We start from the raw sequence: 71,621 nt of genomic DNA, 5'->3' as shown, positions 1-71,621 counted from the left end.
CATACGCCCGTCTGCAGTGACTACTGTGCCAAAAGTTCCTGAATTGAAAAGTAAACATTGCTACGGTAGGAACCTTTACACGGGCACCAGGGTAAAGCAAGTTGCATATAATTGAAATGTCAGTTCTTTGTTGACTGTGAATTTATCCCAAAGTGCTTTGTTAACGAATCACTATTATTTAGGTGTATTAGATATCTTACAGACCTGTATGATGACACGCACAACGGAGCAGGGACTTGTGGGAGGGAGGGGGAGTGTTAAATCTTTTGATCCCAGAGCTAATTCTGCACTTATTTTAACCCTTCCCTATTTTCTATTATTGAATGTAACTTGATTTTTGAAAAATTTAAGCGCTCAACTGTACCTAATAGACCTTCATAAAAACGCAAAGGAAAAAGGTGGGAGGGTGGACAGAAAGATAGGTTGTGGTTGAACACCATGTGTTAAGCAGTAAGCCTTTAATAATTTATACAATTATTGTTTAGCACTTAAGAAAGTACCTCTCTCTCCTTCACACACCCAGGCCACAAGGCAATCTTTCGACTAATGTACATTCCTAATGGCTTACAATCAGATTGCCTATAAAAAGACCAAGCAAACGAACCATTTAAGGGGATAAAGAGTACCTTAGCCTTAGTCAGATCTATAATTAAAAGTGATTTCATAGCTACTTTTAAAGTAAGAATTTTCTTTTAAAAATAATGTAAATGATAGGTCTTTTGTTACTAAAAACTACAATCCTTCTCCTGCAACCCTTACACAAATAGTCCTATTGAAGTCAGTGAGATTATTTACACCAGGGAGGGTTGAAGGATTGTGACCTGCATTTGTAATTACAAATGAATGGCTGCGAAAATGTATATGAGAACCAATGTATTAATAAAGTGCCATTAGCAAAAATGATTATTTTACCTGGCTGCACTTCGGAGCTTGGGATATAGGAGGAAGATGGAACCACGCTGGGTGTTGCAGGCAGATAGCTTGTAGAAGGTAGTGCAGACTCATTGTTCAGAGGGCCAAGTTTCTGTAAAACAGTAAATGGTTTTGCAACCATATACAACATGACTGCATGGAAATTCTGACCTTTTACATATAATGTCAACTTTGTCATTTCTCTGTTTCTCCATTACCGCTTTCTTTTTGGCACTTGCTTAAGAATTTATCTACATGGGAGATTTTTCCAATTATACAAATGATAGTAACTCCTCCAGAATAAGAGTGCCTTATCTTAAATGGCTTCCAACGCAATATCAACTAAACTGGAAAAAGGCACTCTTATTTTGGTATAAAAGAGTGTCCACACAGGGACTTATACTGGTGTAACAAGTGCAGTCTGAATTCACAGCCTACCTTTTACTGGTATAACTTCCCTGTGCAGATAAGTCGTAGAACACCAGAAACTCCCTGAGATGTTGTCAGTCATTCCAAGTCTATACAGACTTAGCAGCTTGCAAGGATAACCTTTTGGCTTCCACAAACACCTCGCATCCCCTTCTAACCCTCAGAAGAGAAGATCGACCCTAAAAGCTCTCAGTAGTTTTCCCAGAACACATTTAAGTGTTCATTCTGCATTGTATATTGTTAGCAAAATACATCAAGAATAGAACAATATTTTGTGCAATCATTACAAAATTATTATTCTCTTAGAGGTAAGCTTTAAAGGTGATACAGAACTACCCTTTTGAATAAAATATCCCAGCATTATGTAGCACAATTTCACTGCAATTTAAAGTCTTACCTGGGTAGACACAAGGCCAGCAGCATAATCTGGAGTTGCATTTTCCACTACTGTTTCCTCTTTGGCTTGTTTTTCCACCACTTCTGTATCTATTGGATAAAAAAGATGGAGTTAGTTTAAGTTAACTTTCCTAATTCCTGAACTAGATTTTTTTTAAAAAGAGTGATCCACGTAAAAGATTAAAAGAAAATTGATAAAAATTACTTTAAAAAAAACCAAAACAAAAAACACGTGTTACAATGCTGGTTTAAAAAAAACAAAAACGTTTTTCATATAAAATACCCAAGTGGCTTCATAATCAAGCTGATGCTTAAATTAACCACAATTTATATTTCACCAAGATACTGAATCTGAGCAATCAGACAGAACAGGCCAGCTTCAGAGAAATCAAGCACAGCTATCCATCACAACACTTATTACAATTGTGATTTCATTCATAAAAATGTATTTAACTTGTTTTGTATCTTACAAAAATGAACTGAGATGTGTTTTCATTTAGCAAACTGCAAAATGAAGAAAGTGTTCCAGGAAAACCATGCCACCTAATTTGTTTTCCTGGGTGTGTTTAAGTAGCCCAGTCTTTTCAGTCAGGATTATTAAATAATGCTTAACATGTTTTTTTCATTCTTTTAAGATCTTCAAGATTTATGTTGAATGACCCTTTATACCATTTAGATAATGATTCAAAATTAAACCTTTAAAAATTTCACTTAGTTATGTAATAACTATAGAATACACAAAATATTTCAGAACTTTTTTTTAACTGCAACACAAAAGGAAAAGCTAATGTCACATTCATCTTTGTTGGGATGTTTATGTTCACAAGGGCACAGATAGTTCAACCCTCTCAACATATTTCCAGGACACATGGCATTTTAATTAGTAGAATTCAGAAACAAACATGGCTACCTTTAATTCTTCAAGTGCTTGCCCATGTCCATTCCAAAGTAGGTGTGTGCTCACCCCGAGCACCGCCACTGGAAAGTTTTTCCCTCAGTGGTATCTGTCAGGTCAGCTTTGGTGCCCCTTGGAGTTGTGTGCTCGTAACGCCGCTATAAAGTGTTCTACCGATCCTTCTTACCACCTGTGACAGTTGCTGGAACTTCAGCTCGTTCTTACATTTTCCTACAAGTACCCCTCTCAGTGGGCTTTGTTCTTCCATTGTACATAATTATTTGTAATGGTTAAGTTTCAGTTTAGATTACTGTACCCTGCTTAGCAGGGTTACCCACACCCCTAGCACCGGGGCATGCCTTGGTCTCCAGGGTTTAAGCCTTGTTTAAGCCCATTTGGCCTGTCAGCAGCCCTTTGGGTGTTCACAAAGTGCATGGCAGCCTTCCTGAGGAGACTGGGTTCAGGTCTACCCTTATCTCAACAGCTGGTTGATCAGAGGTCGGAGCAAGGCCCAGATGGAGACATGTATAACACAGCCAACTTTCTAGGACTTAGGTCTGTTAATAAATATACAGAAGTCTATTTTCTCTCCAGTTCAAAAGACAGAATTCATCAGGGCGATTCTCAATTTGGTCCAAGCCAGAGCCTTCCTCCTGGAAACCCGGTTCCAAACAATAGGGGTGCTCATTGAAAGCTTCAGAAACCATCCCATTACCATGGCATGAGACTACTTAAAGCTCCTGGGCCATATGGGAGGGAGGGATAGCTCAGTGGTTTGAGCATTGGCCTGCTAAACCCAGGGTTGTGAGTTCAATCCTTGAGGAGGCCACTTAGGGATCTGGGGCAAAAATTGGTCCTGCTAGTGAAGGCAGGGGGCTGGACTCAATGACCTTTCAAGGTCCCTTCCAGTTCTAGGAGATTGGAATATCTCCAATTATTACCTTTAAAATATGGCATCATGAACCTATGTGGTGAAGCATGCAAGACTACAGTTCAGACCCTTTCAGGCATGGTATACCTGGATATGGTCATCAGTGATCGCCTCCTTTCTTTGGTGGTTAGACCAAATCAAGTCCCATTCTCGAGACCCCAACCATCAATGTCTGTCGTCACAGACATGTCAGCAACGGGCTGGGACCCTCAGGACTCAAGGACTCTGGTCTTTGGAAGAGCTCTTGCTACACATCAACATCAGGAGCTCAGGGCAGTTTGCCTAGCCTGTCAGGCCTTCCAACCCCATCTGAAGGGCAAGTGCATGTTGGGTCTTACAGACAACACGATAGCGATGTTTTATATAAAAGAAGCAGTGTGGAGTGTGCTTCTCTCTTGTGGGAATTCTGCCTAGCTCACTCGATCTACCTCAAAGCCTCCTATCTTCCAGGGCACGGGACGAGCCAGTGGATCACCTCAGCAGATCCTTGTCCAACCACCACAAGTGGTCTCTCTGTCCAGATGTCATGAAAGGCATCTTTCAGAAGTGGGGGACTCTCCAGTTAGATCTGCTCACAACAAAGCATAACAAGAAATGTCTTCAGTTCTGCTCCTTCCTGGGTCACTCAGACACTTTTCTCCTCCCTTGGATGGATCATCACGCATTTCCTCCCATCCCTCTCATTCACAAGGTCTTGCTGAAGGTCAGAAGGGACAAGACGCATCTAATAGCCCTGGCATGGCTATATCAGCACTGGTTCACCACCCTACTACACCTCTTGGTGGAAACGCCAATCTGCCTGCATCCATTTCCGGACCTGATCTTCCAGGACCACAGCCACCAACATCATATGAACATAGAGTCCAGACTGTGAGATGAAGGGAAGTTCTGTGGCTGAACCCCACAGAGCTAGCATGCTCTGAGCTGGTTTGAGGTGCTTTAGAAGAGCAGAAAACTGTCCATTAGAGCCACTTATCTGCCGAAGTGGAAAAGATTCTTGAACTGGTCTATGCAGAAGTGTGTTTCACATGCACAACCACCACCACTTTTCATTTTAGATTACTTACTCCATTTGAAATAACAAGGTCCAACCGTGTCATCTATTAGGGTCCATCTAGCTGCGATCTCGGCTCTTCACCCATGGGTGAATGGTCATTCTGTTTTCTCAAACTCTAATTGTAGTCATTTTCTTAAGGGCCTGGAGAGGTTATAACCCCAGATATGGCAGCCACGCCCTCCCTGGGACCTCAACATGGTGTTAGCAAGGCTAACAGGACCTCCATTTGAACCGCTGGCAATGTGATCTCTGCTCTACCTATCCTGGAAGGTGGCCTTCCTGGTGGCCATTATTTCTGCCAGAAGGTGTTGGAGATCTGAATCTTTACTTTGGAACCACCTTATACAGTCTTCAAGGACATGGTTCAATTGCAGCCACATCCGGCCTTCCTTCTAAAGGTGGTCTCACAATTTCATAGTAACCAGGATATCTTCCTACTGGTCTTCTATCTGAAGCCGCATGCCAACAGGGAGGAATAGGGACTCCACTCGAGACGTCAAAGACGTGCACTTGCCTACACAGAAAGGGTAGCCATTGCAGACAGAACAAAAGGCCTTCTAGTCTTGGCCCAGAGACTTTTATCATCACGTATCCACATATGCTACGACCTGGCAAAAGGTCCCTGCTTCTCCTGCCTTGACGGCGCATTCTACAAGGGCTCAAGCATCTTCAGTGGTGTCTGTAGCTCCAGTTCCTAACCAGGACATCTGTAGAGTGGCAATGTGGTCATCAGTTCACTATTTTGCATCCCATTACGCCATCACCCAACAGGCTAGAGATGATGTAGGTTTCAGCCAAGCGGTATTAACAATCAGCATGCCAATAAACTCCATCCTCCACCTGCGCCATGGCTTGGGAGTCATCTTCTTTGGAATGGACATGAACAACACATCTCAAAGAACAGTTATGGAAGGTTAGTAGCCATTTTTTCCAAAGGGAGGAACCTTCTCTCAAGTTTAAATCCATCTGATTTGATAATTTTAAATTAAAAATTGGATTTAAGAAAATGAAATTGATAGAATATATCTGGATCTTGTTCTCAAGGTAGTTTCAGTTATTAACATTTATACACCTTACAGACATGTTGTACCAACCTAAAGTCTTTCTTCTTCTCTTTGCTTCACGACCAGCACCAACCATATCCAACTCTGAGATATCTAGTAGCTACCCAAAAAAAAAATTAATTATTGAACTGAAATGCCTTACAAAAAGGTATTTCATAGAATATCAGAAATGCAGGGCTAGAAGGGACCTTGAGAGGTCATCAAGTCTAGTCCCTTTTGCCAAGGACCAAGTATACCTAAACCATTTCTAAAAGGGTGTTTGCCTAACCTGTTCTTAAAAACCTTCAATTCCACAGCCTCCTTCTGAAGAGTATTCCAGAGCTAAACTATCCTTACAGTTAGAATGTTCTTCCTAATATCTAATCTAAATCTCTTTTGCTGCAGATTAAGACCATTACTACTTGTCCTACTTTCAGCAGACATGGAGATCAATCAATCACTGTCTTCTTTAAAGCAGCCTTTAACATATTTGAAAACTGATCAGATCCCCTCTCCCTCCTCCTGTCTTTTCTCAAGACTAAACTTGCCCAGTTTTTTAAACCTTTCATCATCAATCGGGCTTTCTAAACCTTTTATCATTTTTGTTGTGAACTCTCTCCAATTTAGCCACATCTCCCCTAAAATGCGCCTCCCCAGAAGTGGACACGATACTGCAGCTGAGATCTCACCAGTGTTGAGCACAGCAAGACAATTACCTCCTATGTCTAGTATATAACATTCCTGTTAATACACCCCAGAATATTAGCCTTTTTTGCAACTGCATCACTTTGTCAGTTTATATTCAATATGCGATCCACTACACCTCTACCCCAATATATTGCTGTCCTCGGGAGCCAAAATATCTCACCGCATTATAGGTGAAACCGCGTTATATCAAACTTGCTTTGATCCGCCAGAGTGCGCAGTTCCGCCCTCCCCGGAGCGCTGCTTTACTACGTTATATCTGAATTTGTGTTTATCAGGTCGCGTTATATCAGGGTAGAGGTGTACAACCACCAGATAGATCCCTTTTTCAGCAGTACTGCAACCTACCCAGTTATTCCATATTTTGTAATTGTGCATTTGGTTTTTCATTTTTAAAAAAGAGTAGTATATGATTTGTAGTATTTGCTGAAATACTTTGGAAACTAACAAAAAAATATTAACTGCTCTATAACCAAAGTCAGCAAACTATCGTTCACTTTTGATTAGAGGTTGGGGACTAACGGGAAAATGCAACAGTATTTTAAAAGGCTACTACCTACCTTCACTCCTCTTTCTTTGCGCAGAGGTGTTCTTGATGGAGGTATAGGGGTTCTGTTTCCAGCAGGGCTAAATACACTAGGTGCTGTGGGACTCCTGAATGGAGCTTGTTTTGGTATTCCTTTGAGCGGGGCTTGGGAGAAAAAAAATCAGCAACGTCAGTTGTAAAGAATGATGAGATCTGGACTCCTAGAGAGACTTCTCATTTCTTGTACTGTAGCTTTAAAAGCTTCTTGGATGGAATGGACTATAGATATACATCAGATGCACCTCAGAGGTTTATTTTAGCCTGCAAAAATGTTAATAAAAGGAGTTCACTGGGTCAGAATTTGTGACCCAAGGATTTAAGGATGAGCCACTATTATTACACAGTTAAGTGCAAACAGATATCTTTTCATGCACAAGAATTTAAATAAAGCAATCTATTAAAAGAGACGTATTGCTACCGAACTACATCAAACTCTGCTTACTGCTAAAGGCTGAATTTAATCAAGGTGAATTATAGGCGCAGCTGGTAGCACCTCCTATAGTTAAGGCTGCCTAACGTTTTCCATGATATGATGAGTTTTCAGTTGCTTATAACTTTACCATACTTTAACCTTTTGAGATGAAATTGACCATGTTATTTGTGCATCTCTGACTGAAATACACTGGAGATTGCAGGAGCCAGAGGATGGAGAGAGTCAGAGGGGTGCAGCAGCTGGTGATGAGGGTGGATAGGAGCAGAGGGTGATGGTGGGATTGCATAAGAGAAGAGGTATGGAGGGAATGTGGAGGATAAAAGAAACATGGAGTGACTACCCATTCCCTGAATGAGACTGAGACCCTGTGGAAAAATAATAGTATGTAATCATGTAATTAAAGTCTAAATCATAATGCAAGGGTTCCAAATGAAGCTTTAACACAAGCAGCTTTAATTTGGACATTTCCTAACTTTTGAGTCCTTGACTTTGCAACCTTAATATGCTTTAAGATGTGTTTTGGATGCATACATAAAGAAAGCAGTAAAGCACTTAACTTCTTAATAGCTTATGAAAATTAACCTAAGCTATGGGAAGGAGCAACATATTGCTTATCAACTTCCCTCAAACAAGCAGTTAGAAGCCACCTTGATGTCTCCAACCTTCCCCTTTCTTAGAAAGAGGACAAAAGTAATTGGTGTTCTACTTGACTTTCCTGCTTTCAATCAGGTTTTTGGCCTGGATTTAACAGAGTGTATCCATTCATTTTGTTGGCTGATTATCTTCTCCTATGGATGGAGGGAACTCAGGTTTCCATGTAGAGATTTTATTTTAATTGTCCAGCGACTTTTGATGCTATTGACCATAAGTTTTTGAGACTCTTCTGCAGATCCTGATGGGGGTAGATAAGATTGCATTTTGATGCTTCTCTTCTTTCCTCTCAGAGATCCAAGCAGGATTCTGAGAAGCTGTTCAGATGTTCTGAAGGTTCTCATGTGTTATGCGGAAATCTGTTCTATCACCTTCCTTTTTCTTGTGAGGGCACTTGGGCAGACAATAACATGTCTCTACATCTCTTTGTCACCATACACTGATAATGCAGCCTCACTGCCTGGTTGAGAAAAGGCAGATAAGAGCACAGATAACTGTAGTTCCAGAAAACATCTACTGTAGGTAGAAGAGGAAATAGAGATAGAAAAACTGCATTGCCTGAAACTGCTTCCGGCTGCATAGATGTTCCTCAAGGTGTGAGAGAGTGCAGTTATTGAAAGTAACTATGTAAAAAACAACCAGCTGTATTAGCAGTGATGATAATCCGTCAGCCAGAGTAACCCTCTGCGAAGGAGTCTACACCATCACTCACTTCCTAAAAAACGCCACAGCCTAACCTGCACTTCTGGAAGTTGCATATAGGCAGGAGTGGCTGCAGGAGCAGGTGCATGTCTGCACTCCAACAGCAGGTCTGGCTACCATGCTCCTACTCTGGATGCATCCTCAATGTGACCCAATGTGAAGCGCACCTCTCTACCTTGGTCCCCTACACATACTGGTAGATTTCACTCGTCTGGTTTTATACAAGGCAGTCCTCTTTTGGGCTAGTTTGTCCCCCATCCAGTACTGGGACAAAACTGGACATGGTTTTGTTTAGTGCTGGATGGGGGATGCCATTTTGAAGAGTGCGCCACTCCATCCCTGCCAGCGTGATCTTGCATGCATTGTGAATGCAGGGTCATACAGGCAGGGGTGGGGTCATGCAGTTCCCAGACGTGCTGGAATGCCCAGTATTCTGGGAATCTGTGGATGGCCACATTAAGTGTGTGACACCAGCACTTAACATGTGACAAATGCCCAAAATGTTTACTAAACTTTCCACCTCAGCAGTTGTGCGGTGTGACCCGGGACACCTTGGTGCCAACTGGCAGAAGGCAAAGGGGCGCATAAGTGATACAGGGATTCACTGGGTCTGATCTCTTCATATTAGTTTGCCAAGGGTGCGAAGTAATCCTAGTGATCATAATCACTGTGAAATGTATACATAGATAATATTCAAGGAGTCGTGTGTGTATATATATATATTGAAAATTATGTTCCTAAGGTCTGTGAATTGGAGCTGGTAACCAGAAGGTGATAGACGTTTCTTTCAGGCAAGAGATGTGTGTCTGTTTGGCTATATGTAAATTGAGTATTGTGTGGTTCACAATAGATACCCATTTACAGTCTGAGCTGAACAGTAATGAAGGGATTGTAAAATCTTTGAGAGGAATTTACAGGAAGAAATAACCCAGCAGAAGGGAATCCAGTTTACAAGTGAAGACAATAGATTTTTGGACTATAACTATAGAAAGAGGAACTCACTCTGCATCCTTCATGTAAAAAGTAAGCTGACAGCTTTCAGAGTAGCAGCCGTGTTAGTCTGTATCCGCAAAAAGAACAGGAGTATTTGTGGCACCTTAAAGACTAACAAATTTATTTTAGCATGAGCTTTCGTGAGCTGCAGCTCACTTCTTTGGATGCATAGAATGGAACACAGACAGGGGATATTTATACATACAGAGAACATGAAAAGGTGGAAGGTCAATTGATTAGGCAGAGTCTAATCAATTGAGATGAGCTATCATCAGCAGGAGGAAAAAAACTATTGAACTATTTTTTCAATTGAATCTATTTCCCTATGTTAAGTTTTCCTCACACCTTCTATGGGCCATCTTAATTATCACTTCAATAGTTTTTTTTCCTCCTGCTACGATAGCTCATCTCAATTGATTAGACTCTGCCTGTTGGTATGCATACTTCCACCTTTTCATGTTCTCTGTATGTATAAATATCCCCTGTCTGTGTGTTCCATTCTATGCATCCGAAGAAGTGAGCTGCAGCTCACGAAAGCTCATGCTAAAATAAATTTGTTAGTTTTTAAGGTGCCACAAATACTCCTTTCTTTAAGCTGACAGAGTGTGCGCTTTATGAAAAAAGGATCACAGCCAGGCTTCATTGAAAAATGCTGGGAAGACTTTGGGGTGAACTAAACTTAGACACTCCTTGGCCAATAAAGTAAGTCTAAGTTCTAGAATGCATATTATGAACTTGGTTATATGTAACCCTTTGCTTCCAATATTTCTACTTGCTATCACTTGGATCTGTTCTCTAACTGCTGGGTGTTAAGCAGAGCTGTGATCTAAGGTATAACTGGTAAGCTGAGATGTACTGTTCTTTTGGGAGCAGAGGCTCTGGGAATTCTGTGAGCATCCGGAGATCAGAGGTTGGGCACTCTAGGGAGACACGTGGTGAACTCGGGGGTTGGACTGTGCCTATTGTTAACCTGTAAAGACAGCAGTGCCTGCGGAGCCTGGAAGTCAGTGATTGTATTTCCAGAGGCTGGTGAAGCTGGGAAGCTGACCCACAGTAAGCACAGATGAGGGCAGGTGGTACAGGTGTGTCTCACCATAGGTACCCTCAAGAAGTGTCATATATGGATTAAATGTAACATGTATCTTTGTGAAAATCTTAAGTGACCTACAACACATTCCTGCTGGCATCCTTTCCCGGGATCACAGGCACATGTGAGCTTACTGAAGCTTTTCAATCTGCCAGAGGAAGCTGGGGGCTGGGTGAAAAAGAGGCCAGAATCAGGAAGTCAGACAGAGGAGGGCACATGCATGGGGGCTCTTGCAGATGAGACTAGCTCCTGCACACAAGGCAAGATCAATAGTAACTGACAGTGATGACATTTGTTATGTATGACCAAAGTATTAAACTGTTTAATACACTGTTTGAAGGCCATGTCTGATGGCACAAGGATTCAGAATACACCAACATCATTTTGTCCTCCACCACTTGTAAGATATAACCTATTTTAAAATGCCCTGAACCACCACCTCTACAAAAAAAAAAAAAAATGTGTAAGCAATGTTAACCCTGACTTTGTTTCCTACAGTGGCTACCCCACATACTAAGCTTTTAGAGTCTGCCTCTGCCCAAATGGCCTAATCCTCTAGCTCAAAACAATAGCTTTAAAATCCAGAGGTCCAGGGCTTATTTTGCATTAGAAAAGCCTGACGAGTGGGATACAAAGAGAAACACTGTAAGCATGGATTACACCCTGGCCAGGGAAGCTTGTCCCAAATTTCTGAGGTTGACAGGAGTTTCAATCCCCACATGTATCCAGGGGATTAAACCTGAGACTTCAGGATCTAAAAGTATGAGCCTCTAGTGCTTGAGCTAAAGAGACAGCTTTATTAGCTCCAAGTCCAGGGTAGACAAACCACTATCTGTAGTCTGTCCTCTAGCGGGGGACAAAGACACACTTCATTAGGGTCGGAACTCCTGTAGTGTGGTAGTAAGCCGTATGTCTGATAAATTAGATCATCCTAAACCCCTTGTCATTGTTCTGACATAACTCCAACACTACCATTATAACTTGTGTCTTCAGCAAATTGTGACCACGTAGCTCCTGTGCTACCAATATACCTTATCTTATACCAGTGTCAACATTGATCAGTACCACTGTATCAATGTCAACATTCAAGCAGTAACATTTTAAAGCTTAAATAGTTATTTATTTTAAAGAAATGCAACTTAACAAATATTATTCTAATCTACTCATAGCAAAGAATCAGACCAATTTTCATACTTCAGATTGCTGTAGGAAGGCCCCGAAGGAAAAGCTTCAGGCACTAACATTGTTTAGTTGCACAGCAGTTTCAAAAGCTGGCCTAAGTGGCCTTAACTTTTTTTCCACTACAAACTGATACAGAAAATTGAAGCAGTTCAGAAATTACAACAAACACTTGGAACTGATTCTCTCAGAGCACTGACATTTTATAAAAAGAACAGCAGTACTTGTGGCACCTTAGAGACTAACACATTTATTTGAGCATAAGCTTTCGTGGGCTACAGCCCACGAATCACCTTAAGTTTAAATAGGGACTGGGAATGGCTGAGCCATTACAAACATTGAATCTATCTCCTCACTATATGTTCCATTCCATGCAGCCGAAGAAGTGGGCTGTAGCCCACGAAAGCTTATGCTCAAATAAATGTGTTAGTCTAAGGTGCCACAAGTACTCCTGTTCTTTTTGCAGATACAGACTAACATGGCTGCTACTCTGAAACCTGACATTTTATAGACTCTTTTCATCCCATTAAAATGGAAATCTTGAGTGCAATTTTAACTGTAGCGGTGCTACTGCTACCCTAAAATATTGAAGGTACTGATGTTGAGTCTGAACTCTTTATGAACTGAAACTTAACTCAGACTACATGTCTCTGTCTGAAACTTTTAATCAAAAGTTTTGACCTGCGAACTACTCATGACCCTTCCCCTCCCAATAAGTAGCCATCTCTCCTTTTGTCTTCTCCAATTTGCATTTTAACCTGTTTTATCCTGTAGAATCTTAATTGATTATGAATGACCATTATGATCTGTTAATCACTTTGTTTACTTCTGTGTATAAACATTGATGCTCACCCCTAATAAACTGGCCACACTTACTCCAAAGCTTGGCTCTTAAGCTAAGGATGGTGTGAGCCCGTTGATCAACGAATTGTTGTCTGGTCTCTGACAGATCTCTGAGCCCTATACCAACTCCGCACTAACTCGGGTGCTGGAGAGGTGAGTAGGACTTGCTTTTTACCTAACAATTTGGGGGCTCGTCCGGGATTCCTTCTGGTGCGGTGCCTCTGTCCAGTGGTCAGACCACTCATATACGAATTGGCAGGCGCCACGGGAGATTTCTCCCAGCCAATTCAATATTGAGGGGTCGTGTACTGGACAGCAGGATAAACGCCAGTTGGAGGGCTCCTGTCAGACACCATGGGTCAAGGGACTAGCGTGCCTCTTGAGAGTCCGCTGGGGATTGTAAATAAGTTATGGAATGAAGGGAAACTCCCAGTACAGACAGGAATGTCTAGGAGGAAGTTGTACACACTGTGTGTAAGGAATTGGACTGGGTATACCGCGGTATTGGCCGACCCGAGGATGAGGTGGCCTTCGTATGGCTCTTTCGAACAGGCTGCCTTAAGAGGAGTAAGGAGCCAGATCGAAAAAGACCATCCGGGACAGTTATGTTACTGGTTTTGTTGGGACACAGCAGCAGAGCTGTGGAAATCTTTAAAGATTATGGCAGTCAGGTATTCTTCCGAGAGTGAACCCCCTCCATGTTATTTCGATGAAGGGTGTAAACCACGGCGTGTTTTAACTCGTCAGTTGGTCCCCACTGCACCTGCCCCTATTCCTCCGCAAGGGGACTCTCTCCAGAGTGCAGAGGGGAATCTGCAGGACTCCAGATTGGAATCTCTGCAGAGGGATAAGGAGGAAATGGAGGGGCACACCTCGGGAGGAGTTTTGCATGGGAGAAAGGGAAAGTAGTAAAAAGAAAGAGAAAAGGAAGAATATAAGTTGATGGCTTTAGCTTTTTGCGGTGGTATTCGAGGCAGAAGCCATGGCCGTGGCAGGGGATTTCAGGGTGCTCGGGGAAGAGGGTCCTGGCAACCCCAGCCACCAGGAAATTGTTTTCAGTGCGGACAACCCGGTCACTTTAAACTTGAATGCCCCTGGGGACGGCCAGAGGGTCCGGTCGCATCCGCAGATACTTACACCAGGGACGAATACACTCCTGCACCACCAGCCCAGCCCGTTCCTCAGGCCTGGATCAACTACGGGCAACAGCAACAGCTGCAGCGAACTCAGCCTTCTCAATGACGGTACCCCGGGGGCGAAGGCAAACAATGTGATGGTCTTATTTCCTTAATGTCTTTAGCCGGCTCTTTCCTCACTTTCTCCCCTCCCAGCAAAGAGCCTCATCTAACCCTTTCAGTCCAGGGACTGCCTGTCTGTTTCCTCATTGATACTGGAGCTACTTTCTCTCTTTTAAATCATGCCCCCTCTCCCTGGCTATCCTCTGAGGTTAAAACTGCAACTGGGGTGGAAGGCAATCCACAGTCTCTGGGACTCACTTTGCCTCTAAATGTTATTTATGCTGATAAATGTTTTTCTCACCGTTTTCTTTTTTCCCCAGCTTGTCCGATCCCTTTGATGGGCCGGGATTTACTCTGTAAGCTTGAGGCTACTTTAACCTGCACTCCTGAAGGGGTAGGACTATTAATGACAGTGTTAGGAGATTCGGCCCCAGCTCAGGGTAATTGGGAAACACCCCCCTCTCTCTCCCCTGACCTCACTGACTTGCCTTCAACCCTCTGGGGAATTTCTGACACTGACGTTGGCCTGCTCCTTTCAGCAGAGCCAGTAAGGATTCAAGTGAAGCCCTCCTTAGCCCCCCCGTCAGTCCCCCAATACCCCCTGTCGCTGGAAGGCCGGGAAGGCATCCGCCCCATTGTCGAGGGATTCATTGCACAAAAGCTAGTCCGCCCTCAGCGCACTCCCTGTAATACCCCTATACTGCCTGTCAAAAAGCCTCCTAAAAAGGACGGAGACCCTATTCGTTGGCGCTTTGTACAGGATCTACGGGTTATTAATCAGTATGTGGTCCCTCTTCATGCAGTAGTTCCTGATCCAGCTACTATCATCAGCCAAATCCCCTGGGATGCTGAGTGGTTCACTGTTATTGACTTAAAATCAGCCTTTTTCAGCATTCCTGTGCACCCAGACTCTCAATATCTCTTTGGTTTCACCTGGGAGGGACAAAGTTATGTCTGGCAACGACTTCCTCAAGGCTACAGAGACAGCCCCACAATTTTCAGCCAATGCCTACGCCACGACTTGGAAGGCTTCACCAGTCCGCAGGGATCCACGTTAGTCCTATACGTAGATGACATCCTACTAGGTAACCGCAAAGAAGCCGCCCTCCGCATCGATGGTAAGGCACTTTTATTATACCTACACACCAGAGGCCACAAGGTAGACCCTAACAAGATTCAGTGGGTCTCACAGAAGGTCCGATATCTGGGCTTCCTGTTAACCCCAGAGGGGAGACAAATGGACCCAGCCCGCATAAAGACTATCCAGAACTGCCCTCTGCCAAACACCAAGAAACAACTTCGAGGTTTCTTAGGATTAATTGGCTTCTGTCGACCTTGGTTGCCGTCCTGCGGGGAGTTGAGCAAACCACTCCACCGACTCACTGCTAACCTTGCTCCTGACCCTTTGCAGTGGTCCCCAGACACGATCCAAGCCTTTCCGTTACTCAAGGACAGTGTGGCCTCCTCCATGTCTCTCCGCCCCCCCCAATTACAGCAAACCCTTTCACCTTTTTGTCCACGAGAAGGGTGGAATTGCTAGTGGCGTCCTTACCCAGCTGAGCGGGCCCCACCATTTCCCGCTTGCTTTTTACTCCCAGCAGATCGACCCTGTCGCTCAGGGAACCCCATCCTGCACCCGGACTCTGGCAGCAGCTGCCCTGCTGATCACAAAGGCAAAGAGCCTGACCCTGGGTCATTTTACCACGGTCTGGACCTCTCATGCCTTGTCAGCCCTTCTGCGTAAGGGCACGACCCAAGTCTTTTCGGCCCATCGTCAGCAGCAGCTAGAGGCCGAACTCCTAGAAGACACTAACCTAATTTTTGAAAGGTGTGGGCCCCTTAATCCAGCTACCTTGCTTCCTGATCTGCCAGTCCTCCAGGATCAGCACGACTGTGTGGAAGTAGTTCATAGCATCTACAGATAAGGAACAACCTGTTTGACGTGCCACTGGACAACCCTGATTGCATCCTCTTCTCGGACGGAAGCTCCTTCTATGTTGATGGCAAGCGTTTCACCGGTTATGCAGTCACCTCTGAATGGGACATTCAAGAGGCCGCCTCACTGCCAGGCAACTGGGGAGCCCAAGCCGCCGAACTCTACGCCCTGGCCCGAGCTTGCCAGTTGGCCGCTGGTAAGACCGTTACCATTTTTACTGATAGCAAGTATGCTTTTGGAGTTGTGCATTGTCACATCCACCTCTGGAAGTTTCGAGGTTTCCAGACAGCTGCCGGTAAACCCATTCAGCACCTCCCCCTCATCCACAAGCTTTTGGATGCCCTCCAAGAACCCTCGGTCCTGGCTGTAGTTCATTGCCGGGCCCATACTAAAGATGATAGCCCCGTCACCCGTGGGAATGCCCTGGCTGACGCCTCCGCCAAGGCGGCTGCCGTCTTACCCTTAGCCATGCCCACGTTGGCTATTGTGACCTCCTCCTTTACTCCACCGCACCCCGTACCGGTACCCGCTGCTGAACTACAGTCGTGGGAGAGCCTCGGAGCCACTCTGGTCAAAGGGACCTGGCTTATGCCGGATGGCCGAGCCTGCCTCCCTCGCTCCACATACCCCGTGGCAGTTCGCTGGCACCATGATAAGGGGGGTCACTACGGCACGCACGCCCTTGTGGATACCATCGCTCGCTTTTGGTATGCTCCAGGCATTCAACCCTACTGCCTGTCAATAGTGAAAGCATGCAGCACATGTCAGCGAAATGGACCTGCTCCGCCTCTTAACAAAATTAAGGGTGGAAGACCGCCACCTGCTGTTCCATTTCAACATCTTCAAATTGACTTTGCAGATATGCCAAAGGCTTTTGGGAAAAAGCACCTCCTTGTTTTGGTTTGCCCTCTGACTTCATGGGTCGAAGCTTTTCCTACTGCTAATTGTACTGCTGCCACAGTGGCGAAGATCCTCCTTAGAGACATTGTACCCCGTTTTGGCATCCCTCTCATACTTGATTCAGATCGCGGACCCCACTTTACTGGTAATGTCCTTGGCCATTTAGAACAAGGACTGGGCATTTCACACTCCTTTCATACACCCTACCACCCCCAGTCTAGCGGGAAAGTTGAGCGTATGAATAGGGAGCTTAAGCTTACATTGGCTAAATACTGTCAGGAAACAGGGTTAAAGTGGCCTCAGGTACTTCCCTTGGTCCTGTTTCACCTTCGCACTCGCCAACCCGTGTATTGGGATTATCCCCCTTTGAACTGCTCTATGGACACCCCCCTTTCAAAGGCGGGGCGCTACCACGTGCTGATGTTTCACTATTGGGAGGGGATCATATGACCGCGTGCCAGTTTCTCTCCCTACAGGCTCGCCTCCGTACCCTTTGGAAAGCCTCACAGTTTTCCCAGACCGTGCCGCTGGAAGAACAGATCCACCCGTTCCAACCAGGGGACTTCATCTGGGCCAAAAAGTTCGTTCGTGGCGACGCCCTCCAGCCGAGGTTTACTGGACCCCACCAGGTTCTTTTAACAACCCAGACTGCAGTGTTCCTGGAAGGACGCAAATCCTGGATCCACCACTCCCACGTCAAGCCAGCCGTAGTGGACCACAGTGACGGACCAGCAGCTCTTGCCACCACTGAGGACACTGCCTCTGACCAGTGGACCAGCTTACCTCTTTCAGACATCAGACTTAAATTGACTCGGAAAAAATGAGAGGACCTTTTATTCTGACAACTTTATGTTTTTTATTATGCCTTTTTAGTTTATTTTCTGCTTAGCATTAAAAGATAATGCTTTTATTAGATATTCCCACGAGGTTAAAACTCGTATTTTAGGAAATAGAAGTAATTGCTGGGTATGTACTCAATTTCCAGTAAATGCAGAACAGGGACTCCCCTTCACACCCATTCCCCTGACCACTGCTAATATGACTTGGATGCCACCGGCTAGAGTAAAAGATCCAGTCCAACACAATCTTACATGGGACAAAACAGGAGTGCCAATTAACAGATATCTCAGGGTAACAAATCAGACAGGATCACTGTGTTTTGTTAAAGAAAAGGGGTCAACTTTTGTGGGAACCAGTAAATGCAACATGTATTTTAATGGCACCGCCTTTAGTAAAAATCTTGGCTTCAAGCCTTGCGCATCCCACTTATCCCATATGTGGATCCCTCACCCCGATCCAACTTTTTCATGGGTGGGCAAGCCTTCAGAGTCAGCTTTTAAGAAGCCCTGCTCAGATCACAAGGGTGTCCAACTAATTGTTAAGGGATATACGATTGCCTTCTACAACTGCTCAAGCAGTACTACACTGCACTTTGAAAACGCCACTACCAAATTGGGCCCAGGCTGAAATTGCCAAGCAGCCCTTGGCTCCTTAAAATGGGGTGTAGCTGTTGGTAAATAGTTATCCCAATAGCTACAAATGGAGGAATGTTGAGTCTGAACTCTTTATGAACTGAAACTTAACTCAGACTACATGTCTCTGTCTGAAACTTTTAATCAAAAGTTTTGACCTGCGAACTACTCATGACCCTTCCCCTCCCAATAAGTAGCCATCTCTCCTTTTGTCTTCTCCAATTTGCATTTTAACCTGTTTTATCCTGTAGAATCTTAATTGATTATGAATGACCATTATGATCTGTTAATCACTTTGTTTACTTCTGTGTATAAACATTGATGCTCACCCCTAATAAACTGGCCACACTTACTCCAAAGCTTGGCTCTTAAGCTAAGGATGGTGTGAGCCCGTTGATCAACGAATTGTTGTCTGGTCTCTGACAGATCTCTGAGCCCTATACCAACTCCGCACTAACTCGGGTGCTGGAGAGGTGAGTAGGACTTGCTTTTTACCTAACACTGACACTTCAAGAAAATGGTACATTTATAGTTATTTACATTTAGAAAACAACTATTCTCAATTCCTACAATATCCTTAGTAAGAGCTAGGCATTCTTTGCATCTCTCCGAGTCAGTGTTTGATAGGCTTTATCTGCATTTTCCCTTCTAATGCGCAGAACTGTTTATGTTCTTGGTAATTATGTTTGACAGTTTTGAACCTTATTTTAAGAATTACAATATACTATTTTTATATATAACCTCATCTATACATGTAAGAAAAAAATTCCAAGCAAGAATTTCAAACTATTTCACCTGGAATAATTACCCCATATTATGCTTATCACATGTTCTCCTTTCCATATGTGAAAGTCAATTTAAGATTACTTCCACTAAAGTGCATCATTATTTTTCTATTTTCATGTTTCCATAGAGCTTCATTTCCCTCCTTTCTGAAATCCAGTTTTTAAAAATATAAGCCTTGCAATTTTATTCTTTGCAAACACTATTTTACCTACATATGAGCTGTATAGACATATAAATTATTCTCTACCAAGCAGTAATATAAAACGAGTCATACTTGTTGTATCTATTTTTTTGACCAGCCCCCTCCCTTTGGCATGGAAAGGCACTCCTGCAGTCTTCTTGAGCTGTTGTGCGGTTTCTGTTGCTATAAAGAGAAATGCTTTAGTTATTTCAAAATTTGTATTTGAAATGAAAACTACTGCACATCCTACCTAAAATTCTTATAGGACCTAATCTAGTACAAGATGGGAAACTGTATCTTTAATTGACACAGGTCATCAATGTTTGACAAATCACATAATGCACTATTTGGAAAAAAAAAAAAAAATTAAAAGGATTGTGTAACAGATAATCTAAGTTACAGAAGTATGCAAAGTAACAAAAATAAACAATCTCCCGTATATACTTGTTCATAAGCTGAATATTTTGGTAAAAATGTGATGCATCAAAGAGCGGGGGTCGGCTTATAAATGGGTCTACACCAAAAGCGGCGGCCAGCACATTCCTCGGCCTGCGCCACTTCCTGCCGCCTCCATTAGCCCAGAGCAGCAAACCGCGGCCAGTGGGAGCTGCGATCAGCCGAACCTGTGGACGCAGCAAGTAAACAAACCGGCCCGGCCCACCAGGGTACTTACCCTGGTGGGCCGCGGGCCAAAGGTTGCCGATCCCTGATCTAATACACTGTTGTTTTGTTTACCTGGAGCATCTGCAGGCATGGAGCCCCTCAGCTCCCTGTGGCCGCAGTTCTCCGTTCCCAGCCAATGGGAGCTGGCGGAGCCGAAACGGCGAACCGTGGCCACAGGGAGCTGAGGGGCTCCATGCCTGCAGACGCTCCAGGTAAACAAAACATCCTAACTGCTAGCGGCTTACCCTGATGGGCTGGGAGCCAAAGTTTTCCAACCCCTGAAATACAGGGTCAGCTTATGAAAGGGTCATACAATTTTTGCTATTTTTACCTATCCATTTTTTGGGGGGAGAGGGGTCAGCTTACAAATGAACGGGCTAGGCTAATGAATGAGTATATACGGTACTTGAGTGGGAAAGTAGAAAGTTAAAAATGTAAAAATTTCATTTAAAATGCTTAGATACTCAAGTTGATATTTTAATTCAATCTAATTGACTAATCAACTCAAAGAAAGGTAAAAGCAAGTTGCTACAACAAAGTGCAGTGTACAGTACAATATTCTAAATTCACTCAGTTAAAGAATGGCTGTGGCTAGACTTCCTGCCTTCTGTTAATGAAAATCCTCTTGGCTTTCACTCACAGTAGGCACAATGAGCAAGGGAAAGCATGCACTGGCTGCCTCTGCGCCCTGTTGCAAAAACATATGACAAAGCTCAGCTAGGTTCCAATTTCATTTTTGTGGTAAGAGCCCCAAGCATCTTAACCAAAGCTCTTCCTGATGAGTCTCTAAAACAGATTACTAAATATAACCATCAAATAATCTAATCTTGCTTGTTTTTTGTTTGTTTTTGGGGGGGGGAAATGTATTTTTTTAGCGCCTTCAAATCTGAACAGCATTTAAGATTATAAAAACAAGACTAGCATATTAATATGGTGACAGCCAGAATGGCTTTGATAGGCTTAGTCCTGATCTTCTGCACATTGTTGTGTATTGTGGAAAACCAGCCAGCGCATATTCTTGTAAGAAGGGAAGATATGATACGTGTTCCTGTACTGAGGAACCAGACTGAATTCTATGCCTTCCTTTTACAATCCTATCTGTAACTGTATCTGATCAACTAGCTAGTTTACTACTTACATTTCTGCAAGAGTTCTGCTCGAAGAGTGGCACTTTTGGGTTTTCTTTTCAGCTGGAAGTGTTTCACTGGGGGAGTAAGTGGCCCAGCTAGTGTTGTCAAGGCATTTTTGTTTAAGTACTGGCATTCCAACGGCAACATAGCTGATGTTTCACATTCACTTACTGTATAAAGAGTTAACATAATGCATGTGGGTAAAAGAACCTCTTGTACAGATAATTACAAGACAACTTTCATATAGCTTGTGCAGGTGATTTTTAACTTCAAAATATTTATTCAGGCACTGAGGGAAGCTTCTATTTTGCTCATAATCAGCCTTCCAGAAACCCACCAACTCTAGCTATGTTATAGCAAGTAACCCTTCACCAAGATTTAACAGGAAATATATTATTTTTAAGACGGCCATGTTAGATTTGTCTAGTTAAGTGTAAAATTATTTTAAAAGTATTGTACATATTTCAGTACTCTGGAAAAAACAGCTGAAGATTAACTCAGAAGCTACATTTAAAAAAAAACAAAAAACAGAAAACACAATCCGGCAGACCACAAAATACCGAGAGGTGAAGATTTCTACAAGCAAATGATCACTCCTATTTTCAAGCACGATGAAGTACTCTTTCCAAGGAGTTTTTCTATTACTTTGCTGTATCCTGGCTCCTACAACCATTCCTGTCCACTCCATTCAGTGGCACTTCCAACTTTTGGGATAGTTCCTGTATTGCACTAACACTGGTACTGCATCACTGGTAGTACTAGCATATACATGGCCCAGGCATTTTAACTGCCTCAGTCTAGTCTACACTAATGCTCTCACTGCTGCCATCAGTAGTGAAGCTACACCAGTGGGACACTTCCTAAGAACTGCTAGTATAGTTGCAGTCCATCTATATAGCACAATAGTTGGCTCCTTGAAGTACAGATGTACACCCTCATCTTTAATGAGGCTCCATACAGGGGTCTGCCCACACAAAGCTCACTGCTTTGGGATCAGGGTCTTAGAGAGAGAGCTTAATATCATGCTATGGTAACTATGAACAAGTGCACAGAGCTTCTCTCCTAATGTGACAGTTTTAAATAACAAATAGACAACAGGAAGTCCCTTGAATATTAGTAAAAAATGCAAGACAGGAATAAAACAATGTTTAATTTATGATCTTTTAAAAGTTTATATAAGTTTAATCCCAGAGTAATATTTATTAAATTATACATCAGGCACTCCTAACCTAGTCCCATTGCCTCACATGGAACAGTTCCTGGGGCAAAGAGCTGCTGGATTCAACCCACATTTATTGCTTCCCATTAGATTCTTAAACACATACAGTATTATCCTGGCCTCTTTGACTTTCACCCATAGTGGTTTGAATGCAAAAGTGTCAAATATGCATTGTAATTTTAGACAAAAAAGATTGCTTACCTTTTTCCCTAAGTTCTCCTAAAATATCTTGAACATTGGGATTCTGTTCTTCAAGATCAAGGTTAAGGGAGCCAGTATCTGGAAAGGATTTTAAAATATCAGCTACCATTAAGACCCAGGGGTCTGAATCCAAGGTAGCGAGCTGGATAATTTCAGTCAGTGCACCTTTCATCTAACAAAAAAGAGAAAAGAAATCAACAAATTGGAAACAATTTTAAGAAGGTTGCTTTGTATTTGGAAATATTTTCAGAAACCAGTACAAACATGCACAATATTTACTTCCTGTGGGGAACCCATACATATTATTATGCTCTAACGCAGCTAAACAAGGCCTTTAAGCCATATGTCCAGGGTCATCTTTTTTGTTACAGAGAGTTATAACACAAAGAAAAGAGGATTTTTAAAAACTTATTTCAGGGGGTTCAACTGGGGAAAAAGGGAAGAAGTCACGAGATTGTAGTGGGGGAAAGTAAGTTTATTTCAGCTACTAATCAAAATATCTATAGTTGGTAGCATAAATTAAATAAATAAATAAAATACAATCTCCTCACTGAAATTACATATTGAAATTTGGTTTTTATCATTATACTTTATTCACAGGTAACTCAGTCCCTGAGAGAGTTGAAAATTCAGATTTAAAAACTTTTTAAAATGTCTTATTTGAATATTAAAAATTGACTTTTTAAAATCTCTCCATTCTTTTGCAGAGCTAAGATGTGGTTTTAGGCAGCACGTGCTTATCAGAGCACAAGAAAAAATTAGAATCAACAAACTATGTGACCACTATTAAGACATATTGGCAATACAGAGCCTTAACACTAAGGATCTGAAGATCAAGTGCAAGGAAACTAAGACTTAATACTGAGATGTGGCCCTTTCCATATCCCATTGTGATCACATATTGCAGTACATATGGCACAATTTACACTGTATTCAGGTATCCAAACACAACAAGACAAGTCAAGGAGAGATCTTCATCCTTAACTCTGTATTTCCTTTCTCTTATTAATTTACAACAGGCCTTTTATTATTTGAACATATTTTGCTTGTTAAAAAAAATGTATTATACCGAAATAGTAGATTAAATTATAACCCAGTTCTCCCTTTTTCCAAGCACCTTTAGACCTCAGAAATAAAGTCAATGGTCCTTTTGATTTTGTTGATTATATAGTGATCCCTCTGCCCCAACACACACACCCTAAATTACAGAAAGCTAATTTACAGTCTCATTTATGCTGTGCACAGAAGTCTCCACAAGTTTCTAATCTCTGCTCCCCCCAAAGCCTCCCTCTCCCAAATCCTCACAAGAAACAGTGCTTAATTTGTAGTGAAAGGTGCCGGGGCTCAAGCAACTAGTTGCTAGGACTCAAGCAATTTTTTTTTTACTTTCATAACTGATGGAGCAAGCCCAGAGATGCCAGGGCTATGAACTGCCAAGCCTACAGGTGCTGGACTCAGCCCTGCTACAAATGAAGCACTGCAAAAAAACCCAGTGTCATCCTAGAACAGAGGGCAAGATGGCCAAATTGGGCTTCAGCCTCCACCAGAAGCTGCTTCCGCTACATTTTTAAAAAGGAATGAAGTAGGGAATGGGATGGAAGAGTATGATACTTCTCAGGACAAAGGGCTGCTTTGACATCTCCAGTCCACAATACAAATTCTAGAACTTGAATAGAGATTTTAAGGGATTGTAGGTGTGAACACAGAACAGTCAATAATGCTTTCAGTAGGTTTGAGTTATATGGTAAGGATGCTAGAACCTGACTCAGGGCTTGGCTACACATACAAATTTGCAGCACTGCAGCAGGGTGTGAAAACACACCCTCTCCAGCGCTGCAAATTGCGGCGCTGCAAAGCGCCAGTGTGGTCAAAGCCCCAGCGCTGGGAGCGCGACTCCCAGCGCTGTCCGTTATTCCCCACAGGGAGGTGGAGTACGGACAGCGCTGGGACAGCTCTCTCCCAGCGCTGGCGCTTTGACTACACTTAGCGCTTTGAAGTGTTAAGTGTAGCCACAGCCTAAGCTGTCTATATTATGATTCCCACCAGTTTTAACACTGGTTCAGCTGATCTGGTGGTAATTTTTTCCATAAGTTTCCTCAGTGTCAAGATCTTTTGTCTCCTCTTCCCACCATTCTGTTAGTGCTTTATCTTCAGGCTGCTTTCTACATATGGCCAAGCACCCTCAATGCCCTCCCCTTTATATATCTCCTCAAACTCCTTTTTTCTCTAGTTTTGCATCAGGAAGACCACCACTGGACTCTCTGATCCCAGATTAAGTTTACAGGTCTGGCAGTTAGAAAAATATGTATTTATTTGCAAACTGAGCATATATGATATGCAAGTCAGAGGCACATAGAATTTCACATGCCATTTTTACAGTTACTTTTCAAAGCAGAACTACATTTCAACATTGTTAATTTCATTATGGACCGAATCTTGAAATCCTTACTTAGGCAAATCTCTCATTGACTCCAACGAGTCTCTTGTTAAGCATAGACTTCAGGATCAGGTCCAACAGAGTTTGTCAGTTGTCGTTATGGGTCTTGCCTGAAACATCAATGCTTAGCAAAAATACTTAAAAAAAAAAAAAGGAGTGAAATTAGTACTTGTGGAAATGAGGCGCTAATTACATTTTGTACAGACAGCCAAAAATATGGCAAGGCTTTAACTTGGACAAACATTGCTATAAAGATTAACATGAAAAAACAAAACTAATTTTCACTAGTAAACAGCCATCAGAATTTCAAATAATCATAGCATTTGGGGATGGGAGAGAAGGGACAAGTTATTGGCAGCAGACAAGAAAACCAGACAAGAGCTCCAGGACTTCATCCAAGTAGTTCCTATTAATTTTCTTTCCATTTCTACCACTAATGCAGTGTGGATTAAATAGAATTATAAAGTGGTTTCACTACTGGCTAAGAAACCTAAACTGTTTTTAAATGGTTCAGTGTCCATTAAGAAGGTGATGTTGAATAGGAGTCCACAAAGGTCTATTATTAATCAGCATTTTCATTAATCTGAAGAATGGAGTGGAGAGTATATTAATATCTGCAGATGATAAAGGTCAAAAGGATAACATATACTCTAGCGGCAAGGGATTAAAATACAATATATAATTAATAAAATGGAAAAATGGCCAAGATCAATATAAAATCAGATTCAATAAACTGTAAGATAGGAAATATGAGTGAGGGCCAGGAAAATGTAAAGGATGACAAATTACGACAGATAGTGATTGTCTTACATGCAGCTCAAAGAACCCCCTACTCCCTTATTCTGGTGCTTTATACTACCACTTCTAGTGTGCGGGAGGCAGCTGGCTTCCCACCCACGAAGGTGGAAGGCAGAGCCTTGACTCCGCACCCTTCAGTGTAGTTATGCTAGTGTGGTTTTTCCTCAGACTTTTGTACTGGTGACCCCTTTCACACACAGCAAGCCTCTGAGTGCGACCCCCCCCCCCCTTATGAATTAAAAACACTTTAGTACATTTAACATCATTATAAATGCTGGAGGCAAAGTGGGGTTTGGGGTGGAGGCTGACAGCTCGTGACTCCCTGAGGGGTCCCGACCCCCAGTTTGAGAACCCCTGTGCTAGTGCATCAGGGAGTGCAAACACGACTCCAGGTTTAGACAATCTCTCTCCCAGGGTACTCCAGGGGCAGCACACCACCACATTGCTCAAACTGCAGGGCTAGATCATAATGACACAACCTAGCCATAAAGGAGTAAATGCAATCCTGGCAGAAAAATGCACATGCCACTATGGGTCACGTTAACAGGAGTATATTATGCAAAATAAATAAGGGTAATTATTCCTCAGAACTCAGAACTGCACTGAGCTTTCGATATCATTTCAAAACTCTGATTAACTGCAAAGGGTTTAGAAGAAAAAGAACAAAAGGTTAGGGAAATGAATCCATTAGGGAATGGTTAGGAGAGCTGCCATGTTCAGTTTAGAGAAAAGCAGTAAGAAGAATGAATTTAACAATTGTCTACAAATACACAGAGATGTTAAGAAGACAGGCACCAGTTATTCTAATTAGTCAGTGAGGACAAACAAGTAGTAATGGGTTTATGGTGTGGTAAGGAAAATGTAGGTTAATTACCTACCCCACAGGAGTGCTGGAAGAATTAATTCATTAATACTTGTAAAACACTTGGAGTTCCTGAATGAAAGGTACCAAGGAAGTTGCAAAATATTAGGAGACCAAAAAAAAAAAAAAAAAAAAAAGAGCAGAACACTTAAGCAATGGATCAAGCTGCCAAGGGAGGTTTGTGAATCAATCACCTTCACTGGATATATTTTTAGATAGACTTGACACTTCCAAGAGAGGTTTAGGGATTAAAAATGGACAAGTGACTATCAAAAATCCTTTTTAAATCAAATAACACCATGTATTCTATTAATCCCAACATTCATTGTAGTCCAGAAGTGGTTTCCAAATTATCCTGTTCCACTGTTAACCAATATACTTCACCCAGTGCTTATTTTAGAAGGATGAAAAATACTGTCTCTTTAAAAAGCCTATATTCAACCTACCATCCACAGAGCACAATATAATTTGATGTTTAAAACCTATACTACACACGATACACCAGTTACACACACTGTACACATCATTCAGAGCCACAAAGCTGATGCAACATTGTTTCTAATCTCGTAATATTTTCAGAAACCACATCAATGCTCTGAGTACTAACACCTGATCAGGGCAGACATGTACATGAGGAATAAAGAAAAACATGCAGTACACTAATGAAGTCCAATCACACTGAATCCAAGTCATTTTCACAGGTAAATTCAACTCATAATACAACCTAATTTAAAAAAAAAATCAGTCTGAATATACATTAAGAATTTTTACTCTTAGATAGCCACAGCTCTCCTGTATTTATTATTATTATTACTAGTAGTTGTTGTTAAGGGATGACACTGTCTCAGTGCTGTACCATATATAAAAATGAATGCTGTTCTGGTGTAAAAGACCAAGAAATTGTAATGTTATATGCTCAATAGCAGCTGTTACTTGTTTTAAAGTAATCCTATAACAAGTGTGATTGTAACACTGTTTGACATGACTTCCTTAGCATCATCATTTAATCTGAGCAAGTTTATTATAAAACAGTGCACTTTTGATGTAACAATTGTTCCTTCTCAATGAGCTCATCACTAAATTCCCTTTGGTTAATAGCTTTGTTCCATTGGGTTATTTTATTAACAATACAAAACTAATGCAAAAAAAGGTTTTGGATCTGACTACAAAATTTTTCATCTTCAGCTGAATTTACCTATATAATGATTTTTTTTGTGTTTATGTTTTAAGGGGGTGAAAATGGAGGAAAAGGTCACTTATCCTAGCAGTTTTAACAGATCACAAGTACACTGCAAAGGGACTAAAAAATTACATTGTGCAAGTCTCTCTCAAGACCAAGCTTGCTCAGTTTACAAGTCAAACAATAATATTCGTAGCTGCTAGCTCCACAAACTCCATCTAGAATCTGAAAAAGCCAGCACTTCTGCTTCTGTCAACAACACCAGTACAAGTTTTTATATTCAGAACTGAGCTGGCCATTTTGACAATACATGAGGTAGAACAGAAACTAGCTCACTCTTCAATAGTTTGAACGAGTCTGCAAGGCTAACAAAAGTCAAAATGAGTGAAGTGACCTGCCAAGCCTAATTAAATTTGGATTAATTTTAAGGAGGTATTTTAATAAAAAGTATCTCAGAAGTATTGTTCTGATGGATGGCTTTGCAGCATTTCAATGGATTATTTTACAGTGTCACTTGAGCTGCAGCTCCATCAGTTTGAGACAAAAACCAGTCAAGTGTTCTCCATGAAGAGCCCAAAACTTTTCAATTCATTCCTCTTGGTCCAAAATACCTCTAATCTGGTAACTTTCAGGGCACACAACAGGTCCCTTTCTTTACCTAAGCTTTCTGCGGCTTTTATGCTAGTTCTGGGTGTAATGAAAGCTAGGGTCTTGATATGGAGGGATCATGTATGACTGATTCTTATTTTCTGGTTTTGGGGAGGCCGCTTTATTTTGTTTGCATTAGTATAATTGAATTTGTAATGTGAGAGACACAGAGCTGGGACAGGCACTTAGCAAGCAGTTACAGTATGTCTCAAAGATACACAGGAAGCAGATATGCTAAGAAGGCGCCCTTTTTAAAGCAGACTGCAGCGACACAGAGTGAATGACTGCACAGAAAAACCTACTAGAGCCACTCTGAGTCACACTACTCTGAAACCAATTGGTTTAAACACTTGATGCTTGTGCATATACCTCTTTTAGGACATTTGGTTGCAACTTCTCCAGGGTGAAGTGTGCACTAATCCATTTTATTTACAATTTCCCCCACACCATGTTTAGAATACTACTATCACACCTCAACAACAAACATATCCTATCTGACAATGGCATCTATAAACATGGGTCTCTTGCAAAGGGCACATCTACTGTGAAAAGGTGAGACTCAAGCTGAACCTGCACACTATCTTCATTGGTGTTGTCAGGAAACAGAACAATGTGGGCCATGAAGTAGAGTGCAAATCCCTCAAGACTCAAGTTGTAGAAATGTATGCTCCAGAATACCCTCCCATTATCAAACTATTCCCTCACAAATCAGCAGATTCCTGACTTCCAACTCAATACCACTTCAAAACAGCCCACTCAGACTGTTAGCATCCTCCTACCTGCAGTTAGCCATGCCAACTCTGATTTCCTAGCCCCTAGACATTTGAGCTTCAACATCCCTCCGCTATCCCCTCTAGAGACCCCTGCTCTTCCCCTTTCCGAGTTTCAGCACTTGCTGCTGTCCTCCCTAGGGTAAGGCTTTTAAGCTATGTTTACACTACAAGTGCTACAGCAGCATAGCTGCAGTGCTGCATTATAGACCAGTGGTGTGCAAACTTGTGGGGGGAGGATGCAGGGAGCAAGAGGTCCTGGGGGAGGGGAAGAAACCGGACCCCACAGGTCCTGCAGGATGCACTGCCATAATAATGGGAACAGGATAAAAATAGAGTGAGTATTGTGGGATAAAAATTGAGTAGGTAATGCAGGTTGGGATGGGAGCAGGATTAAAAAAATTGTCCTCCTGTGCTGCAAACACCACGAATGCTCCAACCAGTAGGCATCACTGCCCAGCCACCCAGCTCTGAAGACAGCCAGCAGTAGTGCAGAAGTAAGGGCAGCAATGCCTGGCCAGCAGTTGCTGCTCTTCACCCGCAGCACAGATGTAAGGGTGGCAATGGGCTGGGGGCAACAAATTCCATGAATGGTAAAGGGGGGTGTGACTGGAAAAGTCTGCACACCACTGTTGTAGATGACGGCAATAGAAGGCATTTTCCATTGCTGTGGTAAATCCACCCCCTTGTGAGGTTTTCAAAAAAGTTCTTCCATCAACCTAGTGGTATCTATAAGGGGCTTAGGTCAGCTTAACTATGCCTCTGAAGGCTATGAATTTTTCACAGCCCTGAACAACCTAAGTTTTAGGTGTAAACCAAGCCTTAGACTCAGCTTCTGTGCAGATGGCTGTTGAGGGAAGAGAGATGAAGGAAATTTGGCACAGCCTATTTCCTATATCAGTGGTTTTCAACCTCCCCTCCCCCCCATTTACGGATTCCTAAAAAATTTCAAATGGAGCAGCAGACCCCTTTGGAAATTTCAGACTGTGCAGACCACAGGTTGAAAACCACTGCCCTACATAGTTTGCTCCTCTGGTCTACTTCCAAGCACAGATGCTGGCCCAGAGACACAATCCCCCAAAAGGAAGCCAATAGCACTAGCAGTTGTACCTGGTGAAAGTCTCACAGTTCATAACTCATCAGCCTAAAGATGAAAAACAACCCCCCCTCACACACACATTTTAGACAAGAGGGCAATGATGGGACTTTTTAAGACTGATTGTATGGCACCCATATGGGTGCCACCCACAAGTAACAGTTATGATTACATTTTACACTTTCCATTAGGAAAGTCTCTGGGCACATCACAGATTGAAACCTCAAAAGTACTGGCTAAACAAATAATGCTAAATGCCTAGGTCTTACATAGCACTTTAATCAAAAGAGGACAGTACCATTTTACAGATGAGCAAACTAAGGCACAGAGGTGGGAAGGGACTTGGCCAAGGTCACCCATCAGGCAGAGGCTCCCAGCGCTCTCCCCACTAAGAGACATAGGGCATGAGGTCTCAATGGGCTGACCACTCAATCCAGAATAGTTATTTCAGTGTAAACTGGGGAGGCTGGTCGGGTTGGGAACTGGGGGAGGGCTTGGCAGCTATACATCCTACAGACCCCCTGGGAGTGGATGTAGGGAGGGGGCAGCTGGGGAATTATGGGTGATGCCTGTGTGGAGTCAGATCAGGTAGGTACTGAGTGTAACACCCCAGGGGGCAGGGGCAGGACGGGGGATGGGGTGCAGTACCCTTAGGCAGGAGAGGGGGTATACCCAGCAGGCTGTTACTGAGTGTAACGCCCAGGGGGGCAGGAGCAAGCGGGGGAGGGGGGAATGTAGTACTGATACCCTTGGGTGGGAGAGGGGGGTATATCCAGCGGGCTGTTACTGAGTATAACGCCCATGGGGGCAGGAGCAGGCGGGGGGGGGGAGGGAATGCAGTACTGATACCCTCGGGCAGGGGAGGGGTATATCCAGCGGGCTGTTACTGAGTAACGCCCCGGGGGGGCAGGGGCAAGGGGGGAGGGGATGCAGTACTGATATCCAGCGGGCTGTTACTGAGTGTAACGCCCCGAGGGGGGAGGGGCGCAGCACTAATACCCCCTCACCGACCCGGGGGTGTGTCCGGCGGGCGGGGGCGAGACTCGGCGCGCGGCTCCTCAGACGCCATTTAACGGGGAGGGGGCGGGAACCACCGCCCTCGCCACACGGGGGCGTTTGCCACCCTCCTCGCCGGGCTCGCCCAGCCTCCGCCTGCCCCGGGCACCTCACCCCCCGCGGCGGGCCAGGAGCCGCGCGGCGGGGCCGGCCCCGACCCGACCCTCCCGGTTCCCGTGCAGCCCCTGCCCCGCTCTCACCTCATCCACCGCCCGGCGGGGCAGGTGCAGCATCCCCAGCAGCAGTTTGAGCTTGACGGCCGAGGAGAGGCTGTGGAAGCAGAGGCGGATGTTGTCGATCACCGAGGCCGTGAGCAGCGAGGCGATGCTCGGCGGCGCCCACAGCTCGTCCGTGGAGCCCAGCTTGTTGTGTAGCCACAGGCCAGTGTCGCTCTCCCGCATCGACGCCATCTTGAGAGCGGGGCGAAAAAAGAGGGGATTCTCAGCGGGCATTTTATGAAGGCACCTAAACGAAGGGAGGGCGAGGACCCCTGTGGGTTTGCCGTTTCGTTCGTAACCCAAAATGGCGGCGCCCTAGTGAAGAACCTCCACCATTGAGAGGGGGGGAAAAGGAATTCCGTAATCTAAAATGGCGGCGCCCTGTTGGAGAGGAAGAGCCAGCAAATCTTCCCTGATGCAAAATGGCGCCTCTTCCGTATTGCAATATGGCGGCCCCCTGCTGGGGGAAGCGTCACCGTCAGACTGGCTTCCCACCCTTCTCCGCGGGCTGGTTGTGGCCTCAATACTCCTTTTCGGTATTAAAGGGCCAAGGGACGGGACTGAAGGTCAAGCGTCTTGAAGAGAGCCTCTGAGCCAGGCCGCTGCCCTGTACCTGTTCCCTCTGCCCTTCTCTCTCCCTTCCCGTATGCACGTCTCCCCCCGCGGCCGGCTCTCGTCTCCCCGCCCCTCCGCTCTCCTCCTTCCTCCCACTTCAGCCCCGCGCCTCGCTGGCCAATACCCGGCACCGCTGTTGCCAGCCAAAGCGTAAGAACTGCGCGCTCGGCCCTGCGCGGACCAGGCTCCACAGCGCCCGGGGTCGTGCTGTGCCCATTGGACGTTACCGACCGTTTCTGGCTCGGTGGCAGCAGCCTGTTGGACGCTAGAGCTGGCAGGAAAAGTTTGAAATGTATATTTAAAAAAAAAAACTCTTCTCCAACCGCTTCCCACCTTATTTTGACCGGTCAGCGCGATACTCTAATCTACACCCTCCACTGTGGTATCTGGGCAACTCACTTCTCCTTTGGTCTCCTGTTTGTTCCCCCTCCTTCCTTCCTTTTAAAACAACAAACCCAACTTGCCACCAAATTGATAGATGATGAAATCAACTTGCAATGCTGTGCTTTGACAGAAGCAAAGTTAACTGCCTTTTTCATCATCTCCCCAAAGATTTTACGATGGAGTGATGGTGACAGGAGGAAGACAGCGTACACACCAAAAGCAGGAGAAATTAGGAAACAGGCCCCTTTCATACAAATACACACATGCTTAACTTCATGTGCCACAAGGGAGTCTCTGCTTTCCACACCTGAGTAATGATAAACACATGCTCAAGTCTCTGCAGGTTCAGGGCCTTATAAATACAGCTTAAAATGCTTATTTTAGTATAGCAATAAACTAAATAAAAATGGGGGAATCTTTCTGGGGATGCATGGAGACAGAATGAATTTGGTGAACCTGCCACTCTTAGGGATTTTTGGAAAACCACGCTCATTACAATTGTGAAATCTCTTTACAGCAAAACAATCTGACTTCTCTGTGAGAGCTGAGCTGATTGGTATGAGGAGCTCTAGGCACAAACTCTTCTGGTATCTACTATTGTGGAATTTACTATTTGTTAATATCTGAAATGCTGTGTCTCAGCATCTAAAATTCTGCACATGCAGTGCTGATTTGTATGTGCTTTGTAAAGTACTTTGGGGCAAAAAGGGGTGATGTGAATGGATTTTATTATAAATCAGCACAAGCGAAAGTCATCCTTTTTTTTTCTTTGTTCTGAAATGAGTGCAAGTAACAGATGTAGCTTGCAAATGCCATAAAAGTGTAGGGAGAAACTGTCCTGTACAATATTTTAATCTGATAGCACAATAAATTATTACTTAAAAAAATATGTCTAAGGGATGCTGCATAGTAAGATTTAACATAACGGCCATTCTGAGTCAGACCACAGGTCCATCTAGATCAGTATCCTTCTTCCGACAGCGGCCAATGCTGGGTGTTTCAGAGGGAATGAACAGAACGGGTAATCGCCAAGTGATCGATCTGTCGCCCATTCCTAGCTTCTGGCAAACAAAGGCTAAGCACACTGTCCCTGTCGATCCTGGCTAATATCCACTGAGAGACCTGTGCTTTTTTGAACGCTGTTATAGTCTTGGCCTTCACAACATCCTGTGGCAAAGAGTTCCACAGGTTGACTGTGCCTTGTGTGAAGAAATATTTCCTTTGGTTTGTTTTAAACCTGCTGCCTATTAATTTCATTTGGTGATCCCTAGCTTTTTGTATTATGAGAAGGAGTAAATAACACCTCCTTATTTACTTTCTCCACACCAGTCATGCTTTTATAGACCTCTATCTATTCATAGACCTCTATCTACCTCTATGATTTTTATAGACCCCCCCCTTAGTTGTCTCTTTTCCAAGCTGAAAAGTCCCAGTATTATTAATCTCTTCTCATATGGAAGCTGTTCCATACCCCTAATCATTTTTGTTGCCCTTTTCTGAACCTCTTCCAGTTCCAATATATCTTTTTTGAGATGGGATGACCATATCTGCATGAAGTATTCAAGATATGGGCATACCATGGATGAATATAGAGGCAATATGATATTTTCTGTTGTCTTGTCTGTCCCTTTCCTAATGATTCCCAACATTGTTAGCTTTTTTTTATTACTGCTGCACACTGAGTGGCTGTTTTCAGAGAACTATCCACAACAACTGCAAAATCTTTCTTGACTGATAACAGCTAATTTATACCCCATCATTTTATATTTATAGTTGGGATTATGTTTTCCAACATGCATGACTTTGTATTTATCAACATTGAATTTCATCTGCCATTTTGTTGCCCAATCATCCAGTTTTGTGAGGTCCCTTTGTACCTCTTCGCAGTCTCCTATGGACTTAACTATCTTGGATAGTTTTGTATCTGCAGATTTTGCCATCTCACAGTTTACCTCTTTTTCCAGACCATTTATGAATATATTGGTCCCAGTACAGACTCCTGGGGGCACCACTATTTACCTCTCTCCATTCTGAAAACTGACCATTTATTCCTACCTTTTGTTTCCTGTCTTTTAACCAATTACTGATCCATGAAGAGCCTTTGGTGAGGGAACTTGTCAAAGACTTTCTGAAAATCTAAGTATATTATATCCACTGGATCCCCCTTGTCCACATGCTTGTTGACCCCCTCAAAGAATTCTAGTAGCTTGATGAGGCATGATTTCCCCCTTTACAAAAACCATGTTGACTCTTCCCCAACAAATCATGTTCATCTATGTGTCTGATCATTCTGTTTTTTGCTATAGTTTCCAAGTTTGCCCAGTATTGAAGTTAGGCTCACCGACCTGTAATTGCTGGGATCGTCTCTGGAGCCTTTTAAAAATATTGATGCCACATTAGCTATCCTCCAGTCATCTGGTACAGAAGCAGATTTAAATGATAGGTTACGTAACTACAGTTAGTAGTTGTGCAATTTCACATTTAAGTCCCTTCAGAACTCTAGGGTGATTGCCATCTGGTCCTGGTGACTTATTACTGTTTAATTTATCAATTTGTTCCAAAACCTCCTCTAATGACATCTCAATCTGGGACAGTTCCTCAGATTTGTCACCTAACAAGAATGTCTCAGGTTCAGGAATCTCCCTCCATGAAGACCAATGCCATGAAGACTGATGCAAAGAATTTATTTAGTTTCTCCACAGTGGCCTTAAAGGGGACACATGCTCCTTTAGCATCTTGATTATCCAGTGGTTCCACTGGTTGTTTAGAAAGGCTTCTTGCTTCTGATATACTTAGGTTTTTTTGCTATTACTTTTTGAGTCTTTGGCTAGCTATTCTTCAAATTCTTTTTCAGCCTTCCTAATTATATTTTGATACTTCACTTGCCAGAGTTTATGCTCAAATTATATTGAGGAAAATAGAAAGAACTTCCAATTTTTAAAGGATGCCTTTTTGCCTATAAGTGTTTCTTTGACTTTGTTTAGCCATGGTGGCACTTTTTTTGTCCTCTTACTACATTTTTTAATTTGGGGTATGCATTTAATTTGAGCCTCTATTATAGTGTCTTTTAAAAAGTTTTCATATAGTTTGCAGAGATTTCACTTTTGGCACTGTTCCTTTTAATTTCTGTTTAACTAACTTCCTCATTTTTGTGTAATTCCCCTTTCTGAAATTAAATGCTATGGGCTGCTGTGGTGTTCCCCCACCACAGGGATGTTACATTTTATTATGTTATGGTCACTATTACCAAGCGGTTCAGCTATATTCACTTCTTGGACCAGATTCTGTGCTCCACTTAGGACTAAATCAAGAATTGCCTTTCCTCTTGAGGGTTCCAGGACTAGCTGCTCCAAGAAGTAGTCATTTAAGGTGTCAAGAAATTTTGTCTCTGCATCCTGTCCTGAGGTGACAAGTACCCACTCAGTATATTTCCAGCTGTGTCAGCATACCTTTGTGATAGATGGTCCCTTACACCAAGAATCACTGCAATTTTCAGAATACTCCTACTCCCAAAGGACCAGTCACTTACCCTAGCTCAATTCCATCTCAGATCTCACAGCAAATAGTTTATTAGGATTGGCTAAAGACAACGCTTGTAGCCAATCCTAATAAACTATATATAGGTTTATTAAATAGGAAAAGGAAATTAGAGAGTTATTTGCGTGTTTAAAGCAGGTAATCTACATGTATGACTTGTCTTCATGGGGGATGGAGGGCAGAACAACAAAGTCTTTCATCCGCTGTAACTTTCCACAATAGTCACATCCTGCCCAACAGGAAAGGTCTGAACACCTTCTGCTGAAGATCAGCACTTCACTGTAGTTAATGTCATTCTCCTGTCTTGTGATTTACACAGTCAGAGAGGCTCACAATACAGGCTCAAATACTACCTTACAATAAGGGATGCAGATGTTATAAATGAGATTAATGCATGTGCAACTAACTAGCAATCAGTAAAGTCCACACACATTCTTATAATGCTAATTCCTATTTTAATACTAACACATAAGTAAGGCTATGATTTAATCTTGGGTATTTTTAGTAAAGGTCATGGACAGGTCATGGGGAAGAAACAAAAAATCACGGCCCGTGATCTGTCCATGGCTTATACCATAAATACCTTGGATTAAATCTTGGGGGAGGGTGTTTGCACTGCCTGAGGGGGAGCCTGTGGCAGGAGCTGCCAGGGAGGGAGCCCCAGGGGGCCTGTGGCTGCTCCAGCCACCACCAGGGGGGCTCTCACGGGCCAGCTGCTGCTCCCACAACCCCTGGGACCACTGCTCAGGCATTCCCCAGGGCCAGCTGCATCGGCTGCTGTTCAGGCGGTCCCCGGGGCTAGCTTCCCAGGGCCTCCAGAGCAGTGGCTGGCCCTGGGGCCAGGTCAGTTCTAGCAGTGGCTGGTGAGACTGGCTGTGGGGCCACCGGAGCGACTGGCCCCAGGGACAGCCGCTTAGGCAGCCCTAGGGACAGCCACACTGGCTGCTGCAGAAATCATGGCGGTCACAGGATGTCACAGTATCTGTGACTTCCACGGCCTCCATGACAAACACAGAGCCCTACACATAAGTAAGCCAGACTGATTCCTGCTATGTATTTGTCAGTGTACCACTGAGACACGGGGACTTTGGCATGAGCTGGCAGCTGGTTTGCCAGCATCAAAGGCACTGTTGGAATCTTTGGATCTGTAACACAGACCTCTGCCACTTGAACTAAGGGCGTAGTAGGTGTCATCATCAGCCCAGAAGGGGATGGATACTTTGCCAGGAGGTTTCACAAATCTTTGCCGGCAGTAGAGGAATGGTGAGTGTCAGGAATCTTGGATCGCATGCCAGACTCTGGAGGGGAGCATGCTGTGAGTACAGTCTTCTTCCCATCCCTTCCAAGCGTGACCCCTTCTGTCCCAACCCCTCTAATCTGTCCTTGTCCCAGTCCAGGTCCCATTCCCCTTACCTAGCCAGTTCCAGTCTCCCTTCAGCCACCCACCGCACCCACATTCCCAGTGGCTCCCAATCCCAATCTCCTTCCCTGGGCTCCTCACCCTATCTCAGTGTCCTCTTCCCCCAGTTTCTTGTCTCAATCTCTTTGTCCAGCCCATTCCAGTCCTTTCCCACACCTTGGCCCCTCTTCAGATCAGTCTCCTCTTCCCAGTTAACACCTTCCCCCCTTTCTCACAGGCTCTCAGTCCCAGTCTCGTTGCCCAGGCAGTCCCAGTTTCCCTCTCCAGTTCCTCGTGAGATCTCATTTTGTCTACTCCACCTACTGGCTCCTAGTCATCCTCCTCCCACCTACCGGCTTTTACTCAAGCACGCACGCGCGCGCGCTCTCGCTCTGTTGCACCCCTTCTGCTCCATCCCCTGAGCAATCTGCTCCTAGACGTCAACATTTCTACAGCTCCTTTGGAGCTCTGCCTGCCTACCCTCTTCCCCCAACAGCCCCAGGAGATCCAATACCTCCTGTCCACTCCAGGGAGGAGCACATCTGGAGCATGTAGCCAGCATGGTCAGCTGGGCAGTTGCACTCAACAATGGAGAGCTGCTATGTGTGCTTGCCAAGCCAGACAATCAGCAAAAGAATTTCAAACATTTGCGGGGCTTTAAAGGGGATGTAGGGACTTCTGGTCTCCATGACACCTGGGCAGTGGAGTTCACAATGGTGACCAGAGTGGTCAGTGTGGGACACTGTGGGACAGCTGCTGGAGGACAGTCAAGGTTGATGTAACTAACATAAGAATGGCCATACTGGGTCAGACCAATGGTCCATCTAGCCCAGAATCCTGTCTTCCGACAGTGGCCAGTGCCAGATGTTTCAGAGGGAATGAACAGAGCAGACAATCATTGAGTGATCCATCCACGGTCATCCACTCCCTGCTTCTGGAAAACTGAAGCGAGGGGCACTCAGAGAATGGGGTGTCTACACTTGCGCTGCATCAACCTAAGTACATCAATCATGGTTCTACGCCACTCATGGAGGTGGTGTTGCTATGTCGGGGTAATGGGGCGCTTGCATTGGTGGGAGACAAATTTAAGTGTAGACAAATGCACAACTAGGTTGACGTAAGATGCCTGGCATCACCCTAACTTTGTAGCATAGACCTGGCCTAAGAAGTGTCGACTGAGCACATGCAAACTATTTTATTTATTTTTTTCCGAATATTTAAAATTTCACCACATTTGGGCAGATTTTCATGGGTTGGCAAAAGGCACATCCTAATTTAAAGGCCAACCCCTCTGCCAAAATTTAAGGCCCTGCTTCAAAGCATGGAGGTGCCAGAGCCTTTCAAAGAAAAGGTCACCAGAATTTAACATGGGCAAAACAACTTATTTTTCTTTAGCCTCAGTTTTGGAAATGGCTGAACTGTTTTGGCTGAAATTATCCAGAAAATTCAGCCAGAGGCTGACATCCTGCATAGAAAATTTCAGCCCTAGCAGTTAAAGTTTGGCAAACAACAGCAACTGAATACATGGTCTTACAATGAAAAGTGTTGGGCAGTCTTAATAATAGGTGGTGCTACTACTAACCCTGCCTATAATCCAGTACCTGCCTATAATCTAAATAGTACTGCTGCTATGTTGCTAAATTGTGCTATGTTTTATCAGTGCCCATGGCTTTTGCTTTACTATTCTTTGCAGTAATAGAAGTACAAAATCACACTGGGGCACATGCAAATTAACACCCTAATTTATGTTGTCCTGCCCTGAACCTGTGGCAGTTTGGGAGTGAGATTCACAAAATGGGGTGGCTATGACTTCTTAAATATCTCACTGAAACACACTGCAACACCTTTTAACACTGGAATGAAATGCCTCAAAACTGCATAACAATGAAATCATAATAAAGGATTCTAACTCAATTATATGTGAAGTGCAGCCATGTGGAGAGGTTGCTGGTAGGGCTAAGATGAAAAGTACTGTAGCATACTTGTTTTTTCACATTAGCCCTACGATTAATCTTCAGTTTTTACTTGCTCCATCTGTGAGTTTGGCCATTTTGGTGTTAAGTGAATACAAGTAGTGAATCATTAAAATGGTTGCTGTCTCATGCCTGCTCCCAGGCTCCCTTTCTTTAAAGTGCCTCTAGCTTTCTTTCCTGCTGCCCTTTCTCTCCCTCCCAAATCTCCATTAATCAACAAGCTCTCTCTCTTCCTTTCTCTGGACCTCCACTCACTTTGTCCCTCGTGTCAGAGGACTCCCCTACACCCTGATCACTCGGTCCCTCCCTCCATGCTGGCTATAGTCACATTCAGTATTTGATGAACACAGTAAGTTATGCCTTTTTCCCCCCTGTTAATGTGTATGAGCTGAAAAACACGTCCCTAGCAAAAATGTAGGGAAAAAAGTTTGAAACCTTGAAAATTATTTGAAGAAATTAATGGAATTTCTCTCCAGTTTGCAAATGTAAGTTGTTTGCTATGTGTTCTGTGTTATGGTGTAAGAAGGTAGGTTTCTATGGAAATGGAAACATGGACACATCAGGGGCTGGACTTTTTAAAGAAGAACTGACCACCAAATATGTACTCAGCATGCTGAGCTCTTCTGAAAATATGGCCCTAAGGCTTGCTGTGGTAAGGATCAAAGAGTTCTTCATTTAAGGGAAAATGTGCCTTGTTTTTAAAAATGTTCCAGGGGAGTCTTCTAATTTCTAAGCTCCCAAAGAGCCAGTCTTTCAAAAGAAGATAGAAAGCCACCTACTGCAACAATCAAAGACCACTGCTGGTGTGGCAGAGCACTGATCAGAGTAGGGCTGTGTTATGACCCACTCGCATGTTTCCTTTGCAGCAGGGCACCTATTGGCAATGCTGCAGGAGCTGTCCTGCATTGTGTGAGGACCATGCTGGGTATGAATGTTGAGGCCTATGTATTATTATTATTGTTGTTGTTGTTACTCAGTCCCCCAGTGTCTTGCATTGCAGATCTGTATCTGATTGTCCTGGATTGTCAGATAAGTTTCAGAGTAGCAGCCGTGTTAGTCTGTATCTGCAAAAAGAACAGAAGTACTTGTGGCACCTTAGAGACTGACAAATTTATTTGAGCATGAGCTTTCGTGGGCCAAACCGGAGAGTCTCTACACAAAAGAATAAATGGACACAAATCTGACATCAGTAATCATAACATTCAAAAACCAGTGGGAGAACACTTCAACCTCTCTAACCACTCAGTGACAGACTTGAAGGTGGCAATTTTACAACAAAAAAAACTTCAAAAACAGACTCCAAAGAGAGACTGCTGAACTTGAATTAATATGCAAATTAGATACAATTAACTTAGGTTTGAACAGAGACTGGTAATGGTTGGGTCATTACACTAATTGAATCTATTTCCCCATGTTAAGTAACCTCACACCTTCTATGGATCATCTCAATTATCACTTCAAAAGTTTTTTTTGATAGCTCATCTCAATTGATTGGCCTCTTACCTTGGTATGGCTACTTCCACCTTTTTCATGTTCTCTGTATGTATAAATATCTTCTTGCTGTATGTTCCAGTCTATGCATCCGATGAAGTGGGCTGTAGCCCACGAAAGCTTATGCTCAGATAAATTTGTTAGTCTCTAAGGTGCCACAAGTACTCTTGTTCTTTTTACTTTCAGATAAGTAATTGCAAAAGCTTTAAGTGTCAGGGCACTAGAAAAATAAAGTTTAATAGTTTTTCAAATAGCTTATAAAGGTGATTTCAAAGTTCTGTTGCTAGTGGCTAGTTTGTACATCTCCTTTCATGATGTTTTTGAAAACAATCTGGTTCACGTTTTTGTATGATGATGAAAGTCATGTCAATTAAATGGTGTAACTGTCTAGCTAAATGGTTCTTTTCTGCATGTGTCCCTCGTCTATATCACAACTAGCAGGCATAGTAGACCACTTTCAAGCATTCTAAAAAAACACCATTCTGACTAAAGTTGCCTCTCACAGGAGGCCTGATAAATGAATCCTAGATTATCCTGTTCCAGGAGATCGTATAGAATTTGGGTTTTTTTTTTCAATTTTTATAATTTAAAATATCTTAATCCATTGTTTATTTTTCCTAGATTTCAGAACATCTGCCACTTGTTACCTTGCTGCTCCAGCAATGCATATGTTTCAGGATCCTGAGATAGATGTTCCATAGACCCAAGGGCTAGGGCAGCATGGATCATAATGTGGTATTCATCCTATAGTAATCCATTTAAACCAAAAACAGTATTAAAGACCCCAACAGTAATCCTTGTGTCTCTATGTAACCTTTACTACAGACATAAATTACGACTAGAGATCAAAGACTACTTGGACAGAACCATGTAGGACAGCCCTGCAGAACCTACCTGCCCCTTGGACCTTCTTAATGGAGATTGAGAGAAACCCAGATTATAATACAGCCCTCCAAGATCTGAACTTCCCCTACAAACCCAATCTAGTAAGTAACACATCCTTTGGCAGGTCTTACTAATTAAGTGTAATGGAGTGTTTTCCACCCCTCTGCTGCTTTCTCGTTGGCCTTCTCCCTTCACCCAAGCAGAATTAACTCCCCCTCCCTTTCTTGTCTGCTTTTAATAATGAAGGCTAAGTCATTTAAGAAGGGAGACTACTAGACCCATCTTGAAACTCTCTGCTATAACATTACAGAAACCTGGTAGGCAAACCTTTGCCTGAGAACAGAGCCAAACACAAAGAGATTATTTGGTGGCAGGAGATGTCACTTTTAACTGTTCCTCAAAGTCAAGCACTAAACTCACTTGTTAAGGTCACCTCTTAGGTCTGCTGTGATACAGCCTGTCACTTCCCCTACCAGGCAAGGCCTTTTGACACTGATAACAAATGGCACTCTGTCTCCATTACTGCTGGTAAATTCCTAACTATGAAGATGGATAGGGCTGGAGTCTCCAGTTAGGGTTCAGACATTGCTTTGAGAACTGGCCCTTTCTCTTAAAATACAGATGATAGAGAAAACAAGGACAAGGGAGCTGCAAGGTATGAAAGCAGCTGTTATTTTAAGGGGGCTTTGTCAACTTGAAATCTAGTCAAATGTTTTGGGTTTGTTTCAGATTATTTTCCATGCCATTGATTCTCTCTACCACTTTTGTGTGGTCCTACAATCACATTTTCCTATTATATTAAATGTTTTTCCTCCCCTGTTGCTGTGAGACAGATTCCCACAAACAGAGAAAAATGATTGACCCTGTTAGGTGGTGGGGTGTGTGTGGAGAACAGTGAAAATGGCTATATGTTCTCTAATCACTTCCAGTTAGGACTAATCTTAAATTCTACTTATGAAGGATCCAATATTTTGCTAGACTACAGAGGGATGCACTTTAGTACATCCCACCTAATATACCATTTCTCATCTCCAGCATTCATAGCCAAGCGTTTCTTGTAAATACTTTCATTTTTCAACACAGATTGAGACAGTGAGGTTGGATTTACTCCAGGGGAAGAGTAATCACCTATAATGTTGTGGTTTCTCAGATGAACTTACAGGATTTAGTATGTAATTATTTATGAATTATTCAGAAATCACTGTTCCCATTTACAAGCTGGGAATATTGTGCTGTTATAAGCAGAATGGAAACTGCTTTGTGCTCACTGACACTTTATCCTGCCCCAAGAGTGTCTGTGCCACAAATGTTATTTCGTTGAACGAGAAAGGGAATCTGTGGGAAAATTAGTACACCTCTACCTCGATATAATGCGACCGAATATAACACAAATTTGGATATAACGCGGTAAAGCAGTGCTCCAGAGGGGCGGGGCTGCGCACTCTGGTGGATCAAAGCAAGTTCAATATAACGCGGTTTCACCTATAACGCAGTAAGATTTTTTGGCTCCCGAGGACAGCGTTCTATCGAGGCAGAGGTGTATGTGATCATGTAAATAAAGACTATTATAATACATGCATGCACAGGGTCCTAAATTATATTGCATAGGCAGTCTTAATTTTGGCATTTCCTATCTTTTGAGTGCTTGACTTGCTCCCTCAATGCTCTTTTAACATGTTTTGGGTTAGGGAGACAAGGTGGGTGAGGTAATGTCTTTCATTGGACCAGCTTCTGTTGGTGAGAGAGACTTGCTTTCAAGCTTACTCAGAGCTCTTCCTCAGGTCACTGTGTAGCTTGAAAGCTTGTCTCTCTCACCAACAGAAGCTGGTCCAATAGAAGATATTACCTCACCCACCTTGTCTCTCTAATATCCTGAGATGAACTTTGCAACAACACTGTGTAAACATGTTTTGTTTGTAATTTCTTAGGTTTATAAAACAGCAAAGTGGAAAAGAAATTCATCATGTGGAAACATAGACATTAACATGGGCCATCAGTAGGGTTGGAATCTTTACCTCCATAGCACAGATCTCTGACATTTCAGCTAACTGATAGCAGGCTGATTGGCCACTAGACAAGGATGAGACACACACTTTGCCAGTGGGTTTCACAGATGTTTGTTATAGCAGAGGGATAGCAAGCTGCAGGTATAGAATTATAGAAATGTAGGACTGGAAGGGACCACAGTAGATCAACTGATCCAGTCCCTTGCACTGAGAGAGGACTAAGTATTATCTGGACGATCCCTGACAGGTGTTTTTCTGACTAGTTCTTAAAAACCTCCAATCACAGAGGTTCCACAATCTCCCTAAGGTAATTTGTTCTAGTGCTTAACTATCCACATAGTCAGTAAGTTTTTCCTTATGTCTAATCTAAATCTCTTGCTGCAATTTAAGCCTATTCCTTCTTGTCCTTTCCACAGTGGCTAAGGAGAACAATTTACCATCCTTCTCTTTATAACAATCTTCTAGGTACTCGAAGACTATCATTATGTATCTCTTTAGTCTTCTCTTCTGCAGACTAAACAAGCCCATTTTTTTCAATCTTTCCTCATAGGTCATATTTTCGAGATCTTTAGTCATTTTGTTGCTCTCCTCTGGACTTTCTCCAGTTTGTCCACATCTTTCCTGAAGTGTTGTGCCCAGAACTGGACACAGTACTCCACCTGAGGCCTCATCAGTGCTGAGTAGTGTGGAAGAATTACTTCTCATGTCTTGTTTCCAACATTCTCACTTATACATTCCAGAATTATGTTTGGCAATTTTTTTGGCAACAGTATTACATTGTTGACTCATATTTAGTTTGTGATCCACTGTAACTATATAGTGGACCTTGGGTTCCATTCCAGGTTCTGGAAAGGTGTGTCCTCTAGTGGTCACAGACCCTTCTGCCCCTTTCTCTCTCCCCCCAAAAGTCTGACCCCTTTCCCCCTGTCTCAGACCTCTCTCTCTTCCCCCAACTCCCAATCCTAGCCTGGACCCTGGGCTTCTTGTCCCAATCTACCCCATCATATGGTTCTTTTCCCTTCTCGATTAATTAGATTCATTTCTCCTCTTTGTTCCCTGGGTACTAAAAGAGAGACAGTCTCCCAGCCCTCAGGACCACAGAGGCCTGCCCAAGCTGGAAGAAGCAATTGCAAAGGAAGTCCTTCTCAGCCCCAGTACCCAAGATGGAGTATGCTCAGTTGCTCTGTGGGGATGGTATGTGCAAAGTTCTGTTGGCACATAGAAACTGTGAGGGGATTGAGCAGGTCCAATACAGACCGATTCTTCAGAGAATTTAGCTGCCAACCTTTTAACAAGTCTGGACTGAGAATGTGTGAAACGAGATTTTTTTTCTAAGGCTTATAACTTGGCCAGGGTTTCTCACTGAGACATCCTTGATACAAAGGCCACATTTCAAACCCCTTCTCCAAAGCATGGAGGTGCAAGACCATTTCAACAAAATGGTTGTATGATTTTTTTCTAACGTGGACAAAACAACACATTTTCCCCTAGGTTGGTCCTCAGAAGTACATGGTTTCAGCAAAAACAGTGTAACTAAATTCAGCCTAAGGCAGACAGCTGACATAGAAAATGTCAGCCCAAATGGTTAAAGACTAGCAAAGTTATAAGAGCCTAATAATAGATCTTATGCTGGAAAGTGTACCTGTGCCACCGATAATGAACAATAAAATTGAACCTTGGTAAAATTAATCTTCAAAAATGTATTTCAAATGCTATACAGCATTTGCTGTTTTAAATTAGTTTTTCCAATGGTCCATACAGCTGTGCATATGCATTAGAATTACTGCAAGAAATGAAGGAAGCAGAAAAGGGGAGCAGGGAGAACCAAGTCTCAACTTAAACTCCCCACCCACAAAAGCCAGGAAAAGTAAAGCTGGGTGCACTTTTTCAACCAAAACTTTTTTTAGTGAAAAATGCAGATTTGGGAAACAGAATTTGTATCAATTTCACCAAATAGTTTAAGTAAAAAAATCTTAAAAGAAAAATTAAAAAAAAAATCTAAATGTTTCCACATTTTTGGATCAGGACATTTTGATTTTTCAGTTTGAAATGATTTTGTTTAGAAATTTCCTTTAATTTTATTTAATAATTTACAAAACTCCTCAAAATTAAAATGAACCATTTTGTTTTGGGTTAAACAAAATGTCTTGCTCAACCCAAAACAATTTTTTGATATGCCAAAATTTTTTGGTTTTGGTTCAACCCCAAACTCCTCCCCATCCCTCCTGGCCCGATATTTTCCGAATTCCTAGTGAACCAAAAAATCCATTATTCATCCACCTATACAGCAAAATAAACTGTAGGACTCAGCCTCTTCTGTTGTTTGATGAGACGGTCTAGCTGAAATTTTGGAAAACATTTTGAAGTCTGTGTTTGCTATAAATAGTATTTTAAAAGTTATCACATTCAGTAATTTATTTTTCCAAGCTCTTGTTACAGGAGAACCTATGCCCTTCCATTCTGGCAGTTAGTTATTTTTTGCCCAACATCAGTGCAATACAGGTTTTTTTTTGTTTTTGTTTTTTTAAAGCTACGCATATTTATGTCCTCAGGTCCCTCTCAATACCAAACTTGATGTAGGGATACGTTTTGTAATAAATAGATTGTTAACATACAGGAAAATATTTTTCAAGTATTGTCCAATGACCAAACATCCATGAAGCGTGTGTGATAATTTTGAGTAGAGTGGTTAGAACATGAAGGGATGCTTTCCTCCATCCTGTGAAATTTCAGAATGTTTCACTGTGGCAGCTTTATTTTAATTTCCACTAAAGAAACCTTTCCAGGCAATACCTGGTCCCATAACTGTAACCAAAAGGTGGCAGCATATTGTTTGCTATTCCTTTTCTCTCACTTTATGGAAATACTAGCAATGAGCGACTCAACTTTACTCCATCAATCTGCAGAGATGCCAGGAAGACTGGTATAATCATGCTGAGTAAGGCATGCAGCCAGGTGATGACTAATGTAAATTCAGCTGTTTGTTTAAAAGAAAGGTGGGAATGGAATGCATTCCCATGGAATACAGGCCTGTTATCTCAGTTGGTTCAATGGTTTGCACCTCATTTATTAGGCTTTTGGCACAAGATTGGAAACACCTCTGAAGAAAGGTTACATTTTAGCTCACTGTTAGTCTGCTGAGGTAGCTTCAGGAAGAACAAGTCCTTTACTGCTTGTTAATTAATCTAGGCATCGTAAACAGACTATGAAAAGCCTCAGGTGTGTTATTGATCTGTGAGACTTGTGCCAAATTTTGTCCCGAGTGCCCATCTTGGATAACTGGACTGGGTGCTGGTGACCTCCCCAGGACCAGGTCAGGGAGGAGGAGTCCTTCACACAGAAGTATACAAGAATGAAATGGTATGAATATACCAGTCAAGGTTTTGCTGAATGACTGCATCTGTTTAAAGGCTTCCTATGCTCCTGAAAGATATGCAGATGTCCAGTTCCCAGCTTCAATGGTAAGGGGCATGTGTGTGTATGTGTTCTGGACATCACTTGCTCTCTGGACTACAGCAATGCAATGAATCTGGGCATGAAGCCAGGAGCCCTTAGGAAACTCCAACTAGTACAGAACACTGCAGCATGACTCCTCAGCAACACAGGCCAGTGAGAGCACAGGAGCCTGTCTTCCATGTCCTCTGCTGGCTTCCCACAGACTATCGAGTCCAGTTCCAGGTCTCAGCCTTTGCCTTCAAGGCTCTCAGTGGCCTGGGCCTAGGATATTTAAAATATCACCTAATGTTCTGGGATGAGGACCATTGTTGACAACTCTACTCCCCAGACACAATGGAGCTTTCTACCACGGGGTAAAGCTTGTCTGTGCCAGAGACAGTTTTCTCAGGTGAGGTTCACAGACTGTGGAACAAGGAACCAAGAACCATCATAAACATTACCACTTTCTGTACTAAGTGCCAGGAGCACTCCTTCAACCTGCCTTCTCTAACTTAACCACAGAGCGATGGGTGCATGTGTTTAAAAAAAAAAAATCTCTCAAAATGTTACTGTGACAGTGTACCCAAAAAGGCTTAATGGGGTGGGTGTGCTCATAAATGTATGTATGATATAACTGGAATAGAGTTTTGCTACATATGCTATGTAACATATCTATGTAAAGGTTATGATCTACTGGTTATGTTCATCCTAGTTGTATGCAGGCACCATTTGTGTGTTCAAAGTTGTGAACATTGGCTGTATAATTGCTTGATTTCTAAGTAGCCTTAGTTAGAACGTTTGGTCACTTCTTGGGAAAGGAATGTGCAAATTAGGTGCTCAATCTGGAAGCACTTAACAGACAAAAGAGCTTGGAAGGCTCCAATCCACAAGTCTTCCTGGAGACATACAAGATACCATGTGGAAATTGGCTTCTGCCTGTAAAGACTGAGTCATGCATGGACATGTGACTTACCCAGGTGATTCCAGAACTCCATCTTGGAGCTGGTCTTTGCATAGGAGTGAGGAAGGGGGTCTCCACCCACAAGAGAGTCTATTTAAACCCGTGAGAGACCCCTCCATTTGGTCTTCAGCTGGCTAAAGAAGGAACCTCTCCACCTCCCCAGGATACTTAAAGGAAACTGGAACAAAGGACAGTAACTACAGGGGATGTGAGTGATTGCTGGACCCAGGCTAAAAGGAGATTAGTCTGTAAAAGGGAGCATTCTGGAACTGGTGAGGATCCTATCTGTATTTAGTTTGATTAGACATAGATTTGTGTATTTTATTTTGCTTGGTAACTTACTTTGTTCTGTCTGTTACTACTTGGAACCACTTAGATCCTACTTTCTGTGTTTAATAAAATCACTTTTTACTTATTAACTCAGAGTATGTATTGATACCTGGGGGAGCAAACAATTGTACATATCTCTCTATCAGTGTTATAGGGGGCGAACAATTTATGAGTTTATCCTGCATAAGCTTTATACAGGGTAAAATGGATTTATTTGGGTTTAGACCCCATTGGGAGTTGGGCATCTGGGTGCTAAAGACAAACACACTTCTGTGAGCTGTTTTCAGGTAAACCTGCAGCTTTGGGGCAGGTAATTCAGACTGGGTTTTGTTGAAGTAGACAACAGTGTCTGGCTCAGCAAGACAGTGTTGCCAGCACAGAATGCTCGAGGCAGCAACAGTGGTTCCTTGCCCGGTGTGCTTTGCTTCAATAAACACACCAAGGTGGAGAATGCAGAAAAAGTTTATTTGAGATCTCAAATAGCAGGATGCTCGGAGACAGACACGTCTCAAATCAAGCACACACACATAAGCTGTGTGTCTCTTCTTATACATGATTTCAGCTAGGCATCTCTATTACCCCCCACTATTCTCCTCCCCCTCCTTTACTTCCCTCCTATATAGTAGACACATTGTATAGCTAGCAATTACACTAAACAGGTTAAATCATCCTTGACAGCAAACAATTTATCTTGTTAGTAACTTTTCAAGGCTGTTAGCTTGGTTTACTTTTGAATTTATTACTTTGCCCCCCCTCCTCCTTCTAAGCCAGATACAAATAGGCCCCCTTTTATTATCTCCTGGTGCCAGTGTTGCACTGACAAGGAGCAGTTACACATTCCATTCTTAATTCTGGCTCGCAAGGTCAATCAGAGTCCAACATGGAAACGGTTTGGACAAGCTTAGCATCAACCCTGATTCATTCAGGCCTGGTACAGAAAGGCTTCATTAACACTGTGGTTTTCCACCCTCCTGAGTTACCTAGGGTTATGCCTAATGACACCAACAACAGGGTGCTGAAGTCCTGAGCTGGCAGGGAAAACAGGGATAGAAGTAGACTTGGCACAGGGGAGTTTCTGTGATCCAACCCGTCACAGTTATACTGAACAAATAAATCTTCCCCTGCTTTTTTTGTTCATGCAAATATATGGGGGGAGAAGGCAAGATGAGAATTACTTCATGAAGTGTCTTATTTCTTTAATTGCTGCTGTGACAGGTATGAGTTAATACAATTTTCACTGTGCCAGCATGAGCAGATTTCAAAGCTGCTTGACTGTTGCTTTCTCTGTTTCCCGTCTCTTGCTGAACAGCTGGTCTCTAGAAACAGAGGAAATGTTTCCATTGGGAGATTTCAAAGCCAGCTTGAAAGAAAAGGGACAGAGGGTACATCAATATGTTCTCTTCCCTCACTCTTTCCCTCCCTGCACTATTAAAACACTCCAATTTGGGAATTGTCTTTGTATTACTGGCTAATTTCATGCCTTCATGGACCCAGAGTCATGTGTTCAGCTGAGTCTGTCTTTGACCTTTTAATTAGCTGGCCACTGTGAACAGAAATTCTATTTTCCTTTATCCTTTACTTCAAAAATATCTGCAGCACAAAGTTATGTACAAAACACACAAAACTTACAAGTCTGCATGTGAGAATGAGAATGCCAATGCAGTTTGGGGTAGCATGGGCAGTGTCCCAATACTGCTCCATTACATTTGTTGTGGGGATGAAGGTGCTTTTTGAAGTTGCTGTGCTTGTGTCTGATCTAAATGAAGATGGTTTAATTGGGATCTTAAGGCTGCCTTTTCTTTACTCTGAAGAGTTATTTCTGCTCCCCAGTCCTTTTATACTTTTCTCATTCTCTCCACTGACATGTACAATTTTCTCTCTCTCTTTTTGGGTTGGGAAGGCAGGCCAGAATTAAAACTCCTTCAAGAGTGTCATTCTATTAATAAAACACCCAGAGATGCACCTGTCCATTAAGATAGGGGGTTGGACTAGATGACCTCCTGAGGTCCCTTCCAACCCTGAGATTCTATGATACTGGGTGCTAGTCATTGCTACTCTGGGCCAGATTTAAATCACTAACCTTGAGTTAAAGGGTTTTTCATGTTGTTACCAAGCTTTCGAGCCACCTGGTTCCCTGACTTCACTCTTAGGAAAAAGTGACAATTTAGTATTTCCCTTTTTAAGTTAGAGCTATGTCTACACTATGCACCTTTTAGCGACACAGCTACGCCGCTAAAAGGTGCACAATGTTGTCGCTGTTTGTTAGCAGGAGAGAGCTCTCCTGGGGAGTCCTGCCGACAAAAAACTTCCACCCAACAAGAGTCCTGCCGACAAAGCGCTGTTCACACTGGTGCTTTTTGTTGGCAAAACTTTTGTGTTCGGGGGCGTGTGTTTTTTTCATGCCCCTGAACGACAAAAGTTTTGTCCTTCATGTTCCAGTGTAGACAAAGCCTAAGTTTTTTGAATATTTAGAAAAAGGCAGATAGAAATGTTTTCAAAAGGGCCTAAGTCCCAATTAGTCAGTGAGTGGCTTGCATTGTCTAAGCCACTCTTAAAAACAAACAAAACAATCAGCAACAACCCCAAGCCAAAAATTCCACTGTGCATGTGAAAAAAACATTTATACGCTCAACTCCTTTTTTAAAAGTACTGAAGAGATTTTCTTCAAATGTGGCTTGCACCATAACTACAAAACAATCCAACTTTAAATAAAAAAAGTTTGAGCCAACTGTGAATGATGCAAGGTCAATATCTTTTCCTGGAATAAGTGAGGAATAGTGCATTTGTTTAGTTTTTACACAAACTGAATCAATTCTCTTCAAAGTGTCTCTCCCCCACCCATCCCCGATTCACTTCTGTGATGAGACTAAGTGTGGAAAATTACAGACTCAAATGCATTTGTTTGCAAGAGCCATGAGCAATTGAAGAGGTTAAGTGAGGGGTTATAATGGAAGTTGGAATTCAACTTTAACTGCAGAGTGAGCAGTAGCACATGCTAATTTATCTGTCATGTGCAATGTGTATTTTTCAGATACTGAATGCAGCCGTGGTCTTGTTTGTGTTAAAAAGAGATTTTTCTTATTATTGTTACTTAAAACCCTTTGTTTGCCTGAACCATGTTGTAAAACTGCCATAAATCCATTGGGACTTGTGGTTTTTTTCTTTTTCTATTTTGAATCTTGAAAAATTCTCACTTCAACTTGCACAGTTTAAAAAAAACGGACAATATGAAAACCACATGCCCTAAGTGTGAACACATTTTCCCCTCCATGATTCAGAGCAGTATTGGATTGTACTGTAACTCTTCAAAGGTGGCAGTATTGTGACAGCAAAATTAGCATATCACAAGTGTTCCATTAGCACAGACATGGCAAGAATATGTGCTTTGAAAAATAAGAGCTTTTAACCCCCCCACACAACCTCTTTCCTCTTTACCCTGATGCAATTTCCAAGGTGCAGTCGGAAAGCTAGTTAAAAGAAATCTCCCTTCTGAGATGAGATTGTTCTGTGGGGAGGAAAACCCAGAGATGACTGCACAGAACAGTTGCCTTGGCATTAGAAAAACATCTGAGAAACAGAAAGCTTTGTATTTTTGTCTTCTTTTCTTTGACACAGGGAGTGGCCATTAGGACTACAGCTTTGCACGATCGAGGGGATTTAAGTATGCCCTAAAAATAATAATGAAATGTACTGTGGAATCCCAGCATATGTGTTTGTTGGGAACTCTATTCCAATGCATAGCTTTTCAACTTGCAGGTTGTGAACTGGACTCCGTGTCTATCTGGCCCATATCTAGGGTTCCTAGGCAGTATGGTAATACAAATAAATAGTTATATTAATAATAATAGAGCTGTGTGAGTAACAGATTTTTCACTAGCAATTTCAAAATACTGAAAAAAATTTGTTTGGATCAACATAACATTGACACCTTTCAGAATTTTTAGTGAATCAAAAAGTCAGAGACAAAAAAAGTAGTTTCAGGGTGAACAAAATGTTTTGTTTCAGTGTTGACCATTTTTAAAGGATGTTGGGTGTTTTAAATTAAATTGAAGGAAATTTCCGAACAAAATTGTTTTGAACTGAAAAACTGAAACAGTGTTACCTTTTCTGAAGTGTTTTTGTAACAAAAATAATTTGGCAACGTCAGCACAAATTTGTAAAATATTTCAGTATAACCAAATCTTCATTTTTTTTGCTGAAAAAACTTTCAGGGGAAATTTTTTGACCAGCACTGGTTGTGATCACCTGGCCCATCCTGGATGGGTGTTCCGGGGGTGGAAAAGGCAGGTCTTTAGTATGGAAAAGTTGGAGAAAAATTTTCTCTATGGCACAGGTGCCTTTCTTAAGGCATCCCCAGGATACTCTAAATCTGAAGCAAATAGCAGAGGTGACTTTCATTCTGTTGAGCTTGAAACTGTAGCCACCAGCGCTGAGCTCATGGTGTTGTAATATAACATTACTAAATTTATTTAAAATAAAATAAAAGGCTACAATCCTAATTTGTATAAATGTCTATCTACCTATCTCAGTGTTTGTTTTCACTGCCTCCCATCACTGTCTGAGTGCCTTCCATGTAAAACTGATAGCAATAGTGAAGTCCTCAGGGTAATCATGTGGCTTTGAAAATCAGGGATGTTCCTTTTTTTTCCTGAGTCCCTCTCCATGTCCCTATCTGTTTTACAGAAGCGGTGTATTACAAACCCCAGCAGACTGGCTGCATGAAGGAGCTGCCAGGCAGCTGAGCTGGTGAAATTAACAGCTGTCTGAGTGAGCTCATACTAACCTTAGGGACCACTTCTAGATCTGCCATATAGTAATGTTTCCACCCTGCCCCCTTATGCACCTCCCATGGTTCTCCTGCTGCCCCACAAGAAGTCAGGTCTCTGAAGAGGCTGAGAATCTTGACACCTCTGAATGGCAGCCTACAGGCAGCTCAGCTGCACTCACTGCCACCACATGCACGCATGCACTGCAGGTGAGCTCCAGGTTTTGGTAGGGTGTCAAGACCAGAGTGGGGAATGAAAGGGATCAAGGTGGGAGACAAAGAACTAAGAGTGAATGTGTGAGAGAGAATGAAAATGTGTGGCAGAGGGAGAGAGAAAACTAGGGAGACAAGAGGAAAGGAGCAGAGGTAAAGCAAAAAGACAGAGGTACAGAAGAGGCACCCCTTTCTTTTCCTGTCTTTCTTAGCTTCCTAGAACCTGCAGGGCTGGAACCTGGGGGTTCTGGGCTGCTGCTGCCTCCACATCACCATAGAAGGCTTAGGTTGGGTTCTTATGGGAGGACCCTGCGAGGCTGGGCTTGGCAGGAAGTACCACCCAGCAGGACCTGAGTGGCAGCCTCTCACAGCCCCCTGACTGGCCAATACCAGTACATAAACCAGGAAGCCGTGATGGGAAGCTGTCTGAGCAACAGCTCAGACTAGCTGCCCATTTTTGCTCCAGACCCCTGCTTGCAATCGACCCTGCTTTGTCCTTGACTTCACTCTTAGATTGCTGTCTGTAACCTGGTGCCCAACCCTGATCTCCTGCCTGCCTCCTGGCACCCGACTCTCGGTTCACCCTCTGGCCTGTCTTGGACTCTGACCTCCCGGGGCCTGACTCCTGCTCCAACCACTAAGTCTGACTGCCCATGTCCTGGTCAGGACACAGCTGACAAACCCTCCTCTGCACATCTCAGCCCCCCTAAAAAGTGTCTGTAAATTCTTTCACTGGGACAAGTGTCCTAGCTTTTCACTTTGAAAATCTGTCTGTCCTCTAAATGACCTGCTTTTATTTTGAAACATAAATCCTGTCTCAAGCTATTAAATGTTGTATCTGTGCAACTCCGGCTCAGGCAACTCTGAGTTTCTGAGGGATCGTTCTGATGTTTTAGTGTGCAGACTCACCCATCAGACTGCCGGGCTTAAGGCTTTTGGACAGTTCTGGATTCCAGTGATAACAGTGCAAAGCCTGAGAATTTTCCTTGGTTCACTGAAGTTTGAGTGTCTAAAACAGTATTCTGCATTAATCACAGTAATAGGGCAATGCACAGCACAACAATGGGGTGGAGTGCATCTCCTGCAGCACATCCCACGCCTGCACCACTTCCCACTGCCCCCATTGGCCTGGGATGGCAAACTGCAGCCGGTGGGAGCCGCGTTCAGGTAACCCTGGCGAGCCATGTGCCAGAGGTTGCTGACCCCTGGCATAAAGGTTAAGGACAATGTATTCCAACTTGAGTGTATAAATCTAGGTACTTAAATCCATATTTAGGTCCCACAAGGAAAGTGACTTGCTGCCAGAGGTATAGAGTACCTGCAGTTCCCTTTGAAGTCAATGAGATCTGCAGGCATTCAGCATCTCTGTGGCTTTAGGTGTCTAACTTTAGGCAGACTAGTTAGGAAAAAAAACTGGTCTTTGTGAGTCTGCATTGGATGTGAGCCCATTCTTAATATGGTACTTGAACCCAAGACATTTAAGGCCTCGAATGGTTCCAGATGAGCTGTACTCTCCGTGACACTGAATGCGGAAACCAGAGTGCCTCTGTCACTAACAGGAGAATCATTTCTAAAATTATTAATGAGAAACATCTTGAGGAAAGGTTTTGGTTATTTAACTGCTGTCCAGCCAAGTTGGGCCTGTTCTGGGAATAAACAGAAGGCTTCGTTTCTCCGTCTGATTACTCTGATGCGTCTCCTGAGCATTAAAGTGGGGAGTGGGAGATTAGATGTTTGCTTCATGAGGAATTCATAGGACCATTAAGCTGTTTGATATTATTAGTCAGTATTTGTGTTATGGCAGCCCCTGAAGTCCCCAGTCAGTGCTCAGGGCCTCATTGTGCTGTGTGTGGTCTGGTCCCAAGTGAAAATTTAGTCTCTGCCCTAGAGCGTTCACACTCTGGGATTACTACATGGGGTCGGAATGCAGAGAAGGGTGTGGAAGGGTGAGATACCCGTGTGATCAGCCGATTTGCATAAAAATCAGTAGTTCCAGCCAGCCATTTCCCCAGCCACTGCCAGAGAGCAGTATTTTGGAGTCGTCCTGGCAGAGGAAAACGTTAGATGGATTTGATGGGAAGACATAGTCAGGGCCGGCTCCAGGCACCAGCCGAGCAAGCTCGTGCTTGGGGTGGCAGATTCTAAGGGGCGGCTTCCCTCCAATCCTTTTTTTTTTTTTTTGGTTTGCCGCTCCGGCCGCCCTATAGGGGGCGGCAGCGCGGGGGAGGGGAGCGCCCTGCTGGGAGTGGGCTGCACACTCTGTCTGCAGGCGGTGCGGTGGGAGGGGCCGCGTGGCGAGCGCCCTGGCTGAAGAAAGCCCTGGCTGCCCCCTCTTTTCTCTCTCTCTCCCCCCCCCTCCCCTTCCCCCTACTAGCCGGGGTGCGCACTCCGCTGCCCGGGACACGTCTGCAGCGCAGGGAGTCCCCCTGCACCCTGGCTCCAGCCACCCCGCACATTTTGTTTGTTTTTTTTGCTTGGGGTGGCAAAAACACCAGAGCCGGCCCTGGACATAGCAGTAGCTTTACAAGGAGAATTTCCCTTGATAAGGGCATCGTGAGAGAGAGCATGAAAGTACCTGAGGGAGACATGATAGAGGTTGTCAGAACTGGTGACGTGAAGGTGGAACCAGAGGTCTCCCTTGTGACAGAATACTAGATATGATAGGTGGGCTGGTGTCAAATGGTGAAAGGCGTTAGAGGTGAAGAGAAGATGTTTGTGTTTGCAGTGAAGAATGAGGAGCCAGTGGAGGGACTCAAGGAGCAGAGGGGTGTGGTCAGAGCACTGAGCCAGGCAGATGAACCTAGCAGCAGGATTATGAATGGATTTGAGCCAGGCAAGGCTGGAGCCGTAAAGGCCAAAGAGAAAGGGATTCTAGTAGTTGAGGCATGAAATGCTAAGGGTCTGCACAAGAGGGGTGGCAGTGCAGACAGGCAAGGCCAGAGCTTTGAAATCTTATGCAGGAAGGCGTGACAAGACTTGCACACAGCCTAGATTTGGGGGTCTAAAGGGTCAAGTTAAAGATGACACCCAGGTTAATGGGAGGAGGCTGATGTGGTTCACAGTGATAAGGGAAGTGGGAGCACTTTGGAGGAAAGATCGAAAGCTGAATTTTGGCCATGTTGAGTTTCAGATGATGGCTGGACATGCACAAGACTCGAAAGACAGGTCATATGGGGTTGGATGGAAGGAGAATGGTCCTGAATAAAGAGGCAGATCTGTGAGTCATTGATATATTAAATATCTTAACTAGCCAGATCCTGTAATCTGCACTCAGGCAAAATTATGCTCAGTCTTGCTAGTTGTAAAGTGTGTTCTCTACCAAATACTCTTCTTCTTCTTCTTCCCCTTGCATAGTAATGTATAGGGGTGATATTATTATTATTATTATTATTATTAATATTTTCTTCTCATTTTTTAAAGCACAATCCTTGCCCCAAAGAATTTACAATCCCAAGAGCATTTTAAAGGAAAAATGTGTCAGTCAGCACTTTGCTTGTGAGCGTGTGAATTTCTGCTCATGAAAGAAAGGGATTGTAGGCCTGCTCCTGCATGCTGCTGAGTGCCCTCAGTGGGAGTTGGGAGCACTCAGCACCTCACAGGCTTGGGTCCCTACTGAATTGGCTAAAACCAAGAACAGAGCAAGGGTTCCCTTCATAGCTCTGCCAGTGCATCTCAGTCCTGACCCTCACCTCTGCTATGCCCATTCTTTTGAAACAGGGACTGCCAAACATGCCGCATGGTGTGGATGTCTCATGATGGGGCAAATGTGCACAAAAAGGCAAAGATTGAATCCACAAAACTTAATCTTACTTCTGAAAAAAAGTGTTTAATCCACAACTTTCTATCACCATGATACATTCTGCAAGTATATGTTCTAAATCGAGCAATGCATCACCATGTATGGCTCCAGGGCTATGAGAGGGGAGCAGAGGTGCTGGCTCTGGGGCAGGGAGGCACGGATAAAGTTCTTACTCTGATACGTTCAGTGCCTCCAGTCTTGCTAATTCTTCTGCCTCTTCATGTCCAGTGGTTGGGATTGCAAAGCTGGAGAAACTTCCTGGGAACCAGGCTTGGGTGATTACAGACCCTTTAACTGGCTATGCCAGACAAACCCTCTTGAGTGGGAAGGTGTAGCTAATCTTAACAGCTTTAAACAGAAACTTCCCACATAAGACTGAGCCATAGCCTGTTCCTCTTTAAATCGTGCCTCTGTGCTCTGCACTGTTGCTATGGAAGATCCTTCACCATAGTAATAACCTCTTTCAGGGAAGGTTAAAAAGAAGCAGTGCACATGCTCAGAGATGCTTTTTCTTGTTCTGTTGGCAGTTTGCAGCGGCCATGTCAAAGAGACCATCACAAAGACAAGAGAAATCAGGTACTAATATACACATTTCATTTGTGGGATGGGGTGACAGTCCATGCTTAGATTTTTATCAACTGTCGGTTGCAAAGGCAGAGGGAGGCAACGCTTGAAAGCATGTTGTGCTCATGCTATTTTCTGTTCAAAAACCTAACAGTCACTTAGATGTGGTGTGAGACAACTAATGCCCCAAGGGAATGTTTCTTTTACAGATTTCAGAGTAGCAGCTGTGTTAGTCTGTATCTGCAAAAAGAACAGGAGTACTTGTGGCACTTTAGAGACTAACAAATTTATCTGAGCATAAGCTTTCGTGGGCTACAGCCCACTTCATCGGATGCATGCAGTGGAAAATACAGTAGGAAGATATATATATACACAGAGAACATGAAACAATGGGTGTTACCATACACACTCTAACGAGAGTGATCAGTTAAGGTGAGTATTTGCTTCAGGTTGGGGGGCTGTCTGTAAGCGAGGATTGGCCTGTCGCCCAAGATCTGTGAGAGTGATGGATCGTCCTTCAGGATAGGTTGTAGGTTCTTGATGATATGCTGGAGAGGTTTTAGTTGGGGGCTGGTAATAGCTCACCTTAACTAATCACTCTCGTTAGAGTGTGTATGGTAACACCCATTGTTTCATGTTCTTTTTCTATATATTTATCTTCCTACTGTATTTTCCACTGCATGCATCTGATGAAGTGGCTTGTAGACCAGTAAAGCTTATGCTCAAATAAATCTGTTAGTCTCTAAGGTGACACAAGTACTCCTGTTCTTTTTTCTTTTACAGAGGGGATCATTAAAAAGCTGAGCTGGGGCTGGGAATGAACATGTCTCAGGTGCCCTGAAAAAGTTTACCTGGGCATCTGCTTCATTTGCCTCACTGGTGCTGAAGCTTCAGCATGAGATTACAGGAATTAGCTTCTTGTTCATGATGCTCCTGTGCAGCTAAAGGCACTTTAGATGTAAATGGCACTATCCTAATTTGCTGTTTCAGGAGGACACTCTGCTTTTGCTGTATCTCATTGCAAGAACTAGGATTTGACTGGACTTGTTTTCACTTGGATCACTACTGATAAAAAGAAAACCACCTCTTTTTTTGTGCTGTTAATGCTCTTACTAAAGTTTACTTTGTTAGTAAAGATAACGAAGACAGGCAAAGGGAATCAATAAATGCACACAGTGTCTCAGTTCTTTTGTTGTAAGAATTACATAAGGGACCCGTTTTTTTTTCTTTCTAAAACTGGCCTCCTGATTTAGTGGCTGCAAAATGTACACGTCTGCCCACTGTAAATTTACACTACGACTGGGGATTTGTGCATGGAGCACAGATGATTGCACATAACAGTACTCCTTTGCAGGCCCAGCTGCCAATTTGCATATGCAGCAGGTGTTCATGCAACATTTGCAGATTCATTTCAGTTGCCAGGCTTTGCAAATGTGTCCCTGCAGTTGTCTAAACAGCAGGTTTATTCCCTTATGTTTCTGTTGCAATATGAGGAAAACCACCTCTTCTGACTGGGAAATGTAGACTGTACTGTATAATGCTGTATTCCAGCATCACATCCAGAGCACAAGGATTCAACATTCTTATGCAACATTTTTACTCATTGTTAATATTTAAAAATTAGAAAAAGAACAGACAACTCATCCTCTTGCCTTCCTGTGCTCTGCTAATGAGAATCTGCACTCTCTGGATATGGAATTTATTTTAATCTTGTTACTGCTTAGAACGGAGTAAGTTTTTTTTCTTTGCCTGCATTTGAATGTACAGCAACTGGTCCCAGTATACAATGCTCCATTTTGAGCTAAGCAACTTATCTACTTGGCTGAAGATGAAACACTGCATACGAGAGCTGATAGTGTTCACAGGCTTCATCTTTGTATTCAGATGAGGTAGCCTTGGATCAGGCTGTCCAGCGCTTCCGGCCATGCTTTGGCCATCTCTGGTGCACAGGAACAAATGGATGACAATACATGAAGGTCTGAAAACCAAGCAGGGGTCACAGGAGAGACAAGGGGGAATAATTCATGTCAAGAAACAAACGTCTGGGTTTGTTTTAGTTGTGACCAGTGACTATGCCTATGGTTCTATGGGCTGGGGTTTAAGAAAAGCCTCTTCTTCTGCATGAAGGAAGCTGCGTGAAACTAGCTTCTGTGATTTGTTTAGTTGCAAAGTAATTATAAAATTAGTTTTCGTTTTGCAGGTATATGTGAAAAGATGGTACATTAAAAATGCGAGGGAGAGAGCACTTTTCATCTCTCGGTTCAAATGCAAATCAGCTTGGTAGCAGAACTGCACAAATTCCCAGGGGTTAACAATGACCCAGCCATTGCTGGTTTGGGTTGGTGTTAAAATAGGACAAGTATCAGCATCACAAAGCTGGCACCATCGTTAGCAAGCTCAGCAGAGAGGCCAGAGACTGACTGAGCCATGGCAACTGAATTTCCGTCTCATTCCTACAAGAAGTCCCTCTAGGCCAGGTTTGAGGCACATGGGTGGAGTGGGGTGAAGAACTTTGCTCTGCCACTGTCCATGCTGTACCTGTTCTGTAGCTAAAGAGAGGAATTTAATCTCCAGGATGGTCAGCCTTGTAACTATCATGAACATTACAGACAAAAAGGGGTTATTTTACAGAACCTAATGTTTCTCACTAACTTGTTTATTGCCCCTAATAAAGGAGGAAGCGCCAATTAGCAGGATGCTGGCATCTTGTCTCCTAAGAAGAGTGGTCTTCCTGGTTCCTTTAATTTTTGTAGTTGTGCTGCTCACCATGGAGCCCATTAAAGCCGACGAAGAAGCAGGAACAACAATCCCAGCTGAAAGTATGTACTGCCCTGTATACTGGTTATCTCATAACTGTACATGAGTGTAACACAGATTTAATGCTGCAGCATTTACAGGTGTTTAAAGATCATCTTAGTTCAACCAGTCTTGGAAACTTCATGTTTTCATTGCACTAGATGAAAATCTTCATAACATATTGTGTACTCCCTCCCTCAGTCCCACAGTGGCTTCTGGATCACATTCGTCCTCCCCATTCACTCATCCAGGGCACCTCACCGCTCTGCACCTTCCTGCACTTCTTCAGTCCTACCCCTACCCTGCTTACACGCTGTACTCTGCCAGTGTGGCACACCTTGACGCCCCATTCTCCATCCCCTACATTTGGGGCGTCCTCTCCGGTCCTGTGTTCCATGCAATTATAATCTCCACCTTTATATGGATCCTCAAGGATCACTTCTTTCCACCAACAATGCCCTCACAGGTGCCTTCATGCTGGGCACTATCCCCCAAACCTAATATAGTACAAATTCTCTTAAATTAAAAAACCGAATGAACAGGATACCGAAATAATAATAAGCACATCTCATAATCTTTCATGATCACAATCTCCATCCTCCCATTTCCCTCCCTTTGTGTATAGACAGCCGTTGAACTTTGATGAGTCTAATTTACATTATGAATTACTTGGAACAAGGACCCATCATTTTATTTGTCTGGAAAGTGCCATCCTCACCTATGGTTCTATGTATCTAAGAAATAATAACAGCAAAATTAGATTAAGAAATATACTAGAACATTCAGAGATTAGCTCTTTAAATATATTTTTATATGTTTCTCCTTTTATTCAGCTACAGCTGAATAGTTTGGAGTGTTTCTTTTCTCAGGTAGGCAGACTTTTAAAGGATTTTGAAAATTCATCTTTCCTTATTAGCAGGCAGACTTCATGTTGTAGGATCCAGCTCCAGTTTATCAAAAGTGTGTGGAAATCAGTCACGGTGGTTGCACAACAGGCTGAAGGTCACTGCAGCCTCACTCTAGTTCTTTCCTTGTCTCTACTCAACTTCAGAGCGCTGACTGGCCCCAAGTCCTGAACTTCTCATTTGAGCAAATCTCCCAGTGAAGTAATCAAAGATGCATAGAAATTAAGAGGCAAGTGAGAGCATGTGGAATGCCAATAATAGTTGATTTTAGAGCATATCAGTATCATTGCATTATCTGTCCTGTCTCTGAATTGCTGATGTTTATAGTATATAGTTTCTAGTTGGATGAAGATCTGGCCATGGTCATCCACATCCTTGTGACCTGCAGCTTGGATTAGTTAGACCAGAGAACACAAACCTTAAAAATGCTGCAATTAGTTCAGCAGGCAGCAGCCCATATTCTCAGCGACCCCAGACACTAGGAGCACCTCGGTACACTGCTCACTACAATGGCTCCCCATGAAATAATGCGTCAGATTCAACGTCTCAGGTTTTCACATTGACCCAAACTCTGTGTGATGATGATCTCAGATGCATTCCATTAAACTGTCCATTTCAAGTTCATGACAGCTGGAAACAGGACTTTTTTGGGAACAGGTCCAAGGCTTTGGAGGTCTGTGGTTTGTAACCTATCATTTAAATCAGCTTCTGTACCAAATGACTGGAGAATAGGTAATGTGATGCCAATTTTTAAAAAGGGCTCCAGAGGTGATCCTGGCAATTACAGGCCAGTAAACCTGACTTCAGTACTGGGCAAACTGCTTGAAACTATAGTAAAGAACAGAATTGTCAGGCACATAGATGAACATAATTTGTTGGGGAAAGTCAACGTGGTTTTTTTAAAGGGAAATCATGCCTCACCATCTATTAGAATTATTTGAAGGGGTCAACAAGCATGTGGACAAGGGGGATCTAGTGGATATAGTGTACTTAGATTTTCAGAAAGCCTTTAGCAAGGTCACCCACCAAAGGCTCTTAAGCAAAGTAAGCAGTCATGGGATAAGAGGGAAGGTCCTCTCATGGATCAGTAACTGGTTAAAAGATAAGAAATAAATACAGACTAACACGGCTACCACTCTGAAACCTTTCAGAGCAAAGCGGAAGCAGAAAACTCACTACTTCAATTTAGCAATCCCACAGCAACTAAAACAGTAACAAAGAAGAGAGGAAGGAAAGGGAAGAAAGGAAGATATGGCAATAGTTTGTACAGCACCCAGCACAACGGGGTCCTGATCTATGACTGGATCTGCCAGGAATTACCTCCATACAAATAGTAACTAATTAATAAGACGAAGAAAAGGAAAGAACAGGGGAAAAGAGGAAAAATAATCTTAATAAATAAATAAATAAATGACTTACTAAAACATAGTCCAAACTGCCTCAGGCAGAAGTGAGAAGAAAATTAGACCTCCTAACTTTATTTTTTATTATGAATTCTTTTTGAGGAATTCAGATACTAGGATCATAGGCATGGTATAAAAACATGAATGGATAGATTGATTTACTTCCTGGACTTTCACTTTCAGCTTTTCACTACTCTTAAATCACAGTATTCGTTCTCTGCTTTTCTAAGCTAGCTACCCAATAGCGGTAGTGGATGTTCCTGTTGCTGCCTTGCATGTTGTCTCTTGGAAGGGCCTGATTCAGTAAAAAGTCATAATCATTCCCTTTGATTACTATTTCATGCCATTTAGGAATGTCTCTCTACTAAAACTCTTCCCTAGGTCGCCCCTGTGTTGATTGCCATGCATTTGAATTCATGCAGAGGGCCTTGCAGGATTTAAAGAAGACTGCGTATAATCTAGACACACGGGTAAGGAGGCATTGGACTTTTTTGTTATATGACAAAGTTGTTTTGCTTAGAAGTGGGTAAAATTGATAGATTTTTTTGTTTGGGGCAATATCAATCTACTGTACATATCTGTTCTCGAGGGATGGTGTTGGGCAATATCTGTTCATTGCTCAGGATAATAGACTCATAGACTTTAAGGTCAGAAGGGACCATTATGCAGGCCACAGAATCTCACTCATCCACTTCTATAACAAACCCCTAACCTATGTCTGAGGCATTGAAGTCCTCAAATTGTGGTTTGAAGACCTCAAGGTGCAGAGAATCCTCCAGCAAGTGACCCGTGCCCCATGCTGCAGAGGAAGGCGAAAAACCTCCAGGGCCTCTGCCAATCTGCCCTGGAGGAAAATTCCTTCCCCACCCCAAATATGGCGATCAGTTAAACCCTAATCTTGTGGGTTTCACCAGCCAGCACCCAGGAAAGAATTCTCTGTAGTAACTCAGATCTCACCCCATCTAACATCCCATCACAGACCATTGGGCATATTTACCTGCTGATAATCAAAGATCAATTGCCAAATTAATTGCCAAAATTAGGCTATCCCATCATACCATCCCCTTCATAAACTTATCAAGCTTTGTCTTAAAGCTAGATATGTCTTTTGCCCCCACTACTCCCCTTGGAAGGCTGTTCCAGAACTTCACTCCTCTTAATAATAGCATGAGTTACCTAGCTTCCTCTTATTCAACGTATAAGACCATTGAGAGGATTAGTGAGGAGCGGTGGTCTGCACAGCTTTCAATATTTTGATGACATCCCGCTCCATCCCTTTCCCTATTTCTATCTCACCCAGCTCAGTCAGTGCTACCAGCCCTTTGTCTAGTAGCTGGTTGGGGTGGGATGAGAGCTAGTTGGCTGAAGCTCATTCTGGATAAGACTGAAGTGATGCTGGTAGGCTGGGGGAAAAGTATCAAAAAATATTCCAAGGATCATAACTTCCCCTCTTATTAAGAGTGTGTGTCTACCTGTTGTCACTAGAGCTTGCAGTCTGTGGATACTGTTGTCTCCAACTACTGTTAAACAGTAGCAGTGTCTAGGAAGGTTTTTTTTAGTCTTTGCCTAGCTAGGATGTTGAAAGTGTTTCTTTCAGATGCAAACCTTGCTACTGTGAGCTATACTTTTGTCACCTCGATATTGCACTATTGAAATTCACTCCACTTAGGGCTGCACCTTAAACAACCTAGAAGCTTCTTCAAGTCCTAACTTAAACTGTAGTGCAGTGTTGCTATCTGCTGGTAAACACCTACCATGTTCTACCCTAGAGGTGGCTGTTTTTCAGTGGTAGGTGAAATGATCCCTGTGTTGTGCAATTTAAATACTGTGGGATGAAAGACACTATGTAAATATATTTAAATTACGTAAACACAGTGAATATGCATGGTTTATCTTCTAGCAGACATAAAATACCCCATTGTTGCATATGCAACATCAAAATGTACATAGACCATAGTAAGATCTTCATTTTCTGTATTTTTCATTCATGCAAATTTTTCAAAAGAAGCCTCTAAAAATTTGAGCATTATATTGTCTGACATCTGATTTATATAAACAAATGTTTTTACAGGTTTGGAAGCAAGGAAGCACATTGGCATTTTTAGAGATTGGTCTGAGGACCCTTTGAAAGTTGAGCAATAATGTTTACAGAAAAAGGCAGCTGCAGGGATAAAGATACCCTGAAGATTTTACTATGGAAAAATGTGTTTCAGCGAGGCCAAATTGGTGCACAGTAGATGTATTTATTAAGCAGGGTTGTTTATAAGAATACAAGTCAAATGTACGTCAGACTCCTCCAGGAATAAATTTGCTTAATGAATACATCTGCTGAGCATCACTAAAGCCAAAACTACATATTCATACCATGCTGAAATGTACCAGTACATCTTTCCTTCTGTTACAAGTATAGTTGAACCACTTCAGCAAGCAGAGCACTCAGCATCAGTTGATTATTCCCTGATACTCAGATTTCTGAAAGAGAAATAAAAAGTAGATCTGCCCTGCTCTGCTGGTTTCAAACTCTATTTTTTTTGCAGAGATTTCTCAGGACTGCTTCAAAAACCTCCACAGTGAATAAAGATTCTCAGCAGTTTCCCTGATGGGTTCAACACTGTCATGGCGACAGATACTACAGCAAAAAAAAAAGTGGGGGTGAATAAAAGAGAGAGAGACTGCAGAGAAGACTGAATTCTTGAGCCCCTCAAGTCTCTACATTCACTTGACATTGGGGGGATATATTATTTCTTCCCCTATTTTTTTTAAATTAAAGTTACTTGAAGCTATATTTACCTGAATGGCAGAGAGAAAATGAGGAGGGAGGGGAAGGGGATCAGCTGAGATGAATGCCAAGGACATATACCCTATATACTTGTTCATATAGCTCAATGGTTTGCGTATTGGCTTGCTTAAACCCAGGGTTGTGAGTTCAATCCTTGAAGGGGCCATTTAGGGAACTGGGGTAAAAATCTGTCTGGGGATTGGTCCTGCTTTGAGCTGGGGGTAGGACTAGATGACCTCCTGAGGTCCCTTCCAACCCTGATATTCTATAAGCTGAATTTTTTTAGTAAAAAAGGGAAGCACCAGAGAAGGGGGTCGGCTTAAGAAAGGGTACAGAGAGGGAGAGGTGGGACACAGCCCCTCCCCCCAACAGAGGGAGCAAGGAGAGTCAGCAGAGCCAGAAGTGAAGAGTCGGGGCCAGAGTCTCTCCGCTTCTGGCCACGCTGCTCTCCCCCCAGCCTCCGAAGCAGCTGCAGCTCCGGAGCTTGCAGGCTGCGGCTGCGCTGCCTGGCCCCACCCACCGGAGCAGGCTGTAGCCACGCCACCCTGCCCGCTGGAACATGCTGCGGCTGTGCCGCCCGGTCTGGCCCACAGAGACATCCAGCCAGACCAGAGAATCCTCCCCTGGCCCGCCCCAGCTAAGGTGGGAAGAGATGGGATGGGGAGAGTGTGGGGGTCCCAGGCTAGGTGTGGGGTAATGTGGGGGGTGGTCACAGGGGTTATTCCCCGACTCCCACTTTTCCCCCCAAAAAAATGTGCCCACCAGTTGCTGTCCCGGCCCATCAGGGTAAGCAGCTGCCGTGCCGGGACACTTTGTTTACTTAGGTTTACCTCCGTGCCTGCGGATGCTCAAGGTAAACAAACCATCTCGGCCCACCAGCAGCTTATCCTGATGGCCCGGGAGCCAAAGCTTGCCGACCCCTGAATTATAGGGTCGGCTTATGAATGGGTCATAAAAAATTTCCATTTTTACTTATCCATCTTGGGGAGATCAGTTTATAAACTATGCAGGAGTTGAGGGTGGGAGGGGGAGGAGTTGATCAGCTAGGCCCGCGGACCCCCTGGCGTATCCTCGCGGACCCCCAGGGGTCTGTGGACCCCAGTTTAAGAAACTCCGCAGAGCATACTCCGCTCCAGAGCCTGGAATGGGCACCAGAAATGGTCACTGAAAATTCAGTTATTTGCCCAGCTCTGCTCCTGATTCTTTTCATTGTCTGTTTCCCCTCTGAAATAAATGCAAAATTCTGATTTTAAAGTCCTCTCATATGCTGCATCTTGGATACATAAAATATTTCACCATCCCCAAATCCATCACTTCTGTTAAATAATATTTATACAAAAACACTGTCTTGTCCCCACACACTTCCCCTCAACCTGCTATGACACTCAAGGCACTACATTAAATGGGGTCATTATAAATACAAATTCTTTTTAAAATGCACAATAATTATTTAAAATCTCTCGTGTACATTAGTGTTTTTAGTGTGAAACTAAATAAATAAAACCTAGAGTGTACCAGGTTCCTATATTTTGCAGATCATCACAGGAACTGTTGCCATACTATGCTAATTTAATAGCCCAAGGCTTAATTACCATCTATAACTAAACAATATGTCTGGTTTTTATTCTCAAGCCTCATCATGTAGAACCAAGTGATATCTCTTGTGACAAAAATAAAAGACTTTTCTCTAGGAGCTAATTAGTTTTAGAATTCTGACGCTCATTTTTTGATGTTTTTTCTTTCCCCTTCCTTGCAGACAGAAACACTGCTTCTTCAAGTGGAAAAGAGAACTCTGTGTGACTGTGTAACTGCAGACACGCTGAACTGAATGCTGGAGAACAACCAAAGAGTGTCACCGGTTCAGCTGTTTTTTAAAACGCTGCTGTATGTAATACAGACAGCTGTGTGGACTTTGGAGTACATACTGCAGGCATGTAAGCCCCAGTGTAGTGAGGAAAGCAGGTGGGGAGTTTCTGTATGAGATGGTGGGGTGAAATGATCTGTCTTATGCTTGTTTTCTCCAGTATGAAGGTGCTACTATTGTGGCTTGAATGATTGATCATATCAAGACAGAGCATTGCATGCTGGAATCTGTAGTCTCTGCAGGCTCTATCTCCATATTAAAGGTAATGGTAGTTGCAATCCATTCTGTTTATTTATAATGTAAATTTGGACCAGATTCAGCCAATTTGTAACTCTGTGGATTTCAATGGTGCTACACCTGCTTATATCTGGACTGAATTTGGTCCTAAACAGGACTCCTGGGTCTCCTGGGAAGCTGTCGACTTGGTTGAAGAAAATATAGGTACCCCTGAATTAAATCATACACTGTCACTACCCACTTAGTGTCCCACTGTATCCAGCACGTATTGAAATAGCTATTGTTTTACCAATCTAAATGCATGTTGTGTACAAAGGGAAAAGGAGAATAAAACTTCTAGAAAAACAGGTAACCCCACACCCAAATGTACCTTGTTTCCTTTTGAATGAGATCTTGACAATAGTCTAAGCTAAAAGTTCAGTGTGAATGGGGGAGGGAGGAATCAAATTTTCATTCACTATCTCTGTGCAGTGTAGCTTTTCTCTGAGAAAGTATGTTCACCATAGGAATGTACACGGCACTCAGATGTTGTCACTGAGCTAGTTAGTGGTGTCACAAAGCAACACACTATTGAACAAGTCAACTTTTGTACACATCAACAATGTCTTCTACGTTCTCCCTGGGGTCAGTGCTCATGCACTACGGGAGCCCTGTTTTCTTTGCCCTCTGCAAACCTGTGAGTATATTGTAAGTATGAAAAGGGGAAGAAGTGAAAGCATTAGAAATTACTGAGTTATGCAGATTAAGAGAGACAAGATGTAGAGAGACGCGAAGCGGGGGAGGTATCTTTTATTGGACCAACTTTTGTTGGTGAGAGAGACATGCTTTTGAGCTACACAGAGCTCTTCTTCAGATCTGGGAAAGGGTGTCAGAGTGTCACAGCTAAATACAAGATCCAGCAGCTAGTTGAGCATAAGTAGTTAGCATAGGGTCTAAGGGACCATTCAAGGTGAAGTGGCCTGTTTAAACCCCTCCTGAAAGAAATCTTACCGGAATCCCCTTTTCTGCCCCCCAAATAACCCCCCAATCTCTCCAAACCCATCACTAGAAGCAAGCTGTATTTATTTAGCTTCTTTTCTTTCAATCCCTCCTTAAAACTCACTCCTGCTGCCAGGCCTCCTACAAGAAGTTAATTAATCTAAAACTCCCCAAACAACTAACCCTCCAACCCCCCTTTTTAGTACATTTAAAGCACCATCAGGGCATGCATATAATCTTATTACTATAAGCTTTGTCCTTCCTCACCCCTTCCCTGCATTGTGTATGAACCCCTTGCCGTGCCACTATACAATTAAATTAGAAGCTCTTTGAGGCAGAGCTTTTGTCTTATTTGTACTGAAAGTGCCCAGTACACTTTGCGGTGCTGTAAACATATAAACTAAGCATTGCCATTTAAAATGTGTTTATCTGTTGCTCTAGTTTCATGTACAGCATTTATTTGATAACATACACACACAAATAAATGGACCCATGTCTGCAATTCAATATAACATAACCCACCTAAACTCAGACTCTTTCCCCCTCATCCATGGAGATGCTCAGTATCTTCATGACTCTGTCTTTCTCACAGTCACTCCATGGGAGTGGGGAACAGCGGAGATAGGGGCTCAGAAGCCTTATGAAAGCATTGAGTTTTTAAGAAGTGACTTGAAGGAGGTGAGGGTGGAGGCATATCAGACCAGGTCAGAGGAATCCCAAATGTCAAAAAAGACACAAAGATCTGCAAACACTTCACTTCTTTATGTAATCAGTCCCTCTTTGCAAGTATTTACTAGTGGTCAATGACATGCAGCCATAGTGGGGTAAGGAAACATCCCACCATAAAAATGTTATTTTAAAACTATTATTCATTCTGAACTGTGGAGCAGGGACTACAGTAAATGTAATAAAACAGGACCCTCACCCAGGCAAAGGATTGTTTCCTGCAACTGGTCCAATATTTCCCAGTATTTCCTGATGTCACACTCTGATTTCTGCTGTGAACAATGAGCTTGCTGAAGATTTTCCACCACGTCAGTATGTCTTCATGAGGCTTGAGTGCAAGCTGCTCTTTGAATCAAGGCACATGATACCACCCTCTGAGTCTTACTTAAGTAGCCAGTCGGTGGTTGAAACCATGTTACATTCTTATTGCTTTGTCAGTAAAGTCTGAAAATGGAACTGTGCTGAAAACTCAGTTTATATAGCTGCTCTTTTTTGAGTTACAAAATCAGCTTGCAGGAGTGCTGCCTTTTGCTGTTGCATAGGGTTAGCGGGACATGCATTTCAAGAGAGGCCTGCATTAAAGTTTTTTTCTTTGAAGGACCGGAATGTTGTGTATGTGTGTGTTCTTGCCTGTACATTACACTGATTGTCTCTGCACTGGCAAAGACTATTGCAGCTAGGGCTGTAGTCTATTAATGATCATTTCATGTCTAAGCATTATAGTTCATATTGTTTTTAATGTAATAACTTCAACCTGTAAAATTGAATATAGTAGCTGGTTTTGAGACTGGAACATTATTTTTATACTTCATCCTGTGTTTTATTCCTCACTTCCACGAAGTGGTTGGCCATGTGTTATGCCTTCTGGGTCACTGAAATCATACAGTGACTGTGAAGTGGTAACCTGCTGTTTTTTTCTCTTCCATATTCATAAAGTGCCAGTTGTTGCATCACAGGAATTTGGCTCTTATTTTGATTGTTAGCTAGAAGGATCACAGAAAACACAGCTTCCATTTTAGCTACAAGACTAAAGCATCTCTAGGACAAGGGTTCTCAAACGTTTGTACTGGTGACCCCTTTCACATAGCGAGCCTCTGTGTGCGCCCCCCATTGTATCAATTAAAAACACTTTTAAACGTATTTAACACCATTATAAATGCTGGAGACAAAGCAGGGTTTGGGGAGGAGGCTGACAGCTCGTGCCCCCCACCGTGAAATAGCCTTGTGACCCCCTGAGGAGTCCCGACCCCCAGTTTGAGAACCCCTGCTCTAGTATGTGTTAATCTGAGGTACTGAAAGTTATACATATAAGGAGCTGATACAAAAATTTAGCAGAAAGTGTTGGAGTGCATTTATGTATCAAGACTATGTAACCCTTCTGCCTCTCTGAGTTGGCAGCAATAAGGGCCGGGTTCGGTATCCAGGGGTTCCGTTTCAATAACACAATGCAAAACCAGCTCGAGCCCCCACCCAGGGACCTGGGACAATTACATACACCCCCCCCCCCTCGGGCGCCTCTAAGAAGCATTACTTCCCCTCTTGCAAGCTCGGAATCTGAGTGTAGCAAAATCCTTTTAATAAAGGAGGGAAACAATGTGGCATTATGTTGGGGAAACACCACAAACAGGATTCATAACACAAACCATGAGTAAAAGACCCACCCCCAAGTAAGTTTGGCAGTGTCCTTTTCCCCTCAGAGTCTTAAGTCCAGCAACCCAAAAAAATCACCCAAAGTCCCACAACCCAAAAGTCTCTGTCCCTGGTCAGTGCAGCCCTAGAGTTCAAAAGTTTATCTGCAGAGTTTTACCTCCCAGCCTGGGTGGAAATGGGGGGGGACCCCCTTGCACTTGTGTTAAGGGGCACCTTACGTGGTTCGAGGCTGACTGCCCTGCCTCTCTGTGGCTCTGCTGCAGCCTTTACCGCCAGCCACTCTGCTCTACCAG

General features: G+C 43.1%; 2 protein-coding genes and 1 long non-coding RNA gene across 6 annotated transcripts in view; 2 read left to right on the top strand and 1 right to left on the bottom strand.

Moving 5' to 3' along the window:
* Positions 1-32,283, bottom strand: part of NELFA (negative elongation factor complex member A) — a 40,949-nt gene extending 8,666 nt beyond the window's left edge. Inside the window, exons 1-9 of one of the 3 annotated variants that reach the window (XM_045018838.1) lie at positions 31,616-32,283; positions 22,734-22,740; positions 22,569-22,646; positions 21,157-21,318; positions 19,449-19,538; positions 6,929-7,059; positions 5,715-5,784; positions 1,739-1,827; positions 913-1,024 (exon numbers count right to left, since the gene is read on the bottom strand). In XM_045018838.1, coding sequence (XP_044874773.1) covers positions 913-1,024; positions 1,739-1,827; positions 5,715-5,784; positions 6,929-7,059; positions 19,449-19,538; positions 21,157-21,318; positions 22,569-22,646; positions 22,734-22,740; positions 31,616-31,867 — 991 coding nt within the window. In that variant the 5' untranslated portion in view covers positions 31,868-32,283. Of the gene's footprint in view, positions 1-912; positions 1,025-1,738; positions 1,828-5,714; positions 5,785-6,928; positions 7,060-19,448; positions 19,539-21,156; positions 21,319-22,568; positions 22,741-25,017; positions 25,079-31,615 lie in introns of those variants that run through there. The other 2 variants (XM_045018836.1, XM_045018839.1) reach the window with 2 other exon arrangements.
* A 9,365-nt stretch (positions 32,284-41,648) lies between these two features.
* Positions 41,649-45,069, top strand: LOC123370839. The gene is made up of 3 exons (XR_006579589.1): positions 41,649-41,767; positions 41,858-42,018; positions 44,994-45,069. It is a non-coding gene; the product is annotated as an uncharacterized LOC123370839 (long non-coding RNA).
* An 11,143-nt stretch (positions 45,070-56,212) lies between these two features.
* LOC123370807 (neuropeptide-like protein C4orf48 homolog) lies at positions 56,213-70,273 on the top strand. Of its 2 annotated transcripts, XM_045017622.1 has the most exons (6): positions 56,242-56,291; positions 56,758-56,844; positions 57,954-58,002; positions 60,665-60,809; positions 63,476-63,564; positions 67,630-70,273. In XM_045017622.1, the coding sequence occupies exons 2-6, from the start codon at positions 56,771-56,773 to the stop codon at positions 67,699-67,701; spliced, it is 429 nt and encodes a 142-aa protein (XP_044873557.1). In that variant the 5' UTR covers positions 56,242-56,291; positions 56,758-56,770; the 3' UTR covers positions 67,702-70,273. The 2 variants fall into 2 exon arrangements, with proteins under 2 accessions (XP_044873558.1, XP_044873557.1); XM_045017623.1 differs by lacking the exons at positions 63,476-63,564; positions 67,630-70,273 and adding an exon at positions 61,703-61,915 and having other exon boundaries at positions 56,213-56,291.
* The last annotated feature ends 1,348 nt before the right edge of the window (positions 70,274-71,621 follow it).

Source organism: Mauremys mutica, chromosome 5, assembly GCF_020497125.1.
Source record: "Mauremys mutica isolate MM-2020 ecotype Southern chromosome 5, ASM2049712v1, whole genome shotgun sequence".
In the NCBI taxonomy this organism is placed as follows: Eukaryota; Metazoa; Chordata; order Testudines; family Geoemydidae; genus Mauremys; species Mauremys mutica.
Note: the sequence above shows the minus strand (reverse complement) of the source record. Positions and strands in the feature narration are given on the sequence as shown.

Excerpts from the sequence above, each read along its gene's own strand:
- LOC123370807 (XM_045017622.1), top strand. The coding sequence starts at position 56,771 with ATGCACAAGACTCGAAAGACAGGTCATATGGGGTTGGATGGAAGGAGA. Across the intron at positions 58,003-60,664 it reads ACAAAGACAAGAGAAATCAG|GAGGAAGCGCCAATTAGCAG; the intron begins GTACTAATATAC and ends CCCCTAATAAAG. Across the intron at positions 63,565-67,629 it reads CGTATAATCTAGACACACGG|ACAGAAACACTGCTTCTTCA; the intron begins GTAAGGAGGCAT and ends CCTTCCTTGCAG.